Here is a 72,089-nt window from a genome sequence, read left to right on the forward strand (position 1 = left end):
TAAAATTACAACGCTTTGGACAAATTTCGCTAAATTTGGGTAAGATTTGTTTTTTGTTTTTATTTATTAGCTGATGTAAATGCCGCTATTCACAATGAGGCTCAAATTGAAATTTCAACTACTTTTGTACATGCTCTCCTACCCTTCAATCCAGGGGCTAAGATAGTTTCGCAGCACAAAATAGGCAGATTACTGGTGGTAGTGAACTCATAACCATGCCCATTAGTTAAAAGAGTATTTCAGACCGAGACGGAGATTAAGAATACTTCTTTATAATAATTGAAAACCAGTATCTTCTGATCAATAGCCAGACAGACGGAACATTAATGCTGCAATCAAACCATGCTTAGTGTTCTTAAGGATGAGCATTAATGTTTAATATTATTATTTTGTCCTACCTAAGGTAGACAGCTACTTGGCTCTGCCCCTGGCATTGCTGAAGTCCATTGGCGACGGTAACCACTCACCATCAGGTGGGCCGTATGCTCGTCTGCCTACAAGGGCAATAAAAAAACCTAATTACTAGTAGCCACGAGGGGCTATTCTAGTTTCACAAAATTAAGTGCTTAGTGATAATTTTGTTCAGTGAACAGTAGTACCAGGTAGACTGTGAGCTACGCTCGGTCATTGTTCTCGTCAAACCCATCGCCTGCGACGAAGGGCTCGACGAGTAAGTTAACCCAGAGACACAGTCCACTGAGTTTCTCGCCGGATCTTCTCAGTGGGCCCCGCTTCCGATCCGATGGTAGATTCTGCGAAGCACGGCTCTTGCTAGGGTTCGTATTAGCAACGTCGTCAAGTCTGAGCCCCGTGAGCTCACCTACTAATTAAGGTTACGCAGAAATAGCCTCTCAAGGCTCTCAGCTAGGTAGGAAAGAAAAAGAGCTGCGTATGCACTACAATAACAAAGCGGAACAATATACTACTTAACTTTTTTTGTTTATTTCAGAAACCCAACACCGTTTCCCTCTTCTACGCTTCCTGTGACATGGAAGCCCTTCAAAACGAGCGATCCGAAGATATTGGTCATAGACAAACAATTCTCGGAGGAGAGTCTTTGGAGCGACGAAGTCATGCTCTACTGGGACACCATCTACACTAAATATAGACGAAAGCTTTGACAAACTAGTCTTAGTCAATCTGTAACGACAATATACTTGCCTTTATCCATGTGTTTCTTTGGTCTTACGGCCCGGTTCAACCTTGAATCATGATTCGCAGCTGATTGGATTGGACCCGCAAAATTATAATTTGCGTAATTACTAGTGGTAGGACCTCTTGTGAGTCCGCACGGGTAGGTACCACCTACCTGCCTATTTCTGCCGTGAAGCAGTAATGCATTTCGGTTTGAAGGATGAGGCAGCCGTTGTAGCTATACTAAGACCTTATATCTCAAATTAGGTGGCGGCATTTACGTTGTAGATGTCTATGGGCTCCAGTAACCGGTTAACACCAGGTGGGTTGTGAGCTAATATGAATGAAAAAAAAAGTTATAGTTTAAAAAACTAAGAAAATAAGCTTTTATAGAAAATGGAACTAAAAAATAGAACAAAAACTTTAATTAAAAATAGTGTAAGAAGCAATGATTTTATTGTAAAAAAAGCGTGGGTGTTTTTCAGGATATTATTAAATTATCACTTCTACTCCTATCTGTTCATAAAATATTTATAACTACTAATACCATGCACCCCACGCTTTTTTTTTACAATAAAATCATTTTTTCTTACACTATTTTTAATTCAAATTTATTAATATTTATTTTCAATTTTGTAGTTGGATTTTCTATAAAAGCGTATTTAGTTAGTTTTTTAAACTATTATTAGTTTTTCATTTTTTAGTTGAATTTAAATTTTTACGATTATTTTTTTAAATATTGAGTTGTCATCGGTCCTTAATACTCGTAAGTATACCAAATTTCGTTTTAATCAGAGGTTTTGAAGGGGGTCAAAATATGTTCAAAGATTCCGTTACATATTAACATACATACGTCTGAAGCTAATAAAAGCGTATTAAAAAAACATAATATCACAAAAAAATTTGCAACGTTTTTTATTGCCTTGTAGGCAAACAACGGAATTGCCCATCTGATGAGAGCGGCTACGCTTGCTCATGGATGTAGACAATGCCAGGAGCGCAGCCAGGCTGCAGCCCAATCCTGAGGATTCTCCGCAAATCTCGTTTGAAGAAAGAGATAAATAAAACGGGACTATAGTACCGACCCGTGCGTCCCGCAGTTGCTATCTCTGCATATTTTATAAACACGAATTTGATTTCAATACTCTTACTCTCCAGCATAGACCATGAGGTTGTTAATTCATCTACGCAATAAATAAATAAAAAGTTTAGTAGTTTCTACTTGTGCAAACGCGAACGTCGCTCTTCAACAAACGTGACTGATGATTATTCCAGTAATTAATTACAAAGAAATCATGGGAGATACTAAATATAGAAATTAATTTTCTACTAATTTCGCTTCGGTTGAGGACCAAAAGCGATTAGAAAACTCTACTTGTAACGGGGTAATCGGCACGATGAACAGAACCTTGAGTTTTGTTGTACACGCAATGGAAGCTGCTTCCACACCGGACATCGGCGCTGTAACTATCTATGAATAATGGTAGCACGGCAATATGTACCCAAAGAAAAATCAAAACGGATGACGGGTTCGCGGCAGAATTTTACAAAACGCTTGTGTCATTCCATTGACAATGAGCCCTAACATCGAAAAAGCCCGCTGCTGGTGGTAGGACCTCTTGTGAGTCCGCACGGGTAGGTACCACCGCCCTGCCTATTTCTGCCGTGAAGCAGTAATGCGTTTCGGTTTGAAGGGTGGTGCAGCCGTTGTAACTATACTGAGATCTTAGAACTTATATCTCAAGATGCCACCCATCTCAGCACTAAAAAAAGAGAAAACCTCCAAGCATTTAGCCGTCATTTGTGTGTGTAAATTGGCAATTGTTAGCGTAGGCGTGCACTCTGTGCATACATTACTACTACTACCTATATGTTCCACAAACTGTAAAACACTTGACTGATCGTTCATCTCGTTCTAAAGTTCGCGTTAGAGAGAGATAAATAAACTGCGCCAACGTAGTCGTATAATATGCAGATGAGATCAATATTTAATATACACTAACGTTACACAATACGTAGACTACCCACGTTTTACGTAAACTCTGGTTGGACGTAACCTTGATGCCTGGTGACACCGGTAAGCACTGCGCAACGCATCCTATGACTAAGTCTCAAGCTGTGAGTAGGAGCGGACTCAGAAATACTATTTGTGGCCTTATTGGATACCAATTATATGGATTTAGTTTTTTTTTTCCCATCTATGCTGATAGCCTTGAGAGACTATTTCAGCTTCACCCTAACGTGTGTAGGTGAGCTTATGGGGCTCAAACCGGAGTGTTGCTAACACTGACCCTAGCAAGAGCAGTGCTTCGCAGAATCTACCACCGGACCGGAAACGCGACCCACTGATAAGATCCGACGAGAAACTCAGTGGGCTGTGTCTATGGGTTAATTCGCTCATCGAGCCCTTCGTCGCAAGCGACGAGTTCGACGAGGACGGTAACCGGAGGATTTAGTATCGATGCTATTATACCCTCCACGAGTTAAACTTAATCAGTTTTTCGTTTATGTTGACATACCTAATACCTACATTATGCTTCGTGACGTCCTATTCTTGAAATTCTGATTGCCCGATACTTCGACATTTTGGTTCTTCAATAATAGATTCACAATATGCCACCATTCGAGATAGGAACTAGAGGGACACTAAATAAATAAATCAGGGACATATGTTCATTTATCTCCAAATTAAGAATCCCTGTAATAAAGAAATAAGAGACTGATATATGTATGTACTATAAATATTAAAGACTCAACCAATAAGCAAACGAGTCTCTTCGTCACACGAATGTAGGAATCGAGTCCACGAGCCTTTTCTTATCGGTAATGGCGGACACCCTGAACGACTCCCCAGTACGCTGGAGTTATCGCGGTGAACACTAGGCTCACAGTTCACCCCAAGGAAGTCACAGTACGGTAGCCTGTCTGACCACCCGGCAGTGCAGCTGGTTTTCCGGAATATCCCGCTGGACCAGAACCAGCCTGCTAGATCAGAACGCAATACACCGCAAATATACACATATATATTCTACCTATGCTAATAGCCATGAGAGGCTATATCAACGTTACCCTATCATGTAGGTGAGCTCACGGGGCTCAAACCGGAGGTGTTGCTAGCACCGGCCCTAACAAGAGCAGTACATCACAGAATCTACCACCGGATTGAAAACGCGACCCACTGAGAAAATCGGGTGAGAAGTGGGCGTCCATGAACGCCAATATATATGGTAACCTAGCCACGACGGTCGTGTTAGCGACAAGTCCAGTCCGATATGAACGACGAATATACAACAATGCCCTTTTCAGACAGGGCAGGCTGTGAGCGTATGCTCCGCGGTGGAATCCACGACCCAGCAATCATGTTAATGCCACTACTTCGCCACCCAGTCTGACATTAAGAATATCAGGCTGCTTACTATAATATGGAAAAAGTTTTGGTCCCTGAAGGAAATCTTGAAAGGGGAATTCCCCCTTTACCTAAAGAAAATTGTGTTGGATACCTGTGTCCTACCTACTCTTACATACGGATGCCAAACGTGGACATTCAGCACCAAAACAAAAAATAAACTAATAACATGTCAAAAAGCAATGGAAAGAAGCGTACTAAAAATAAGAAAAATACAAAAAGTAAAAAGCGAAAAAATTAGACAAAAAACTAAAGTTATAGATGCCTTACAATATGCTTTAAAACAGAAATGGCAGTGGGCAGGACATATAGCAAGACGCACAGACAAAAGATGGACATTACAGACAACTATGTGGAAAGGACCAAGAGGAAAAAGAAGTAGAGGGCGCCCTAGAAAAAGATGGATAGACGATATAAAAGCGATAGCAGGAAGCGATTGGATAAGGAAAGCCATGGACAAAGTGATCTGGAAGAAGCTGGAGGAGGCCTTTACCCGAGAAGGGGTTCCGATCATTGATACAGGAGAAAGCAACGTTAGCGAATAAAAGAAAATTAAAGAAATTCTACCCTAGTATATTTAGATATTAAATCGCATGTAATATATTATCATTATGGATTGGAAATAAACAGGCTTTATTATTATTATTATTATTATTACTATAATATACCTCGTATACTAATATTATAAAGCTGAAGAGTTTGTTTGTTTGAACGCGCTAATCTCAGGAACTACTGGTCCGATTTGAAAAACTCTTTCAGTGTCAGATAGCCCATTTCTTGAGAAAGGTTAAAATTATTGAGGAAGGCTAAGGAAGGATATAACACCACGCTAAAACCAATATGAGCGGAGCACTAATAACCTCCTCTTTTGAAGTCGGCTAAAAAGCATGATTTTGGTACCTTAATAGCTTCTTCTTGTTCAAAAATATACTTACTTCTACGTAAATGAAGTCGCGGGTAAAATATAGCGTCATACCAAAGTAACTATTCCACGCGGACGAAGTCGCGGGCTAAAGCTAGTCTCGTATATCGGCGTCCGAATGGAGACGAGCGAGTTGTTTATAAAATGCGTGTGTTTCATACATGGTCACAGTTGAGCGCGGCCCGATTTCACTAATACAAATTACCCCCCACACTATAGAGGCTGTCGCGAAAAAATCTGAATGCGTTCCGCTCATGGTTAACTTTAGTATGACCTTACAATCGTTGTGAAAGGCGAGGCATCATACAGACTCGGCTATCAGTCGATAAGCGATGTCAGCTTGACCACGACGCGGGGGACGCGATACCGGCTACCGTTTACCGTCGCGTCTTTGACTGTCACGTGGTTATCACTGTTATCAGTGACCATGCGGGTTTGTTTTGTAAATAGATGTGTATGTGCGAGATGCGGACGAACGTAATGGGTCTAGTTATTGTTACGTCTTGCTTTGTTTACGTGTTTACTTCTAAACGAGTTTATACAAGTGCAAACCGATTTAATATTAGATATGTAGGCTACAGCTTCTTGTTATCGGCGAGGTCGCATGTTCGGATTTTATTTCAAAGAAATCTAGCGCTTAAGCCTACGCAAGTAATAAGGTACATTATTGCTTTGATAATGAATTATCGTTATGGTTTTTTTTTTCGATACAAATATTCTCGATTTTTATTTAAAATTTCTCGCTTAGTAAATTTTTTTTTTTCGAACAGTTCTTATCTACTAGTGTTGGCCCATCGAATAAAATTCGATCATAATTCAAAACATCTCACGATTTAGGTTCATTTTATGAAAAATATGTTCTCATTCTTGACACGTTTTATTTGTAAAGGGTAGAAAAGACTAAGCAATAGCTATTAAACAAACAAAAAAGAAAATCGGTGGACAAAAAGATCGGAAAAGGATTTTGTACTGTTGTATCTGCCTGTTTAGATTTACAAATTTATGGAATCCCTATTTGGAATAGTCCTATTGTATAAACACAAACACGATTTTTTGCGCGCATAGACCACTAGCTCCTAGTTGATTACATATCATTGCGACCTACTAACTCGAAATAGCATTGTTGTGTGTCAGTATGAGGCAACAGTTTATAGCATGTCCTGATTATGAATAATAATTGTTTAATTAGCTCTAAAATATTACGAGCTCCGTCGACGATACCAGCCATGGTGAGTAGAGGCAACATAGCCTACGATGGCAAAAAAGCTTGGAACTAAACAAGCAAACTCATTTGAAAGCGCTCACGGGCCATAATCAAAAACTCAAAGCATGCATTTACTAATGCCTTAAAAAATTTCGAGCTAAGTTTTAAATAGTATCACTGATTGTCTCCCATTTTGGTCAAGGATTGATAGTTAGATATGGAAGTAGGTAGCTTGTATATTTTAATTTTGATCCATATTCAAAATTTTGTTAGAAAATAATCGAAACAAGATTGCTAACGGCAGGCAGCGGCTTGGCTCTGGCATTGCTGACGTCCATGAGTGACGATAACCACTCACCGTCAGGTGGTCCGTATGCTCGTCTGCCTATAAGGGCAATAAAATATGAAGTTGAATTCAATTTTAATAAAAAAAAATTAATGTTGAATTATCATCGGTCCTTAATAAGTATACCAAATTTCGAGTTAATCCGACGTTTTGAAGGGGGTCAAAATCATGTTCAAAGATTCCGTTACATACTAACATACAAACGTCTGAAGCTAATAAAAGTGTATTAAAAAAAGATGATGATCGAAGCCTAAATATCAAACATTTGGTAGGGAACACGGACTCCGCTATGCCACGGAGGCCACTGAGATAATGTTGTCGTTTAAAAACATATCTGAACAAGTACGTTTCATATAATTCATATAAAATTCTCGAGACAATGTCAGGGTCTTGCATTTTTCTCAATCGCGACCTCCGGTCTGTTCTGCTGAATATATTGACAAATAGAGCCTTGGCCGAATTCAACTAGACCGAAAATTAACAAGCTCGAAGACTCGCGCACAGAATTGCCAATTAATAATTAGCGTGTAGCATTTTTCATGTCGCGGTGTACAAAAAAAAGGTACAACACTCTTTTAATCTTATTAGCATTATCTATATAATATATAGATATTATTTTATATATTATGTATATAAAAATGAATTGCTGATCGTTAGTCTCGCTAAAACTCGAGAACGGCTGGACCGATTTGGCTAATTTTGGTCTTGAATTATTTGTGGAAGTCCAGATAAGGTTTAAAAGGTAGATAAATATAAATATACGCTAGGAATGAAATAAAAATAAAAAATTTGTTTTTCCTTTGATGTGTTATTTTATACAAAAGTTTAGGTCTTTTATTTATCGGTTGAGTCACTGCGAAGTCTGCCCGGTCAACTGGTTTAAAATAAAAATATTAAACGCTGTGCTGAAACCTTGAATTAGATTGTTTGCTTTAAAAGATTTAGATCGTTAGTTAAATTTATAGAATAAGCTTTATTTAAACAAAAGATGTTTATTTGCATACACGAACAGAAACAGATATTCAGTGAATGTTAGTTTTATAGTAGTGCCTGGTGGTAGGACCTCTTGTGAGTCTGCGCGGTTAGGTACCACCACCCTGCCTATTTCTGCCGTGAAGCAGTAATGCGTTTCGGCTTGGAAGGTAGGGCAGCCGTTGTAACTATACTTGAGACCTTAGAACTTATATCTCAAGGTGGGTGGCGCATTTACGTTGTAGAAGTCTATAGGCTCCAGTAACCACTTAACACCAGGTGGGCTGTGAGCTTGTCCACCCATCTAAGCAATAAAAAAAAAGTTTAGTTGGATGCCCTGTAAAAGGAGACACGCATAAGCTCCCAAATTAAAAGAAAAACCTGTTTCTTAGATTTTTGAGTGCTTAAAGTTCAAAGTTCCAGCGTACATAATGATTAACTAGCGGCCGCTGCAACGTCCCCAAATAGCAGTAGACGCCAGCAAAATACAGGCTTTGATGCAATCAATTGGCAAAATTGGCAAAAGAAAGTCATCGCCTATATAAAGTTTTTAGAATTTGTTATTTTAAACAATATTAATAATATGAAAGTAACAAAGCACCCGTAGATACAGCCCCCTGATTTTTTCGCCGGATCTTCTCAGTGGTAGATTCTGCAAACCACTGCTCTTGCTAGGGCTAATGCTAGCAAATTCTTTCAGGTTAATCCTGTAACCTCATCTACTCATCCGGGCGTAGCTGAAATAGCCTCTTAGGCTACCAGCGAATTGGTAGGGGAAAAAATAAATAAGGCAGTATCGCTATACTGGTTGTAAGTAAATCGTTCACGATTTGCATCGGTCATCAATCATATTGTTTCATTATTGTTAACTTATTTTTACTGCATAAATACATAACATAAGAGATACTATTTAATCTTAATTTAAAAGAATATGTCCATATTTATCAATATTTCTAATTACATACGGCTTTAATTATATCAACAAGTATTTGTTTTGAGATTTCTTTGAATAATTGAAGTCCAAACGTCGAGACCTCTAGAAAATAAACACAGAGCATCCCTGTTATAACAAATTTAGAATATTCCAGAATTCCCCAAGTTATATAAGCATACCATTACATTAACTAACAAAAAAAGAATTAATACAAATTAAAACATACGCTATATACAAATTAATATTGTTGATCTAAAGCACAAGGTCCAAATCCATCGAATATATACATCGGCCATGTAAAAATGGTCTTTTTCATCCGTTATCCTTATCTTATATTCAATACATTGTTATTGCGACACAGACGCTCGGCCATTACAAACGTATACTGTAAATAAATTATTAAATGACTAAAAAACAAAGATAAACAATATTTGGTATTAAAATTTTAATACACTTGTATAAGCTTCGTTCTAGAGACGTTATTTGTATATTAGATCAAGCAAGATATCGTTGATTTTGTGGGTGTTTTAATGCTTAATGCCGGAAAGTGATCGATTGGTATGAAGTGGCTCGCATTACTATCTCTGATCGCGGTGAGCGTGGTGCGGCTACCGGCTCCGGTGGTGATCACCACCAGTGGACCAGTGAGGGGCAGGATCAGCGAAAATGGAAACTTTTACGAGTACTTCGGAATACCCTACGCTACTGTTGACGAGAGGAATCGATTTCAGGTGTTTTTTTTTTTTTTTTTATATTCAACTGCTGTGATCATGTGATGTATTTCACCCCCGTCTATAACAGGGATGCCGTTGATGTCTCAATAAGTTGAATCTCGTGGTGGAAACAGACGGTATCTACCCCTGTGAGTTTACAATTCACCCTATAACCAGTAATTACGCAAGATTTCCCAAGTTTTTTTAAAAATTCGATTATATGAACGAGCCTATGGGCAACCTGGTTTAAAATAATTACCAGAGCCTAATACCGCCACCCTTGTTGAAACATTACATCCACTGGTCGCACTAGTATATAGATACGTATAAATAAACGACCACTCTTCAAGCAGACAGCAAAGAATCGCGTCAGAATTAATCACGGCAGTATCGACACGTGCTTGTTCAGGATGTGTATTACCATCTTGATAATTGAACCGTGAACCGGGCACCATAGTAGTTTCCAGAAATAAGAAATTTAGGTTCACCGTCACGAGACGATCTGTTAGATTATTTACAAAACTCCGATCAGTAGGCTTAGTGCGAGTTTCAAAAATCGAATCGAATGACTCGCATCGAGTGTACGCTCTTCACGGTGAAACGTGCGGAGCTCTGAGTGCGAGTTACTCGATTTGCAGGACGTTTATTCATCTTTAGAAGCAATATTTTTTTCTTTTATATTGGTAGCATGCAAGTTTTTTTTTAAGGCGTTTAATTGAAATGCCAAGCTTTCTAACGATATTTATAATTAGTCGGGTAATGGGTAATGTACCTGTGCTTAGTGCGAGTTTTTTTAATTACTCAGTCGATGTTAATGTTATGTTTAATTTGTGTGAGTTTGTATCAGTGCCACCTAGTGGTAAGCTTATGAATCTCATTTTGTGGGAGAGAGAAGGTTTGTTTATGTTGCTGTCTCATGTATCGAATAGCTTTACCGAAGTGAGCCTCTCGATTATTGTATGTCATTGTGCGAGTGCGAGTTACAAATTAATGGATTTTGAGAGTATTTCTTCACTTTGAAGCAAGTTAAGTAGTCACTAAAAATTTTGCCGTGAAACCAATACAATATCAAGATTTTTTCTTTCGTTTTTAATAATAATGTTGTTTTTTAAGGTTTTATCTATTCTAATGGTTTATACACATATATTTTTTCGGTTAGAAAATTTTATAGACGTCTAGCTAGTTGTAAATACATATTAATTCTTTGCTTTTTCATTTAATTCTTATTAAATCATTGCTTTTTTTTAAAGAGTTGTTTGATGAGAGAGAGAGAGCGAGATAGAGTTGTTTTTTTTTTTATTGCTTAGATGGATGGACGAGCTCACAGCCCACCTGATGTTAAGTGGTTACTGGAGCCCATAGACATCTACAACGTAAATGCGCCACCCACCTCGACATATAAGTTCTAAGGTCTCAGTATAGTTACAACGGCTACCCCACCCTTCGAACCGAAAAGCATTATTGCTTCACGGCGGAAATAGGCGGGGTGGTGGTACCTACCCGTGTGGACTCCCAAGAGGTCCTACCACCAGTGAAAGAGTACTCTTTATTGTACACAAAATGAATAAATATTGTGAAACATTTTTTCTTGGTCTTATCGCTAAGAGTGATCTCTTCCAGACAACCATTAGATGGGCAAGAATAATTTCGAAATGAATTGCACACTGTGTATCTATCTATTATAGAAATATATACACACACGCACATACACACGCGCACACACACACACACGCGCGCAATATACATATTTACAGGTACATACGTACAGATTTATATTTATAAATTATATAGAAATTTGAACAATGTAATAATAATTTTGCTTCTTTACACATTTATAAATAAGGATGGATGCTCGTAATAATTTTAGTATATTTGGGCCACCTAATGAAGATCATCAACACTATTACCGTAAATACAATCATTTTATAAACGTTCAACGGGTAAAAGATTAAACCTATGTAAAACATAATTTCTTTAATTAAAAAAAGCTGAAATAATTACCTATTCCAAGATGAATTATGTTAAGTATGTCTAAATATGTACTTACAATTAAATAAATTCTATAATAAACTTCTAATTCTAATACTTTTATTAAAGTTACTAAAAAAATATGTTTATGCTGGGCAGTTTTCGTGTATTTTAAAGGTTACGCCATTACGGCAAAGTTTGTTTACGAAATTGCACCCTTAGAATGGAAGTGGTATAACTAAAAAAATTAAGATTAGTTTTATATTTCAAAACACTTATGTATTATTATTAAGAACCTACATTTTAAGTAGGTAATACGTGCAGCAAAAATGTTGGACTCCTTTTTACGAAAATTGCGCGGACGGAGAAGTACGAAATTTCCCACACTCATAGAGAATATAGAGAAGTAGTGCAGATTGCTAATTTTTTTTTTTAATTGTGCATAAACAATAAAAAAATAAACTAAATGAATAAAAAAACCTTACACACATTACCATGTATTTGACACACACATGCATTTATACTTTTTTTGTTTATTGATTTATCAATCTGTGGTCAAATTGAGAATAGATTAATATTTTTTGTCTTTAATATTATTTTTCTATAATGTAGCCTTGGCGACATAGAGCAATGATTATTATAGAAATGATGATAATAGAAAGGTGACAATAGAACTATAATAATGTTCAAACTTAAAATTTAAATAAATTATGGTCAAATTTCGACCACTGGACTACCATTAGTAGATAATAATAAAATCATTTATTGCCTTTCACACAGATTTAGATTATTACAGGCAGCCTACAAGGAAACAACAAAAAAACAAAACACTATTATATCATTTCGGCAAGCAGCTCAACATTTGCACTTGTATATTATTAATAGGAATTTTATTAAGAATATTGACAATTTATGAGGAATTTGACAAGTACGGATTAGTTATAGATATATGTAGTTACATATTGTAAATTAAATTAGTTTTATAAGTGCAATAAAAAATAATTTAAATGATAAAATGATAAAGCCATACCTTTTTCCAATGTGACGATTAGAGGGTATCCTATTATTCTTTTCTATATTATTCTATCAGCTTATAAAATTAAACAGTCTCTTTTAGTCTAGAAAAGGACAAAGTACTCTTTCTGTCTTTTTCAAATAAAATGGCATGCCTTAAAGTGTTTAAACCGAAAAACTAAAAAAATACAATTATTGTATTACAATATTGAAGTTTACCAGAAACTAAGAATTTTGGGTTGAGCCACTTTAATTCTAAAGGTACAAAATAGTATTGAACACGTGACATTACCCGAATAATTTTGAAAGTAGTTGTTTCCCATTAAAATGCTGTTAAAATGCGTTGTATTTCATTTAGACGGTCTAATGCCAAAACATCACGTGCTACCAATATACGAGAAATAATATTATTGCTGCTCTCGGTGAATAAACGCCCTGCGAAGCGAGTAGCATATCTCAACTCACACTCACAATTCTTCATTTTTCACCGTATAGAACGTAAACTCGATTTGATTTTGATTTATTCATTTACAATTGAACAACTAGGAAAAAAAGGTGAAAAGACATTTTGGAGGGACCGCGAGGAGCTAAATTGTGTGAATTGTTTTATTTTGTCTATTTAATGTTTCTTAGTTAATGCGTATTTAATATTTCTTCGTGTATAAGTGTAATTTTGAGACCGTCCTGGCCTAAAGGTTAAGGCGTCCGGTGTATTCGTATCTTGCAATGCACCGGTGTTCTAATCCCGCCGGCGGGTTTCAATTTTTCTAATGAAATACGTACTTATCAAATGTTTACGATTGACTTTCACTGTAAAGGAATAGCATCATGTAATAAAAATCAAACCCGCAAAATTAATTTTTGTCATTACTGGTGGTAGACGTCTTGTGAGTCCGCACGGGTAGGTATCACCACCCTGCCTATTTTTGCTGTGAAGCAGTAATGCGTTTCGGTTTGAAGGGTGGGACAACCGTTGTAACTATACTTAGACCTTAGAACTAATATCTCAAGGTGGGAGGCGGCATTTGCGTTGTAGATGTCTATGGGCTCCGGTAACCACTTAAGATTAGGTGGGCCGGGAGCTCGTCCACCCATCTGTGCAATAACAAAGTAACGTGGGTTTATTAACTGCTTAGTATCTGTGAAATGCGAAAATTTTAAAAAATTAAACAAAACCGCTGGACGTAGCTTCTCGAAGTCTTCGAAAAGGTCCACTGAAAAAAATCTCAGTATATAATCAGCATTTTGCAGAGATTATATTTTATCCCATATTATCTGATCTCATTTCATTTCATTCCATGCCAATTGATTAATGCTTAAAATTAATCAAATCCATTTCACTCCATATTATCATTTTTCATAAAAAAAGATTAGGCTCTATGGCATGATATTTTTGCCTCTCTAGTTGGAAAAATAAAACTACTAAAGAAATACTCGATCGAAACGTTAAAATCCACTAATTTGTAACACGCACTCGCAAAAATGTCATTCGTAGTACTCATTTCGGTAAAATTACTCGGTTACGAGATCACAACGTTAATATGAACTCGCACTCACAAAATAACACCGAGTACGTTTGCCGCTAGGGGCGCTGTTCCAATTGCATACAAATTTGAGCAAACTGGCTCGCTAGTGAGAATGTTACAAAACTCGCACTAAGCACACAGATGAGGTAGTTGTATATTAATAATATAATATCGTATCGAACATGACTGGTGAGCGGTCGCTAATTATTCAATATTATTAAATCTTTATTTCAATAAAGAAACCATACATTTTGTTCGCAAGTATTAATAACGGTAGGCAGCGGCTTGGCTCTGCCCCTGGCATTGCATAAGTCCATGGGCGACGGTAATCACTCACCATCAGGTGGGCCGTACGCTAGTCTGCATACAAGGGCAATAAAAAAAGATTATAATCTATGTTACTAACTTAAAAACCTAATACTTTATTTATTACAATTTGTTTCTTACTTTTTGAGTATTTCGTAAGTGCCCGCTGCAAAGGTTAATAATTAGCAGTCCCCCGATCTAATCTATATATTATTATATAAAAATGAATTGCTGTTCGTTAGTCTCACTAAAACACGAGAACGGCTTAACCGATTTGGCTAATTTTGGTCTTGAATCATTTGTGGAAGTCCAGGGAAGGTTTAAAAGGTAGATAAATATGAAAATTCTCGGAATTAAATAAAGTTTAGGTCTTTTATTTATCGATTGAGGCACTACGAAGTCTGCCGGGTCAGCTAGTTCTAGATATAGTTTTAATTCTAATCTGACTAATGAACTTTGTCGTTGACAAGGACGCTCCTTCTATATTTAAGTTGTAAGGGAACATTCTCGACTGAACATTGTTACTCCACAGAAACGGGCAATTGATATGCAATGAAACGATTGAAGCGTCATACGGAATCAAATTGAATATGCAATTAGGAAAAGGGCACATGTCGCGTATTTTGTCAAATTTTTTTTTTTTTTTTTTATTGCTTAGATGGATGGACGAGCTCACAGCCCATCTGGTGTTAAGTGGTTACTGGAGCCCATAGACATCTACAACGTAAATGCGCCACCCACCTCGAGATATCAGTTCTAAGGTCTCAGTATAGTTACAACGGCTACCCCACCCTTCGAACCGAAACGCATTACTGCTTCACGGCGGAAATAGGCGGGGTGGTGGTACATACCCGTGCGGACTCCCAAGAGGTCCTACCACCAGTGATTACGCAAATTATAATTTTGCGGGTTTGGTTTTTATTACACGATGTTATTCCTTCACCGTGGAAGTCAATCGTGAACATTTGTTGAGTACGTATTTCATTAGAAAAATTGGTACCCACCTGCGGGATTCGAACACCGGTGCATCACTTCATACGAATGCACCGGACGTCTTATCCTTTAGGCCACGACGACTTACGTTTTTTACGTTTTTTCATATACATGTGGTTTTGAGGCTTACCTACACACGTTTTATGATAATTCCAGTAATTTTAAATTGCTAATGAACACTAAAATATATCTCAAAAGTTAATATTTTAAATTTTACACTGCTTTAGAAAATTATCCGGTTTTTTTTTCATTTCCTGAACATTTTACATTTTCAGAGATGTGCCCTTTTCGAAATTGCATATTCAATTAAAACTTCACAATAACTGCTCACTGCTGTTTCCTATGCACCGACAAGGACTGTCGATCGTCGCGTCGTACCTAATTAAGCACCTGAGACACTTTTAGTTCACTGAAAAATAGTATTTATCTACTGGTAATAAAGTCGTTATATCAACACGAATATGTTATTCTGTCGCGAAGCAATTATTTATTCCGGTTCGAATGTCAGGTTAATCGTTATTCCAAAGCAACACCAGCTTATGACGTCATAAAGAGGTCATTTAGAACTATGCATAATACAAAGTGTCTGTGTGAATTGTAATGTTCTTTGAGCTCGCCTGCGCATTCAATAACATAATATCTTTCTTTTTCTTCACCCTCTCCCACTAGGTGGGGTCGGCAAAGCAAATTTTTTTTTATTGCCCTTGTAGGCAGACGATTATACGGCCCACCTGATGGTGAGTGGTTACCGTCGCCCGTGGACTTCAGCAATGCCAGGGGCAGAGCCAAGCCGCTGCCTACCGCTTACTACTCTCCACAAGCCTCTTTTGAAGAAGGACATGTCATAGCGCTCGGGACACACCCTGGAGGGGAGCTCATTCCATAGCCATTCCATAGGAAACGCACTGTCGATGAACGCAGCGGTTCCAGATAATATGGATGAACCCTGCTCCGATGGCGGGAGGTGATAAAAAAGAGATGAGGGGATCATCTCAAACAATTCATCTCAACACACACTCCTCTCATATCGTCATTCACACACTCCTCTCATATCGTCATTCACACACTCCATCTATGTCTTCTTCGGTCGACCTCTTCCCCCCCTATTCTGCGCATTCAATAACATCATGTAATAAAAATTCTACCCGCCTAATTTATAAAATTATCGAATACCGGTTGACGTGCTTTTAAGTCACCGACCTGCCTATTTCTGCCGAGACGCGGTCAAGGACGCGGACTCCGGTTTGAAGGATATAACAATATAACTACCACTCGAATCTTCTCTCGGGAACCACTTAACATCAAATGAGACTTGAACTTACTGGTGGTAAGACTTCTTGTAAGTCCGCGCGTGTAAGTAGGTACCACCGCCCTGCCTATTTTTGCCCTGAAGTAGTAATGCGTTTCGGTTTGAAGGGTGGGGCAGCCGTTGTAACTATACTGAGACTTTAGAACTCCTATCTCAAGGTGGATGTTGGCATTTACGTTGTAGATGTATATGGGCTCCGGTAACCACTTAACACCAGGTGGGCTGTGAGAACGTCCACCCATCAACGCAAAAAAAAAATTTTTGAGTAAGAAATAACCTTAAATAATTAGCTAATTAAAGCGATCATTACGGTTTAATTTCGCTTTTAATATTTACATTTATTAATGTCTGACGTTTGAAAACATTTATAATTACATCTACGAGTGTTCGAATCTTTCCGCTGCCCGCCAGAGATAAGGACACGTGACCTGCGACACCTCTAGCGACTGGCTCCTACATTAGTGTCAGGTCTTAATGATAAACTAGAGGTCCCGCAGTAGTCGAAATTCGATTATAATTAATTGGAATTGTAAGTTTGTACACTATTATGATTGTATTTTATACTTCTATACTCACAAATTTCGCCAAGACTACACTATAAAAAATATTAACAAAGATAAACAATATTTAATCTCAATTTGACAACAGACGTCAATAACAAAAGTTTGACAATAAATAGTATGTATGCGTGTGTGCGTCAAACACATGGTATGTAGTGTGTGTAATGTTTTCTTTATTGATTTAATGTATCTTTTATGCATTATTTTTAAAAAATATTAGCATTGTGCACTTCTTCTCTATATTCTCTATAAGTGTGGGAAATTTCATACTCCTCCGTCCGCGCAATGTTCGTAAAAAGGGATACAAAGTTTTTGCTTCACGTATTAATATATAGATAATCCGTTTAGTACACGCGACACCTCGAGCTAAGTGTTTATTTATTTATTTATTACATTTCATGTAAAATTTACATTGGCGGACTTAATGCCTAAGGCATTCCCTACCAGTCAACCAAAGGTAGCGCAGAGTGTATAGTGCAATGAAATTTATATTAAGTTACAAAAACATACACAAAAAAGTATATACATATATACACAATCACATATACATACATACACACATAATATAATAGTTTATACAGTATTAAAAGGAATATATTAATAATGTTTAATAATGTTTAATGTTACGACTGTTAATGCCCTATGATACGTCCGTAATATCGTACCAGGATATTTTATATATATTTCTATCTAACCCTCTAATCCTAACCCCATCAATATATTTGATTTATTCTTAAGGCACCACCTACAATCGGAGCTTGGCGGTCGATAATTCAAACGTGTCCTCTCCTCTCTGTCACCAGACGGAACAGCCGCTCTATAATTGTGATCCTCTTGCACTCCTCGATGTTCCTCAGCCGGGACGTCTCCGTATTTTTTTTATCCTACCTATGCTGATAGCCTTGAGAGGCTATTTCAGCTTCGCCCTAACATGTAGATGAGCTCACTAGGCTCAAACCGCATTGTTGCTAACACTGGCCCTAGCAAGAGCAGTGCTTCGCAGAGTCTACCACCGGATCGGAAACGCGACCTACTGAGAAGATCCGGCGAGAAACTCAGTGGGCTGTGTCTGTGGGTTAATTCGCTCGTCGAGCCCTTCGTCGCAAGCGACGGTTTCGACGAGGACGGTGACCGGTGCTTGTTGTACCTAAAAGCACCGTTAATGGGTCGTGAGGATCCCTAATGATGTGTTTTGGGCAGCGTCGACAACTCTGTCGTGTGTTGAACGTTGCTCAATATTAGTTGAAGCAGCTGATACCTATACCCATCATGCACGTGTACGATATGGACGCGAATAATCACTTAAACTCAGGTGGGCCAAGAGTTCTTAGAGCCAACGTCGACAACAAAAAAGGATATCCATTGACTCTTACAATAAAAACGAATTCCTTCTGACGTCAGAACTAAAGTGCCGTCAATGTTTGACATTAGTGGATGGCTCTGTAGCTAAACGCAAGCAGGCACAGGCCTGTCCGTGCATTGCTATTTGCGAGTGACCACTCATCGTTTGTTGATCCGTATGTTCGTCTAACTTAGGTAAAATGAATGAGGAAATTTTGGCAAAATAAAAAAAACTGTAGTCTATTAAATTTTAGATATTTTCATTTAAATACCAATACATGCTGCATTAAGGCAAGGGTCGTCAATGCGAAAGCTCCCAATTCTAAATTTGATACTGATTTATTCTTAATCAAAAAATAAAATGCCAAGGAGATATGACAGTTCTAAGGTCAAAACGGATACTTTTCAAGGTCCCAAGAACGAATTATATTTAATGGTTAATGATATTATAATATTGTCTGATATTATAAGTAATTACAAGTACATTATATACATTATATTTATAGTAATTACAGGTACATTATAGTTACAAGTACATTATTAAGTAATTACAAGATATTACAAGTACATATTTATTTGTTATTAATAGTGTACGTAAACGCATTCAAGAAAGTCTCTGTAGATGTTCGTTAAAAACAATATCAATCACTTTTGGTTTAATGACTTTACAAACAATCTTTTATAAGTCATCCAAATAGTCTTCGATCTATTGAAAAACAAAACGGTTACAATTTCCCAAAATTATTCCACTTGGGGCAAAACGAAAATATAAAAATAGGCCCCCATAGATCCCCATACTAAAATCCCCATATTAAAAAAACAATTATCCACCTAAGAAGTTAACAAATTAAAATTAAAATTCAAAATCATTTATTTCAACTTAGATGTCAGTATGACACACTTGTTGAATGTCAAAATATAAATAACAATGCTAACTCTACCACCGGTTCCAAAAAAAGCCAGTCCTGAGAAGAACCGGCAAAACAAACACAGCGGGCTTTTTTTTATTTTTTTCTCAATTATTTTGTTTTTTGTAAATAAATAAAAATATTTACAATAAAGGAAAAAACAAGTTAAAAAATAAAATTTAAAAAATAATGAAAAATGAAAAGGCCAGGAGCGAGCGCCTCATTCCCACGTAGTGCCATCTAGTAAATAATCCTTAACTTTATAATATGCCTTGTTGCACAAACATTCCTTGACAGTTTTCGTTGCGTGTCTTCGGTGGAAAATATTAGAATTAAACATTACTGTATTTTATTTAACGCATTTAAGTTAACATCAATAAAATCAGGTAGTAATAAAATATCGGCAGTCAATGTGATTGATACTTTTGCAACAACACTTTTTCAAGGTCGTAGAAACCAGTTTCCTCGCATTGTTCAATCACTTCATTGGACATATTAGTTAGCAAGCGAGTTCTTGAAGTTAATCTATCTCTCTCTACCGCAAGAATTAAAAGAAGATGAACGATTGAGCATCATTCCGGTAGTTTATGGGGTCTGGTCATACGTTATGAGCAGTGTCTTTTTTTTTTTTTTTTTATTGCACGTATCAATTGGTTGGGTTGGTGTCATGATGGGTACATTCACTGCACTTTAGTTCTGACGTCAGAAGGAATTCGTTTTGTAAGAATCCATGGACACACTTTTTTTTGTCAACGTTGGTTGTAAGAGCTCTTGGCCCACCTGACTTTAAGTGATTATTCCCGTCCATATCGTACACGTGCGTGATGGGTATAGGTATCAGCTGCTTCAACTAATATTGAGCAACGTTCAACACACGACGGAGTTGTCGACGTCGCCCAAAACATCATTACGGATTCTCCCGATCCATTAACGGTGCTTTTAGGTACCACAAGCACCGGTCACCGTCCTCGTCGAACCCGTCGCTTGCGGCGAAGGGCTCGACGAGCGAATTAACTATACTAAGTTTTATTAGATAGATATATTTTTATTTTATTTTTATTTTTTTATTGCTTAGATGTGTGGACGAGCTCACAGCCCACCTGGTGTAAAGTGGTTACTGGAGCCCATAAACATCTACAATGTAAATGCACCACCCATCTTGAGATACAAGTTCTAAGGTCTCAATATAGATATGTGGACAAGCTCAAGTCCCAACTGGTATTAAGTGGATATCGGAGCCCATAAACATCTCCGTCCGCGTGTACTTAGAATGCCCTCTTACAGCCCGTTCACACATAGTCTCCGCGTATACGATACCCGTTTTAACGGATACCACAAAAAATTATGCTTTGTTCACATAACAATGTGCACCGTATAATGGGTAGGGAAAAAAAAGAAAAACATCGTTACGTGAACGTCACTTATCTTGAGAAGTCCAGTAATTATTATGCAAATTATATTTTTTGCTGGCTTATTATTATTTTTAATACACAATGTTACTTTTTACAGTGGAAGTTGTTCGTAAACATCATTTAATACTTATTTCATTAGAATATTTGGTAGCAAAAGAATATTTTCGATTGTACGTTTGTCTGAACGTTGATGTTAGTCGATGTTGCAGAATTAGAAAGACCGGCATAGTCGTATCCGAATACACGGCGTGCTATAGGCTATGAAGACTAGAAAACTAATTAAGTTAAAATTAAATAACATATGTACATGTAGAATAAAAAATCGGAAACTGCTATGCGCTATCCACACCATATGCGGTTGAAAATGTTTCGAATAATGCGAAGCGATACCATGGCGGCGATACCATGAGTAGGTATTTTGGTGGCGTAGTAAAATTGGAAAACAGAGCATAAATCGGAAAATGAAAACTTGTAACTCACCAGATGTTCAATGAAGTAATCGTCCTCTCCAGCGATATGATTCCTCAAGGGTTATTCGGGCAGCGAATCCGAATGAAATAAACGAATTTAATTTATACGTAATAACTTTAGAAGCGTGCTACACGAATAGAGGCGAGGATTAGAATGGAGCGTGTAATTCTTCAAAATTTTAAATGAAATTTTCTTTAGAGATCCATTTTTAATGCAACGCCTTCAAGAAGGATTCATTGAGTTCCAAACAGGCGCCTTCAATAGCGTGTTGCGAAATTCACACCGGTGCTGATAAAAAAGTGACAGTCATCTGAACCCAAACTAAGATCCCCTAGACCACAGGAACTCCTCCTCCTTCTCCTCGCGTCTCTTTCCTTATTACTGAAAGTCCTGCCCCCTCTCTGCATGCATCACTCTCTTGTGTAAGATTTCCTTTCATCTACTGCGATCCTTATCTTTGCGGAGTGCATTGTGGAACTTGATATTCAAGAGGATCGAATTTGGACCAACATTTCGTGGGACTAAGTTCTCTGGGACGTTTTCCCTCTACCTTGCCTTTCTACAGGAACTAGATACTAATATACGTTTAGATATAAAGACGTACATACATATTAATATTTAGAAATATACATACATGTGCATACTAACAACTAGTTAAAAAGCAAACAAAACTGTTCGTTTACATTAGTTTTTTGGTCCACAACCCTAGGTAGACCCTAGAGCCACAGAAGTCCGGGACGCGAACTGCTGCTACCGAGTCAGTCAGTTACGTTTTCTATATAGTACATTAAACACATACTCGTAGTACTATTCATTATGTACGTTACCACTGACATATTATTATGCTGATTACAAATACCACTCCCAATCCATTTCAGTGCTACCCAGTACAGCCAAGCTATTGGGACTGCGAAAGCTGTACCTTATATATTTCTAAATTTGGCAAGTTTAACCTTGAACATAACAAACACGAAACAAATCCAGAACGACTAGGTTTAGTCGTACCCGAGGATTTAAATATGGCGTAATAATTGGAAAACAACAATCTTACTAACACTAAATGTATTAGGTCTTGCGAAACAAACATCAACGTACAAACAAACGTCCAATCGAAAATATTGTTTTGCGATACAAGACATACATCGTTAACATTATTACTTATAATTTTCAGGCACCACTGCCCGCACCGCAATGGAGCGATATCTTCGAAGCCACCAACGAAAACACGTGGTGTCCACAAAAATCCATTGGCCCTATAGTCTTCGGAGAACCAGACTGCCTCAAGCTCAACGTCTACTCCCCAGTCAAGGCTGCGAAGCTACCCGTCATGGTGTACATTCATGGAGGTTGTTTCTTTAGTGGTGCCGGATCTCCATACCTCTATGGAGGGGATTTCTTCGCCGAAAATCAAGTCGTCTTCGTGGGTATAAATTACAGATTAAGTGTCGAAGGCTTCCTCTGCTTAGGCATCGAAGAAGCACCAGGAAATGCAGGACTTAAAGACCAGATCGCAGCCTTGAAATGGATTCAAGAAAACATAGCTAATTTCGGCGGAGATCCAGATAATGTTACATTGTTTGGTGAAAGCGCTGGCGCTGTTTCCACGTCTTTCATGATACTTTCTCCGGCTGCTAGAGGCCTCTTCCACAAGGCCATACTGCAGAGCGGTTCCTCCCTTGCGCCTTGGGCACTCCAGCATGATCCAATAAGAACCGCGAGCGCTTTAGTCAAGAAATTCGGTTACGATACCAAAGATCCGTACGAAATATACAGTATTCTATCGAATAAGACTGTTAATGATTTAGTTCTCGCATTAAATAATGAAGAAAAATACTGCGTTGCTGATTTCAATATTTTCGTGCCATGCGTCGAAAGACCAATTGAAGGAATTGAATCTGTCATAACTGAATATCCCACGAACGTAATCCGTTCAGGGAACTACACTAAAGTTCCAATGATAATTGGTAATACGGACAAAGAGGGCATTTATTTTGTGGCTGCAGATTACGGCGTCAAATTGGCGAATCACACGAATTTTGACATCATGAGCAATCTGCAGAACGATCTAGAATTTCCAAATGATTGGGAAAGGAATTGTACGGCAGAGAGATTAAAGACGCATTATTTATCTTCATCGACAGAGGACAATATGATCATGAACGTGGTGGAACTATACTCCGATGTACACTTCAAATTTCCTTCGGTTATAGAATCCGAGATGTACTCCATGACAACGGACCAACCCATATACTATTACATTTTCAAGTACAGCGGACTGATAAACATGCCCAAGCTGATATCAGGATTTGGTTTGATCAAGGGCGCCTCTCATGCCGACGAGCTGTTTTACTTGTTCAAGCCTCACTCGTTTCCGTTGCCGCAGAAGTCACTCGAAAGTACTATGATAGCTCGCATGCTGGAAATGTGGACTAATTTTGCTCGTTACGGGTATGTACCCTAATATTTGATTACCATTGTTCTATATTTAAGTCTTGTCGGGAAATTCAGTGCTACTTTTAAATTTGCTAAAAATTTTGTTTACTGCTGTTTTATTGTCATGGAAGATAAAAATATAAGGCAACCTGATAGTGAATGTGTACACAACCACCCTTGGACACTTGTAATGCTAAGAAAACGGTCTCCTAATGTTGTACTTACAATTTTGCATAGATTGCGAGACACAGTCATGTTATTAAATACCCGTTCGTTTGCTATCTGATCAATTTTTTCCAATAATTTCTAAAATCTGGCATTGTTCGATAAACCAAGTTAGCCTTATTTATTTTATTGCATAACAAACTGGTGATAGGACCTCTTGTGAGTCCGCGCGTGTAGGTACCACCACCCCGCCTATTTCTGCCGTGGAGCAGTAATGCGTTTCGGTTTGAAGGGCGGGGCAGCCGTTGTAACTATACTTGAAACCTTAGAACTTATATCTTAAGGTGGGTGGCGCATTTACGTTATAGATATCTATGGGTTCCAATAACCACTTAACACCAGGAGGGCTATGAGCTCGTCCACCCATCCATGCAATAGAAATAAATAAAAAATCTCAAGGTGGCCTTGAGGATCGTCTGCCCATTAAGAGTAAAAAACGACACGCCTAACATGTAAGCATAGTTTTTTCTTACCGCGCCAATAAATGTGGACCACAGAGTGGACCATGGACTTTATTTGGCTGTGGATAGAGAAAAACGATCAGCGACTTAAGTTACTTCCTACTTAATATTAAAAAATAAAGCTACATATGATCTGAGAGCTATTAAAACCTTGATCCATTTTCTGACGTCACAACATTAAACGGATCTGTGTTGTCTATGTTATCGAGACTTAATTGTCAATGTCATCGCGCCAAGAATGTTTCGCGGGGCATTTTTGGGACGAGGATTTATGTGGGAAGGTTTTAATCTAAAACCGGGCCTTGTATTTGGATTTCAAATCGATCTAATACATTTAAACTCTTCTGTGTGTGTATGATTTTGTGCGAGAGCTCAAAGCGCTGTTCGCTTCTTATATGTATATAAGAAGCGAACAGGGAAGCCGGTCAATGATTTAGTACGCTGTTTTATGCCTCATATCAATACTTGTAGTGATAGCTAGCACAGAAATTATGGTGTGGGACCTGTTTGAATCGCGCTGACGACATTTTCAAAATAAGTTTGCATACGTTCAAGTTCCGAACTCCAATAATAAGCGGATCTTGTATGGAAAAGTTTCACCCGCTCGTTGGGATACCCCCCTTAGTTGATCCCTCCAAATACCATTATATTATTAATTATACTATAAGATATTGAGACCTTAGAACTTATATCTCAAGGTGGGTGGGGCGGTATTTACGTTGTAGATGTCTATAGGCTTCGGTAGCCACTTAACACCAGGTGTGCCGTGAGCTCGGTCATTCGTCTAAGCTACAAATAAATAAATAAATAAAAATTATACTCTATGAGCAAAACCGTGATTTTGATTTTTAATGAAACCCCTTAAAATAAATAGAAAGCCAATTTTTGGCGTTAGGGCGTATTGTAACCAGTCTCCGGCTTTTCCTCACGGCCCGTTTAGAGTTAAGTGATCGCTGGGGTCCGTGATATCACAACACAGTTTGAGGTATGATGAGGTCGAGCTGACAATTACATTCGCAATGCGGTTTTTACACTTTCCGTGTTTGACGGTGGAAACAGGCCGATTGTGGTACCTTCCCGTGTGGACTCATAGTAGCACCACGCGTTTCATATCTACAAATACTAATGAGGGGTAAAAAGTTATTTGGCTTAAGCGACATTTTTTCAACTTTACAGGATAGTCCCTTAAAGTTTAAAATTCGGAAAAAATCGTCCATCCATCTAAGCAATAAAAAATAAATAAAAAAAATTTTGATTTTATTTACTTGCTTGTATTTGTGAACAAGCTCAAGGGCCACCGATTAGATGCTGTGATGCCACCACACATATGAAAGTACTACTCCTGTGCCACCGGTCATATATTGATGTTATGAATCGTCCCTAAAGTCACGATCGCAGTAAAATAATTCAATTCAATTCAATTACAATTCTTCACGGCAGAAATAGGAGGGGTGGTGGTACCTACCCGTGCGGACTCCCGAGAGGTCCTACCACCAGTGATTACGCAAATTATAATTTTGCGGGTTTGGTTTTTATTAGGTACACGATGTTATTCCTTCACCGTGGAAGTCAATCGTGAACATTTGTTGAGTACGTATTTCATTAGCAAAATTGGTACCCGCCTGCGGGATTCAAACATCGATGCATCGCTACATACGAATGCACCGGATGTCTTATCCTTTAGGCCACGACGACTTATATTCAACATAAATGAAAGTACATACTTGTTTAACGTCAAAAACAACTACCGCCAATTCACAAAAACTAGCCTCCGTCCTGAGAAAAACTGGCAAGAAACTCAGCGGTCATGACTTTTTTTTTTTTAAATATTAGTTTTTTTTTAATATTCATAAAATGGGTTTTTCACAGTTAGCGGTAGCAACAGCGGAGCGCGGCCGAGTTTCACTATTCTTACTATCATTACGTATTACATAATTTATTTTACTATTGACTTCCTAGTGTTGGTAACTATACCGTAGATATGTACTTTGAACGCGACTTATTAATGGATACTTTCAAGGAAATGATACCAATTATCATCATAGTCCCATCAGTTTTTGTTTTTGGACCTAACAATACTTTTTTGCAGCGTACAGATTTTTTTTAATAAATATAAAAAATATATTAAAAGTATTAAATAAGCATTAAACAAAATTCTTAACATAACGAATATGTAAACAAGTGTAAACTTAAATAAAAAAAATTTCAGTACCTGTTCAAGCTGTCTTAGGAAAAAAAAACACGTGTGGCACTCGGAGACTGCCGCGGTAAAGCTATTGCATAGCATTTTTTATCAATTTATGCAATTATATATCGACAATAATAATTTAATATTAAAACAACAATAAATAAGACCACGCTATATTTATAAACATTAACAAAAGCAAAACATTAACTGTCCCTTCACACTCATAGCCTAGACCGCGCGAGGGAGAGATGGGCAGACTTTTCATGTGCATGCGGCAGTGCGACGTCACGCCGCACGCTTATTCACAAACACTACACAAGCGCAACGTGTGAATGTGTTGAACGCGAGCTACATAGTAGGCGTAGTGGGGTGTCAGGTTATTTTCGTTACGCAATTTATTGATTCAGTCGCCGCGCTCAAGTCCCGCGATAGATGCTTATAGCTTATATATATATTATATATAGCTTAAAAATGCTCCCTGAACTTAGGTACCAGCCCCTACCGTTTTTAAAATATATTAGAATATATTATTGAGTTAGACAATAGTATAACATCTTCGACAACGTAAGTGCAAATCTTTAAATTTCATCAATGATTCATGATGAAGTTTAAAGAAACTTCCACAATTTTGTATGTACCACCTCAACGCTTAATAAATTAAATTAGACTCAACCTCACGTAGCATTCAGCGGGCGTCTCAAATAAAATCGCTCAAAATAACGAAAAGTAAATCTGCAAGACGCAGGCTCTCTTAAGTGTTGAGATTTCAAGGTGATGCTGTGTCCACGTTCGCACACATTTTGCAACATTCCGTAACTATAGCTAACGAGACGTTCACGATGCATTCCAAGGGCACACAATTTATTAAGACCAGTCGTCACAATTCATTCCTTAATTCGGCAAATAACGTACACAATTACACGTTTAATACGTTTTTAAAAGGTACTAAAGATTTTTTTTATTGCTAAATGGGTGGACGAGCTCACAGCCCACCTGGTGTTAAGTGGTCACTGGAGCCCATAGACATTTACAACGTAAATGCGCCACCCACCTTGAGATGTAAGTTCTAAGGTCTCAATATAGTTACAACGGCTGCCCCACCCTTCAAGCCGCAACGCGTTAATGCTTCACGGCAGAAATGGGCAGGGTGGTGGTACCTACCCGTGCGGACTCACAAGAGGTCCTACCACCAGTAATTAAGCAAATTATAATTTTACGGATTTGATTTTTATTACACGATGCTATTCCTTCACCGTGGAAGTCAATCGTGAACCTTTGTTAAGTACGTATTTCATTAGAAAAATTGGTAACGGCCTGCGGGATTCGAACACCGTTGCATCGCAAGATACGAATGCACCGAACGTCATTTCATTTAGGCCACGACGACTTATAAAACTTTATTAATGCAGTCGGATTTTTATTTCATTTGACCATATATTTTTGTAAAACTCATAATTTTCTGCCATCAGGAACCCAACACCGAAACGAACTAAAATTCTGCCTTACATATGGAACCCCAGCCGGGAGTTGAACCCTACCGCTTTGGTTATCGATTCCCGCATCACCACCGCGCCGATGTGGAACGAACAATCCGTCAAACTATGGAATGAAACATACAGAAAATACAGGAAAAGAAATTATGGTTTCAAAGATTTTTGTTCCATTAGACAACAGTAAAAAATTAATGTCCGAAGTAAAACCCGAATTTAAACCAGTTTATCACATGTCATTAGTACTTAAAACTCAGAATTATTAGTAGAACTAAAAACGTATTGATGTTTTTGACGTACTAAATGACTGTCAATGTCATGACCGGAAGTTTGGAGCGTCATTTCATTAATGTCACTTTGTCATAACGACCGATGTCAAAATTCAGTCATGAATTACATTAACACAAAATCTTTAATTTTAAGTTTTGACTTTTTGCTAGCTGAACACAGATCTGTTTGATGATATACTTTGTTTTTTATGTTTCAAAATCTAATCATCCGATAGTCAAATTACGGATCTGTTTACCAAACGGCATGAATACGAGTCACATTTATTGTAAACATCGAGTAATAGCAATTGCAGTCTTTCACGCGCTAATAACGAATCTAATAAATGTTCGTATAAAACAACGAAATGAATGACGTAAAATATTATTTAATAATTTACTTACGTTACATTATTGATTAATTAATTTAATTAAACGAACGCTTTGTTCACCGGATGTATTTAAGTTGTCAGCTTTTTAATATCAAGTATCCGCTAACTGCGTGAATTTCCTCACAACGTTGAAAGAATTTATCGATAAATGCTACTCCCGATTGCGAAATAGATCCTTAATATTTCATAAACTCGCCTCTACAACTTCAAACTCACTCTGTGATGAGAAAACGCATATTAACCATGTCACTGAATAGACTGGGTAATACTAATACATATTTCCAATATCAACATGACAACTACTATTGGCTTCCACTGACCGTAAGCGTGGATTAGAACCAAACAGTCTGTTATTGTTAGTAAAAATATGTCGTTTTGAATCTAGTCTTTATTTTAGTTTTAAGAATTGAATGTCCGACTTGGATTTAAGTGTTCTCTTGAATACCATTCCAATAGCAAAAAAACTAACAAGCTTATCAAAATTATGAACAGTGTTATTGGCATGTTTTTATTCAAATGAAGAACAATTAAAGAGGGAATAATAATACTCATAGATACCATATTATTGTTGTTTAGATTATATTTGCATACAATACGATATGTCTACAATAAAGTGATATCTACAAGCCTCATTTGACACAAGACATGCCACAGCATCTAAGAACTACACAGCTATTCTATTTGTGGACAATAGTTATTATCTACTGTAAAAAACAGGATCCTGCGGTGTTAAATCTCAACGCATTATTGTAGTCTACTTTTCATTATTATGCATTTGGACATCTTCAACTGGACAAAACGACCGCAGATTGCTTTTAACTGTTTAGAAACAATTCTAGATGCACACTTGGTCCCTTGTAAAGACATTCAAAATGGTGCTATATATTTTTTTTATGTATTAAATGTATAAATTAATTAGTTATGGTATTTACAGTATCAAAATCAAACTATATTATGTTGGGTGTTGTAAAGACTTTATTATTGTTAGAAAGATTCATTAAATTAATGTTATCCGCTTTTTTTTGCCCTAATCTTGCCGCATGATCGTGACGAATTTGAACTAGGAATTGGCTCGTGGATACTTTTAGAAGAAAGGGCAGTAGGTTCATTGCTTTTGGGTTATATTATAATTTCCGATATTTCGTTCGAAATATTTGTTTACGTGCACACACAGTACATTGTATACGAGTTATTAATATACGCTTTGGATTTCCTGTAATAGAAACTTAATTATCAAAAAAGCTCTTCTAACGGTAGGCAGCGGCTTGGCTCTGCCCCTGGCATTGCTGACGTCCATGAGCGACGGTAACCACTCACCATCAGGTGGGCCGTATGCTCGTCTGCCTATACGGCAATAAAAATAATAATAACCAGCTAGTTATATTCTACTGAACACACATCAGAAGCTGTAGTTGTGTGTTTGAGCCCTGACAAAATGAGTTAATTTATAAATTCATTTCTTAAACTTGTGCAATATTTTTACTAAACGCTTTTACGACAACATACTTCGGTGTATCGCTATCTTCTTTATTGTTTGTTAAATTTTATGTTTCTCGTACCAAATATAAATTGATTACTTTCAAATTCATCAAATGAATGTTATGTGCAATAAGTGTATTTAATTAAAAGTTAAAAATACACTATAATTATTGATAGATTTTTATTCGGTTCACAAAACCAATGTTGTGTGCAATAAATATATTAAATAAAGAATTAAAATATCCCGGGATTACGCATGGTTTTTTATTTGTGTCCTAAAATTGTAATGGTTAATTTTTGGTCAAAAGTAAATCAATTTTGAAACGTCTATGATTTATGTTTTGCCGCAGTCCACAAACATCACGATGCCAATGCCGCCACCCACCCAGAGACTTGAGGTCGTAATTATGTAGTAATAATTACACAAGTTATATTTGATTGGGTTTGCTAGTTTGATTCTCATTGCAGAATGCTTCCTTTCATCGTGTAGTCATTTGTTAGGATGGTCTAGAACATATTTCATTAGAAAAATTGGTGATTTGAATGTCTTGTCTTTTAATCCACGACGACTTCTAATTATACTGTAGTGTGTGTAAGCCTCCCAAACTGGTGACCTGCGACGGAACAATTGCAGCCTTAACACTTCATCATCAGCGCATCAAGAACTTCGGCTACCACAATTCCCGCATTCTCACAGATAAAAGCAAGTCATTGACAGTCGTCACACAGCAAACCAGCATCGCAGCCTCAACAGGACCATCGCAGCCGACTCACCGCGCTTCCTGGTCCTACGGCACGCATCTTCACTTCCTCATCACGACACTACAGTTCATCGCAGCCCACGACGGGATCATCAACGCTTGGAGTCACACATCTCCGGCATGGCAGCTCTGCTAACATGGACTACTGGCGACACTCACGCAACATTCAAGCTAAGTCTCAAATCACCGCAGACTTCGAGCAGCACTGGCGACACTCACGCCGCATTCAAGCTCAGTTTCGACTCACCGCAAACTTCGAACAGCACTGGTTCTTTCAAGCTAATCCCAGCACGGACAACGATAATTAAATAACACGACCTCCGGTCTCGAAGGGGAGTGATGTGGCGGGTAGCCATCATACAACGCAAGATATTTGACAGAAACCTGAATCTCGCTTACGACATTTTCAAGATAAGCTTACATATATACAAGTTCCTAACAACAACATTTGGACCGTCGGTCTACCGAGCAAATATCACACGCTCGGTGGAAAATCTTCCCTTTGTCGTTTAAGCATCCCCAAAATACTAGAATGTCAAATGAAAATGCAATGATAAATATATCTCTATCCTACTCGCACACATACGTTTGTAACAACAACTATTTAGCAACGAATGAAAAATTAAATAATTGCAAAAAAAACCCAGAGTCGAACAAGTAAGAACATAAAAGTAAAGTATTATTATGAGAACAGATATTGTGGAGTGCTTCAGGTGACGTCCAAGTTTTCAGCTTACATAAACGCGGGCTGCTTATACATACGCCTGTGGACTACGGCAACAGCAAAAACTTTTATACAGAGCCGAAATCAGAACATCTATCTATTTTATTTCCGAGTTTTCTTTTCTGGTGGTAGGACCTCTTGTGAGTCCACACAGGTAGGTACCACCACCCTGCCTATTTCTGCCGTGAAGCAGTAATGCGTTTCGGTTTGAAGGGTGGGGCAGCCGCTGTAACTATACTTGAGACTTTAAAACTTATATCTCAAGGTGGGTGGCACATTTACCTACGTTGTAGATATCTATGGGCTCCAGTAACCACTTAATACCAGGTGGGCTGTGAGCACGTCCACCCATATAAACAATAAAAAATAAATTTAAAAAATTGCAGTTTTCTTAGAATATAAATTACATTTTAATTACACTATTTACTTAAGAAAGCTGTTGACCTAGAATACAAAAATGCGACGCTGCGTTTTTTTTCCTACCTATTCTAGTAGCCTCGAGGGACTATACTGGATTCTCCGGACGAGTAAGTGAGCAAACCTGACGACGTTGCTAACACGAACCCTAGCAAGAGCTTGCAGAATCTACCACCGGATCGGAAACGCGACCCACTGAGAAGATCCGCCGAGAAACTCAGTGGGTTGTATCTGTGGGTTAATTCGCTCGTCGAGCCATTCGTCGCAACCGACGGATTCGACGAGAACGATGACCGGTGGTTGAGATACCTAAAAGTAGCATTACTGGATCGCGCTGCAGCGCGTTGTAACAGTAACACAGTCTCTTGTCATCTGATGACGCACAGACAGATCAAGATACTTGGTTTATACAAAACAATCGATCCTTATATTCCGCTGTGAAGATCAATAATTGTATGCAACACATCGATTTCTTGAAACTAATTTCGCATCACCTGTCATTCTTTGATGGTATTATTATAGAAACCTCTCTCGGATCGGACTGTCCAATGTCCATCACTAATGTTCACAGGCCACATGATGTCAAGTAGCTATCGCAGCCGGTAGGAGACGTGGATGTGACCACTGATGTCGAGACATTACATCGAAGTATGAATAGTATTTTTACACTTTCTGTAAGCCAGAACCCATAACTGCTCCGCGACAGAAATAGATTGACCCAGTATTTCATTCTTCATACCAAGCTTTCCACATTAAAGCTGATACTAAGTCCGTTCTGCAACAGCGGAAAGCTTCAGACCGGTTCCCGCGACACTCGGGCCGATCAAGATGGTTTGAGGAAGTTAACATTACACTCATTCAAGTGCTCACAAGGATGTCTTTTAAGATATTTAAAGACGTTATTATGAATTCTCGTTTGTTTGAATCTAGTTCTATTCGGTCGTGAATTAAATCATAGATTTTAAACTTCTTGCTTAACTCAAAATAGCTTATTTATAACTTTTGCGGTAGGCAGCGGCTTGGCTCTGTCGCTGGCATTACTGAAGTCCATGGGCGACGGTAACCACTCAACATTAAGTGGGCCGTATAGTCGTCTATGACAATCCACCCCCATATAAAATCCGTCTGCGACCGTGCCGCATTTCTTCTCGGCAGACTCTACCCCATGATCTGTAACCGGAGTAAAATGTCCCTTCGGAACAAGGTGGCACTTTACAAAACTTGCATAATGCCCGTCATGACTTACACGAGTGTGGTATTCGATCACGCGCTCCCTCCAAACCCTACAAACCCGCTTTTGCAGGTTAGCCGTCGGAACTCCGTGGTTCGTAAGAAACGTTGGCCTACACGATGACCTGGGCCTCGAATCAATCCGGAGACACATGAAGTCAACGTCGGAACGGTACTTCGATAAGGCTATGCGTCATGATAATGGCCTTATCGTTGCCGCTGCTGACTACTCCCGGAATCCTGATCACGCAGGAGCCAGTCACCGTCGTCGCCCTAGACACATCCTTACGGAACCATCAGATCCAGTAACCCTTGCATTAGACACCTTTAGCTCTAATACTAGGAGTAGGGACCCCGGTAACCGTACATTCAACCTTACCTAAACATCAGCCCCCGGAGTTTCTCAGCGGGTCGCGATTCCGATCTGGTAGCAGATTCATTCGCGAAGCAGCTATTCTTGAGTTCTTAGGTCTCCTTTGGAGACGCTCGGGTAGCTCTTAGCAAATCCCACCCCTCCTCGCTGAGCCCTTGCTGGCCCGCCTGCTCTGGTAAAACTAGAAAGGCCTCAGGGCCACCAGTAATCTCTCAAACATAAGAAAGAAGGTCTTCCAAAAAGTAGGTGTGTATAGTCGGTCGAAGTCCGTCGGTCCAAATGTTGAAGTCTTTTGGAATTGTCGTTAGGGCGATACATGTTTTTGTTGTAGGACCCCTTGTAAATCCGAACGGGTAGGTACCAGCACCCTGCCAATTTCTGCCGTGAAGCAGTAATGCGTTTCGGCTTGAAGGGTGGGACAGCCGTTGTACTGAAAAAACTGAGACTTAGAGCTCATGTTTCAAGGTGGGTGGCGGTATTCACGCGTTGTCTAACGGCTCCAGTAACGGGCCCGCTACACATTAACGAAAGTTTTATTTATTTATTATTACCTTAATCCAAGTATTGGTGATTAGCACAATAATCTTGAAACGATAGTTAGGTAGAACATCATATGAACTACTGGCAAAGCTATTGGATCCCTGATATTGTCAAAGTACTTCGAGTTCTTCCATTATACAAACTGACCTATCAGATTATGGATATACCATTAAAAAATCTGGAACTTTAAGATACGAATTATAAATATGCCTTCAGCAACAATCTAGCTACGATTTATTCATTTATAAAACCTAATTAAGTCAGCGCCGTCGGGGTAATACACAGTGAAACATGAAACGGTAACGTAAATCTGCGCGGATTATAATGTTTGCGCAATCGGGCATTAGGCTGCGCAATTTTTAAGCGACCCGGGAGTGCTTAATAACGCGGTCGCGTATCTAAAACGTTCATATACTACCTTAAACACCAAAACCAAAGAAGAAACAGTTTCTATGAATTGTGTCGTTGTTACAAGAATAATATGCAATAAATGGTTGAATTAACTGTCATTCGTACTAAAATTTTCCCTAAAATCGGAAAACTTCCAGCTTTAAAAAAGTACACTTTATAAATCGGGACAAAATAATATAAAATACCATATATACCTAGTGTATTAACACGAAGTCGTAAATGATTTGCCCTTGGTATTTAAAGAAAAAGGTTCCTATAACACTGGTGGTAGGACCTCTTGTGAGTCCGCGCGGGTGTAGGCCTTAGCTATTTCTGCCGTGAAGCAGTACTGTGTTTCGGTCTGAAAGGTATGGCAACCGTTGTAACTATACTGAGATCTTAGAACATATATCTCAAGGTGGGTGGCGTATTTACGTTGTAGATGTCTATGGGCTCCAGTAACCACTTAACACCAGGTGGGCTGTGAGCTCGTCCACCCATCTAAGCAATAAAAAAATCTGACTGTCTTAACATAGACTGTATGATCCCAGGCGAGCCGTGGGACTTGTTAATCCGGGTAATAAAGAAAAATACCCAGGAAACGACGGCTAATTGTTATAAACTGCGCAAACATGCAAATTGTATGAAGGACTCGCGCGCCGTTTTAATTCTCACGCTGCCAGGGATGCAGCAAGATCTTTACTCTCATAGATTCGTTCTGAAGACAGACGGGCAGGCTCATTAAGGACTCTAACGTTAAACAGCTATGAGCGTCTCTTTGGCTCTCTAATGCACCAAAAGGTCCAGGTACAATCTCTATCGAAATATTAGCTCTCGTCTTGAATTCGTGTTTTCGGTACCCATACGGCCCAGAAGAATATCCTAGCTTGGAGCCATGCAATGGTGTCGTCGTTGATAAGCCTGTCTAAAACAGAAGAGAACTAGACAAGTCTGATAAGAGTTTTAATTAAGGTTCGAGTTAAAGATTAACAGAGCATGAACAATTTGATAATTTTCACAGGAAATTCCACGATACCATAATGAAACTATATCGGATACGTTGGAGTACGTGTGTTTCCTACTTCTCTTTCTGCAACTGTGTTCTCTTCTGCCCTCCGAAAGAATACCTAATTTACCATCCATCTACCGTTTTGAAGTCGTCGTGGCCTAAAGGATAAGAAGTCCGCTGCATTCGTGTTGAGCGATGCACCGGTGTTCGAATCTCAGGCGGATACCAAATTTTTCTAATGAAATACGTACTCAACAAATGTTGATGGTTGACTTCCACGGTGAAGGAATAACATCGGGTAATAAAAATAAAATCCGCAAAATTATAATTTGCGTAATTACTGGTGGTAGGACCTCTTGTGAGTCCGCGCGGGTAGGTACCACCACCACCCTGCCTATTTCTGCCGTGAGGCAGTAATGCGTTTCGGTTTGAAGGGCGGGTCAGCCGTTGTAACTATACTGAGACCTTAGAACTTATATCTCAAGGTGGGTGGCGCATTTACGTTTTAGATGTCCATGGGCTCCAGTAACCACTTAACACTAGGTGGGCTGTGAGCTCGTCCACCCATCTAAGCAATAAATATTTTTTTTAAAACCTGCGAGTATTAATATTCTTTGATGCCGGCTAACTCGATAGCCACTCGTAGCGACCCAGCTGCTCTATGTCGGTTTTCCGCTTTAAATTCTGAGAATGACGTTGAATTTTCGCTTTCAGAACGTTCCAGTTTACATCTCTTCGTTACGACGAATTGCAACTCATTATCTTCGAGTTAAAACTTTATAATGGATTCAAATGAAAATGCTGGCTCGTCGAGCAACATTGTTTATGTTCATAATTAATATAATAATATCACAGATGCTTAAATAATAGTGCTATTAAATACATAAAGAAATGTATTTTTGTGGATGCAGTTTTTTTGTTTAAGGTTTTTGGAATACAGCCTGAAAACCGGCGCGCGCATCTCGTGTGTTCTTCGGTTTGGTTATACATAATGTTTAAATAAACAAAAAAAATATGTTCCGATAGTATTTAAACATTTAACAAATTAAATAGAGGACGGTTAGCGTGGTGTGGACATGTGATGCGTAGAGAGAAGATGCATGTGACTAGGAGATGTAGGGAAATGGTAGTGCAAGATAGAGGGGGAAGAGGTCGACCGTAGAAAGACATGGATCGAGTGTGTGAATGACGATATGAGAGAGAGAGAGAAAGGAGTGAGTGTTGAGCTGACGACTGATAGAAGAGAATGGAATAGAAAAATTCGCTGTGCCGACCCCACCTAGTGGGATAAGGCGAAGAAAAAGAGAAGTATTGAAACATTTATGAACGTAAACTTTTTAGAGATTTTGTGTTAAACTTCTCTTCTTTTTTTATTGCTTAGATGGGTGGACGAGCTCACGGCCCACCTGGTGTTAAGTGGTTACTGGAGCCCATAGACATCTACAACGTAAATGCGTCACCCACCTTGATATATAAGTTCTAAGGTCTCAGTACAGTTACAACGGCTGCCCTTCGAACCGAAAATCATTACTGCTTCACGGCAGAAATAGGCATGACGGTGGTACCTACCCGTGCGGACTCACAAAAGGTCCTACCACTAGTAATTACGCAAATTATAATTTTGTGGGTTTGATTTTTATTACACGAAGTTATTCCTACACCGTGGAAGTCAATCGTGAACATTTGTTGAGTACGTATTTCATTAGAAAAATTGGTACCCTGGGATTCGAACACTGGTGCATCGCTTCAACACGAATGCACCGGACGTCTTGTCTTTTAGGCGACTTCAAGAATTTAAAAGGATTTAAAACAGTACCGCAACTATTTATACATTTCTAGACAACCAAAAATGTGTTTCTTAATTAAAATCACTCTTATGGTTTTCGTAAAACTGATCAACTTTCACAAATACTGTTGATACAGCATGTCTTGAACATAGTAATGTACCACCGCCCTGTCTATTTTTGCCGCGAAATAGTCAGACGTACCGATTTGGACAAATGGGCCGTTATTACAATCATTAGCAAAATATTGCCCACTGAGTTTCGCGCCGGATCTTCTCAGCGGGTCGCGTTTCCGATTCGGTGGGAGATTCAGCGAAGCACGGCTCTTGGTTTGAGTCCAGTCCTTGGACCAGTGTTGCTAACGTCTCCTGGTTTGAGCCCCGAGAGCTCACCTACACGTTAGGACTACGCTGACATAGCCTCTCAAGGCTTAGGCAGGAAAAAAATTCAAAATAGATTAACTTTAACTTGATCGATAGCATCTTCGATATGTTTTACTTATTGGAAATCGTTCTATGACACAAAATATTGTATAACAAGAAACCAGTGAGCACGCAACCCGTCCTTGCACAACACGAGTTGAGACATTGTACAGTCACCAGTCTACCCGTAGCCTCCAAACAGTTATAACATTTACTTTTTACTAAAAAAAATATGGACTTACCAACGAGCTGTTATTAAAAAAACTTGTGATACACGCGTATCACATATATCAAAGTATTATTTACACACTGTGATTTTTTATTTATGTATTCCACAAAGAGCGAAAACCTAAACGTGATTTGCATATAAAATTTCGTGAAAATATATGCTAAATATATGTTTTTGTTTTATATGCGAAATTATAAAGTTAATTTGTGAACATGATATTGCTATTCGTACTTTTGCATTTAAATAATGTTTATTGTACATTTAATATTTTTACATCGATCGTGAGTGTGGAACAGGGACAGCTGCGAGGATTGAGAAGTCTTTCAGGGCAGAATCGGTACTACGGGATACCGTATGCGACCAGCCGGAGATTTGAAGTGAGGAAATTGAATTAAAATATTTAGCATAACTTATTCTGTGCGTTTACAATTGTTTCGTTCTACGAAAACCTCAGAGAATGTGAAATTGACATTGTTAGTTGTGTGGTAGCTGGGTGGATATCGGCTTAGTAACTTATAATCAATCACCGTGGATAATTGGCCAGAATAATCGAGCGAGATTTTTATGTTAACAAAAAACTTAGCTATCAACATCTATAGAACTTGTGGTCATCTGTTTAAAAAACTAATTATAATTTTGCGGGTTTAATTTTTATTACACTATGTGATTCCTTCACCATGGAAGTCAATCGTGAACATTTGTTAAGTACGTATTTCATTAGAAAAATTGGTACCCGTCTGCGGGATTGCAACACCGGCGCATCGCTAGATACGAATGCACCGGACGTCTTATCCTTTAGGCCACGACGACTTTGATATATGAAGTGCTATTAAGTACGTATATAATATACGTTAACATATAATCTATATATTAATACGGAAAGCAAAAACTTTGTATCCCTTTTTACGAAAATGCGCGGACGGAGAAGTACGAAATTTTCCACACTTATAGAGAATATAAAGAAGAAGTGCACAATGCTAATATTTTTTTAAAATAATGCATAAAAGATCCATTAAATCAATAAAGAAAACATTACACACACTACATACCATGTATTTGACGCACACACGCATGCATACTATTTAATGTCAAACTTTTGTTCTTGACGTCTGTTGTCAAATTGAGAATAAATTAAATATTGTTTGTCCCTGTTAATATTTTTTATAGTGTAGCCTTGGCAAAATTTGTGATTATAGAAGTATAAAATACAATCATAATAGTGTACAAACTTACAATTCTAATTCATTAGAGTCGAATTTCGACTACTGCGGGACCTCTAGTATACGTTAATATACGAAGCTAATGCTTGAAATTAAACTGACAGTTGTGTTTGCAATACATCTTTCTTCATTGCGCAAAAACGTCGATGTATCGCCCAATGTAAATTAACAGAAACGCAACACCACAATATATAAAACGTTAACATAACATACAATAAACATGCTCCTGGCTGTATGGGTATGGTAGTCTAAGCGGAATCTGAATTCCTCAGTTTTGAATTATTTGTTAGTTGCCTTCTTATCGTTTTTGGCGGGAACGCGAGGAGTGAAATTATGTGATTTGTTTTATTTTGTCTATTTAGTGTTTCTTCAGCCTTAAATGTGTAATAACGGTGGTTTGTTATCTGTTTAGTATCTGTGAAAGTGCAAAAATGTGGCAAAATGAAACAAAGCCGCTGAACGTAACTTCTCGGTATCCTCCAAAAAGTCCACTGAAAAAGTCTCAGTAAATGACCACCATTTTACTGAGATTATATTTCATCCCATATCATCTCAGCTCTTTTCATTTCATGCCATGTTTCATATCAATCAACTTCATTTCATTTCGTAATATCATTTTTCATACAAAAAAATATAAAATATAAAAGATTAAGCTGTATGCTATGATACCTTTCCAGTTGGAAAAATAAAACTACTACTGCTAGCTTCTTATCACATGACGGCTGACATGTATCAGAAGAAATCCCGCCATTATCGGTCTAGCATTTTGATGCTAACAAACTAGAGTATGTTTTATTGTATATCAACATAAAATAAACCCCAATGCAAAACATTAAATACAAAGATACATTAGGTGGTCTTATCACTAAGAGCGACTCCCTCCAGACAATCATCGGGTGGACAAGAATCGTTTCGTACGGAAAATAATTGATCACGGTGTACTTATCGCTTGAAATAGAATATTTAAATTTCAATAAAATGATGATATTCCTAAGCAATTTGTACTTATGCTACAATAAACAATTTATAAGATAAACTTATTATATGCAAATTCTGGACATCCGAATCTTAGACCTATCAAAGGAAATAAAATAGCTCTGTACAAGATCTTCCGTTCGTCGTTTCCAGTACTAATCATTTGATGCTCATCAATTGGAAAAGGAACTTGTTATGACTTTATTGCTTAATTCTAATTTTATTTTCTAGCTACCAAAGAAACCCTCCAAGTGGCGAGGAGTGTTCGACGCGGTACACCGCTTTGGATCATGTTCGCAAGCCGTTTCCTCGCTGAGATTCGGAACAGAGGACTGCTTAGAACTCGACGTGTACTCTCCTCAAGGAGCTAAGCCGGGTCACAAGCTACCAGTCATGATGTTCATACATGGGGGGGCATATTATTACGGAAGCAAATGGCATTATGACGCTGAATTTCTAGTCGAGAAGAATGTTATAGTTGTTGTTATAAATTACAGAGTCGGAGTGCTAGGATTTCTATGTTTAAATAATACTGCTAACTTGGGCTTAAAAGACCAATTGGCAGCTTTGAGATGGATAAAGAATAACATAGTAGCTTTCGGCGGAGATCCGGACAACGTGACAATATCTGGTCAGAGTGCCGGAGCCAGCGCCGCAGCAATGCACATGTTATCGAAATCTAGTGAAGGACTGTTTCATAAAGCTATTTTACTAAGTGGAACGCCTTTGGCACCTTGGGCTTTTAATCATGAATCCAAGAAACCAGCTTTTGAAGACGCTGAGAAATTCAGAAAAGTTACTAATGAACAGGAAGTTTATGAGGTGTTTAAAACTGCGAATATTGTAGATCTTTTGAATAACTGCGGAGATACATCGATAAATCCCCGATACTTTAAGTACTCTCCTTGTATTGACAGCAACTTCTCTAATCCATTCTTCCGTGATACTCCACACAACACAATTGTGTCGGGTGATTTCAATAAAGTACCAATTATATCAGGTTTCATGGATGTTGAAGGAATGCTATTTTATGGACTTAACAATGACAGGACTTTTGCAGATTTTGAAGAAAATTTTAATCAGAAATTACCTTCGATTTTTTCGCAATCTTCTCCAGAAGTTAAGAAGTTTATAGAAGGCAAACTTCGATCTTATTATTTTATGAATAAAACGATTACCAAAGATGCTGTTCAAGGTGTTGTAAACTTTTATTCTGATTGGATGGCGTATTCAACAGCGGATGCTTTTTCGAAGCTGATGGTAAAATATTCTGATCAGCCCGTGTATTCGTATATATTTTCTTATTTGGGCAACAGGAATTTTGCTAAAGCCTTTTTTGGGTACAAAAGCGGACTAAAAGGAGCGTCACATTCGGATGACATTTTTTACATCTTCAAACCTGGAGGAGTTCCGATGGTTCTATCGAAGCCGGATCGGGTGTTCATCGATCGGATAACAACTTTGTTAACAAATTTTATGAAGTACGGGTGAGTGTAATCGCTAATTTAAATTTCAAAGAATATCAAATCGGGCCACCTTGCTGACCAGAGTTAATCCGAGTCTAAGAACGGGTTTGACCTTGCAGGTTTTTGGTTGCTCTTTATGGAATTTGTGCTTATAGGCTAAAATATGATGGCAACGGTAGTTATGTGACTTTCCCGTTAGTGGATATTGGAACAGGTACCGATTTTAAGTAAATAATGTAAGGCGTTATAAAGTTTTCTTAAAATGTACTAATTGAATTTCACGTTGGAGGAATAGCATTATGTGCTTAAATAAAACTGAATAGAGATAGTAAGCCTATAGTTAAAGTCGTAAAGCTTAGTCGATATGCACTTTGAATTTCATGATGAAGGAATAATGGCGTGTAATAAAACGAAACTTGCAATTTAAGCAAACTCCTGTCGTAAAACATGACATCCGAGTCTCAATGCTTCTACCAAATAATCCTATTCATCACCCGCACGATTCGTAATTAGACAATCGTCTTCATGATGTTCTCAACGTGTCTCCGTCTATTATTTGATTAAAGTAAAATGTAAACAATTACGTACCTCAAACTCCATAGACAGAAGTCGCATATAAACGGAAAGTACAGTATTACCATAGGCGACGCTTAAAAATCATTTTAGGAAATCTTTTTAAATATATTTCTTCTGTGCGTGTGTTTGTCACTGAGCTCCTAAACGGCTGGACCGATTTGAATTATTTTTTTGTATGCGTTTGGGTGGCGACCTGGATGATTTAGATTCACAAATCAGCCCGGCAGATGGTGCTGCAGTCGGTATTTAGGTTATTTACCTATACTACAACTAAACGGCTGCATTGACTTGAATGAATTTTTGCAGGACAACGTCTATCGGGTCCGCTAGTTTATAATATATTTTTTACTAGCGACCGCCCTCGCTTCGCTTCGGAAACATTAAATTTTATTATTGATAGCTGAGTCCCGCGATGTTACCCGCGGTTATTTACGTACCGCGGGTGACGCTGCGAGGCGAAGCTAGCTAAAAAGTAGCCTTAGTTACTCTTTATATCATCAGCTACCTATCAGTGAAAGTCCCGTCAAAATCGGTCCAGCCGTTCCAGAGATTAGCCGGAACAAACAGACACACAGACAGACAAAAATTGTAAAAAATGTTATTTTAGTGTATGTACCGTATATATATTCATATGCATGTAGTAAAAAGTGACAATTTCAATATTACAAACAGACAAACTAATTTTATTTATATGTATAGATGCTCACTAGGTGATAGTATGAAAACTGCACATAGTATTTAATTACATCTATATATTGCAGAAATCCAACACCAATACGAACAAAGCTGGTACCAGTCAGATGGCCTCCTGTAACTAGTAACTCCTCGCCTGCGATGACTCTAGACCACGAGTTGAGAGTCACCGACCTTACCTCAAATTACAAAGGAGAGTTCTTCCTAGATCTCCTCTGTCGATATGGCTTGGATGGATACGTGCCCTGCGATTAAGAGATAGTGCTATATTTAGTATTAATAAATTGGTGCTTGTTCACTTTATTTTTGTGCCATGTGTAATTATAATTAAGAAATAAATGTGTATTTTTATTTTATTATAAGTTCAATGTTTTATTTACATTCATATTGGAGTAGATAGCCAGGTGACCTTACATTTCTAGGGGACAGATAATCATGCGCTACAAGTGTTAATAAATGCATGGTTTAACTTTATTATGTGCTCGATGCTACTTCATTATTATAACGGCCGTCTGGTGTAGTGGTAAGTGACATGGTCACTACACAAGGGGGTCGCGGGTTCGAATCCCGCCAAGGGAAGATATTTGTATGATAAATATAAAAATGTCTTTTCCAGGGTTATGAATGTATATTAAATATATGTACGTGTATAATAAAAATATTACATTTATTTCCGTTATCTGGTACCTGTAACACAAGTTCTTTACGAACTTACCACGGGACCAGTTAACGTGGCGTGATTGTTAGTAAATATTTATTTATTATTTATTTATTTATTTATTATTGTTGCAGTACTTGTGTACCTGTCCCAGGACAGAAGCATGGCAATATAAAGAACACCAGGCCTCAACATGCGCTCGATTTAATCCTACCCAGCGATGCGATTAGGCCATGGTTTGAATCTCACGAATAATGTAATAGAATGAAGAGATTGTAAGAAGTATATGTGTATACAATGGGTCGTCTACCTTAGAAACAGAAAACTTGCAAACCCATTCCACGGGCTATTTCATAAAAATAGTTACAACACAAACACAATTGGTTCTGGTGTCGAGTGCGGAAACGCTATCAATACATTCAACAAAACAAAATACATCGGCTTGCTCACAATATTGCAAGAAAATCTTCCTACAAAAGAGAATGGAAATTGTAAATCTAAACATTCATACTTTTTGAACGATTCACAGAATTCTCATAGAGGTTTCCAATACGTTAAGATGTTAAATGTTTTTTTGTTGTGTTGAGATGTATTCAGTACCTGAAATCCCTTGTCTATTTCTGCCGCCCTAGTCCTTCTCCCAATTTAATTAATAATTTGATTTTGCCTGTCGAGGTGGAAAGCCGACATTCCTTTTTCATATCCACTGGCTCCTGTCCTGTGAATCATAAACGCTTGCTCCAACAAAAAGACGAAATTATTTAAAAATATTAAACAACTATGTAGCTGTCCGCCCGAAATATGGCCGGCATAGACCACACTATAAATCACTTGGTCGGAGACACCTGCTCAGCAGTGGAAGGTTGTAACTTGCACTTCCCAGTTTTCAAATTTCAACCGAATTTACAAAAGGTAACAAACTATAATGAACTTTAGATAACTTTTTGCAACTTCTGGTTTCAATGAAACAAAGCTTATATTCTGTTCCAACTTAATCTGTCTACCTTCTTTTCCTTTTTCCTTCCTATGCTGATAGCCTTGAGAGGCTATTTCAGCTTCACCCTAACGTGTGTAGGTGAGCTCACGGGGCTCAAACGGGAGTGTTGCTAACACTGGCCCTAGCAAGAGCCGTGCTTCGCAGAATCTACCACCGGATCGAAAACGCGACCCACTGAGAAGATCTGGCGAGAAACTCAGTGGGCTGTGTCTATGGATTAATTCGCTCGTCGAGCCCTTCGTCGCAAGCGACGGGTTCGACGTGGACGGTGACCGGTGCTTGTGGTACCTAAAAGCACTGTTAATGGATCCGGAGAATCCGTAATGACGTGCTTTGGGCGACGTCGACTGTTTACCATTCGATCTACAGGATCGGGTATGTAAACCTGTCTACCAGTGAATATTACTTACATGAGTTCAGTAGTTCTAAAAACGTGCAAGAAAAGCAGACGGACAAAACAATATTCTAAAAATTCCTGGTTTCTGTTTGATTACTTTTCTTTACTTACCCCCTTTCTATTGTTATACCTTTCTTTATATATAAAATTAATTAGCTCAAGACAAATAGTAAAAAGTCCTGAAACAATTGGAAGGACGAAATAGGTACGAATAAATATATATTTCTCAGCACATTTACAGTATATTCAACGCCGCTGTGCAGTGTCGAGATGACGCGTTCATAGGAAATGAAATAAACTATAAATCAACACAGCCGGGGATACTGCGAACATTCTCTCTCTTGGATTTATAAATATGCAGATCAAATATTAAAAGGAGAGCCACAAGATGATCCGGTGGAGGTCACAGAATAACTTTTATACGTAGATAAGTTCTGTGATACATTCCTGATGTTAAATTATATAAAATGTTAGTGTTGATGCTAAAAAAATCCTACAATAGGAAGAAAATCAACAACTAAATTAAATCGATCATCGGTCACCTTTTTTAAACACTAATTCTTTACATTTCAATCTGTAATCAAAATGTTTTAACAAACAATAATGGTCGATCCACTTGATGAAATACACAAAAACTACGGGTGACGTTTTAGCACAAGATTTTAATCACCTGATTTTTTAACCAAATGTGGTCATATCAGAGACAAAATCCTATGAAAACCTGAATTTCCTTAACAACATTTAGTATTATATACAAGTTCCGAACATTCTCTCGCCGGGAGATTCCTAGGTCGTTTTCTTAATATAGATAAGGTAACATCTATATATATAAAAATGAAACCCGTTTTCCGTTGTCACGACATAACATGAAAACGGCTTGACCGATTTGGCTTATTTTTTTTTTGTAGTTTTCTAATACTCTGTACAAGGTTCTTACGGAAACAAATATTAAGAAAATCTCTCAGAAAGATTGAAAAATATACATTTAATTTTGCATATTTAAAAAAACGCGCGTAACGAATGTCAACGTCATTCAATTTAAAACAAAAAATCTGTGGTAGTCTGTGACACCCATAGACCTATATAGTAGGGACACGACATATTGTTCTATACGTACAATTGCTTATATAAATAGCACCCATTTTGAAGGCACATACATAAACATATATCTATCTCGTTCTTACTCAGCACTTTAACTCGCAGGAAAACAATATAACGGTATTTCAGTGCGTACATAAAATGAAACATGAATATACGTAAATATCTCCGTCTCCGTCTAATGAGGCCGAAAATCCGCCATGTTTAGCGCGCCAAATGTCATTGTCACGTCAGTTCGGCCGTCTGTTTTGGGTTGTACATTATTTATTGACTTTGATATCGATTTAATATGATTGATTATATAAAATTTCATAATTTATGCTTAAAACATACAAAAATAATAATTAAAACGTATTTTATAGGATCTCAAGAAAGTCGATGCCCTAAAACTATTATCTATATGTATTTAAATTCATTATGGAGCCCTCATCCGAAAAATCCATTTTTCGGTCGGAATCTATTGATCATGACACTAATCATAAATACCACTTTAAAATATGTCATCAAAACATATTTAGACATTCTGTTTAGATATTTCGGGAAAAAGGCTACCGACAAAATCTCTTCGGAACTATTTAAATAAAATAGTTTTATTCCGCAGTGAGTAAAACACTATTGTAAATTTGTTAAATATTTAATAATTAAGTGATTTTAGAGAGGAAGTCACAAGGAATGACGTTTGTAATTAATGAATAAATGTTCTGTAGGTGTTTTTTTTTTCACGTGGTCCCTTGATAAGTTTAAAATTTGAATCACTCTCAAGCGAAAGTGATTCAAATGGTGCGGCGCATCTTCCTTGGGGTGCGCTGCGGTAGTATGTTACGGACTTTAGAGTCAGCAAAACAATTAAAATAGATTGTAATAGTCTAAGAAAAACACGTACTCAAAATACGATAACATTTAGCATGCTAGAAATGGGCTGATGGCTTTGAACTACGCCATATCTTTGTGTTTTGCGACAAACGACAACTTTATAAAATCAGTGTAGCAACTTTTAAAAATCATCATATCGTTTACTTGGCAAATTCGAAGTACGAACTTGTCTTAGATTTCACCCATCTAAATCATATCATATTTGCACATAACAATATACCTACTTACTTCCCATTAAAGTATAAATTCTACAAATAAATAATACTCAACAATATTTAAAATAAAATGAGCCAAGAACGTTTATCGATAAAACCTGATAACATTGAAATCTTTTGTACAGCACTAAAGCCGCCATGTTTTGTGGCCAGATGACGTCACAGTGGCACGAAATTTTGGTTGCCGTTTCATTTCCATAGGTTTCCTACTTCATTGGTGACACCACATCGTTAACCGCGCTAACAAATGTCAACGTCATTCAATTTAAAACAAAAGAATCTGTGGTAATCTGTGACAACACATCCATAACCGCGTTAATAATAATTTTATTATGTTTTTAATAAAGTTCGTTTTGTTTTAAAGACTAAGAAGTTTTTTGTTTGCTAATAAGTGTTTGTTAATCACGGTAAGTTCACTTCACTTCATATCGATTTTTGGTAACTTTTGGTGACTACACAATATTACAATTTTACATGTTTATATAGAAAATATATATGAGATCTTTTTAATTTCAGTTGGATTTTCGTTTTTAACAATGCCACCAACCAGACGTACAAACTTAGGCCGCAGAACTCGAAATACGGCAAGTCAAAGAAATATAAGAGCAAATCAAACTGATGAGCAACGCGAAGCGCGAAATGAACTTCAACGGAATCGAAATCAACATAGAAATGTTGTTTTTAATCCCCATAGAGCTGCATTCAGTTATAATGTGGCAATTGATTACAGTTCAGAGCAAATTGTTGCTATTGGACTAATGAATATTGTGTGTCCTTTCACATGGCCAATTATATTATTATGTCGCTGTTCCCGTGTCGGAAAACCATCAACATTATTTATTTACGCGCCAGAACATAAAACTAAAAATATAGTTTATCAAAAAGCATTAGAATAGAGAGAAGCAGGTGAAGGGTATAGAGGCTATTAGTTGCCTTCTAGAGCGCGCGTGGTGTTGAGCTCATTTTTTACTTCAAAATGTAAAGTTGTTCAATAGCGATTTGTAAAAATATGAGTGAAATTGAACCCTATGGAATAAACACTATTATGAAAATATATATGTTGTTTTTTTATTTAATAAAAATTAGTAAAGTCCTCAGGTATGGCGAGACCAGAGAAATAAGGATTCATTTTTATATGGAGGATATTATAGATTCCAGTTCAAATTGAATAGGTACTCATACATAAGATAGGTCAGCTATACAAAATAAAGTAGTGCATCAAAGTTATGTTAAGGCGGTACGAAGTTCGCCGGGTCAACTATCTGAAATAATTTGACATGATAGACGTTTACGTAAACTTTACAGGAAAAATAAAACGATGTCTCTAGGTAGCAGCACTCTTGACAATTATATGTACTTGATTGACGAAATTTTGTTCAGAACTCTCCAACTCTCCCTTGGTCGGTTTTGTGACTATTGACGATGATTTGACATTCGACTTCTAGGCGAAACAAAGTTCGCCGGGTCCGCTAGTTTTCAATATTTTTATAAAACAAGTAGTATAAAGATAACGAAAATTTCAATATTAGAATTCAGTTTTGAGCACATGCCTGGCTTTCATGATACGCGATTCAGTTTTCGTTATCTATACATATAAATAAAATTTGAGTGTATGTTTGTAATATTAAAATAACCGCTTTTTACTACTTGCATATGAATATAATATATACGTTACATACACCAAAATGACATTTTTTACAATTTTTGTCTGTCTGTCTGTTTGTTCTGGCTAATCTCTGGAGCGGCTGGACCGATTTTGACGGGACTTTCACTGATAAGTAACTGATGATATAAGGAGCAACTTAGATTACTTTTTTAGAGTAGCTTCGCCCCGCGTCGTCACCCGCGGTACGAAAATAACCGCGGGTAACATCGCGGGACTCAACTATCAATAATAAAATTTAATGTTACCGAAGCGAAGCGAGGGCGGGTCGCTAGTCTGAATACAATCAGACCAATCTAGGTATAATTTTATTCTTTGAACGAAAACCCTAAACCGTGCACTGGCGTCTTCTCAGAATAAATATTCAATGTTTTCATTCAATTTCTCGTCCTCGCTGCCCCCTTGTCTCTGTTGGAACACTGATAACGTAGGAATAATGACCTAAAACCGACCTGATTGGTCAGTTATCCGGAAACTGGAATTTTAACTGCCAAGGTGAACGCAAAGCTATGAGGCAATTAGTGAAACTGGTATGGTTTTTAATTAATCTGTAAATTTTTAGGTTATGGATAAAATAATAGACTGATTCAATTCAATTTTTTGAAGTGATAACTTCTTATGGGATGGCAAGCCACTTCGTTACATAACGCGTTACGGCGCCAGTCTATCTGGCTTCCGTTTCTCTCACACATGCGGCAGCGGCTGAGAACATATGTAACTCCTAACTATTTATATATATTTATTTAAATCTCATCATCATCATCAGCCTGTATCTCTCCACTGCTGGTTGTAGGTCTCTCCCATAGTCCGCCACAATGAACGATCCTCCGCCTTCCGCATCTAATCTCTCCCAGCATATCGCCGCAAGACATCGGTCCACCGGGCAGGAGGACGCCCAACGTTGCGCTAATCGGTACGTGGTCTCCAGTCCTGAACACGTCTGCTCCATCGGCCATCGGTTCTGCGACACGTATGTCCGGCCCATTGCCACTTCAGCTTGCTAATCTTTAGGGCTATGACGGTTACTTTGATTCTTTGGCGGATTTCATCATTTCTAACTCGATCAATCAAAGAAACTCCGAGCATACACCTTTCCATAGCACGCTGAGCGAACTTAAACTTACGGACCAGACCTACGGTCAATTATTTAAATCTAGATAGTAATAATTTATATACACAAAATTCTAATGTACTTAATCAAGAATTGTTACAAAAATATATTTTATAATCACTAAAAGATTTAACCTTTACTTACACTATCTTCATAATATACATAAAATTCAAGTAATAAACTAAGCTTTTCTCAAGTTACACAATTTCAATATCAACTTAGATTAGTTTAAGATATCACTTCTGTCGGGCGTCCGCAGACGACGCACACGTATTTTTATTATACTACGAGGATAATGAAATGGCTCATCTGATGTTAAGTTGTTATTGTCGGCCATGAGCTCTGGCGATCCCAGATCAACACTCAATTCATTGATAGACTGATGTCTATCGGTAGATTAAGTCATAATGGCATTACATACATCGACTGTTCAGCCACGCGAACCAGAACCTACGATTGATTCGTGACAAAATTAGGTAGAAGATTGGTACCCACTCGTGAAGACTTTTCTTTCTTTTTCTTTTTTTTATTACCCTTGTAGGCAGACGAGCATACGGCCCACCTGATGGTGAGTGGTTACCGTCGCCCATGGACTTCAGCAATGCCAGGGGCAGAGCCAAGCCGCTGCCTACCGTTTAATACTCTCCACAAGCCTCGTTTGAAGAAGGACATGTCATAGCGCTCGGGAAACATCGTGGAGGGGAGCTCATTCCATAGCCGGATGGTACGTGGCAAAAAATACCTCTGGAAACGCACTGTGGATGACCGCAGTGGCTCCAGGTAGTATGAATGAACTCTACTCCGGTGGCGGGCGGTGCGATGGTAAAAACGAGATGCCGGTATCATCTCGAACAATTCCTCAGAGCACTCCCCATGGAACATACGGTACAAAATACAGAGGGAACCGAAGTCCCTCCGCAGACCCAGAGGCTCCAAACGATCCGTGAGAATGGGATTATTAGACTTACAACATTCCTTACATACACTACAGCTAGCTCCTATCCTGGGACTAGAGCGGTTAAGAATAATAGTAAGGCATCATGAGCTCCCCTCCACGGTGTTTCCCGAGCGCTATGACATATGCTTCTTCAAACGAGGATTGTGGAGAGTACTTAACGGTAGGCAACAGCTTGGCTCAGCCCCTGGCATTGCTGAAGTCCGTGGGCGACGGTAACCACTCACCATCAGGTGGGCCGTACGCTCGTCTGCCTAGCTCAGCACAGCCTACAAGGGTACATCAGCGTAGTTGAAAAGATTGCAAAACGGATGGCATGATACTTCATAAACTCGAGAAGCCGCAGACAGGTGGTACATGTCTCTTATCCGACCACAACGGCACAACGCCAAGCCGCCGTCAACCGAAACACGTCTTATCAGAATCCCTTGGATTCACTCTAGGTCTCTCAAACACCGGTCACCGTCTGCGTCAAGCTCATCGATTACGACGAAGAGAGCGACGAGCGAACTAACCCACAGACACAGCCCACCGAGTTTCTCGCAGGACCTTCTCAGTGGGTCGCGTTTCCAATCCGGTGGTAGATTCCGCGAAGCACGTCCTGCTAGGGCTAGTGTTAGCAAATTCTCTCAGGTTGAGGCCGTGAGCTCACCTACCCATCCGGGCGTAGGTGGTATAGCTTCTTAGACTACCAACGAATAGGTAGAGGAAAAAAAACTACGTGTCTTCAGTGTGCTCAGTGCGAGTTTTATAACGTTCTCGATAGCGTAAAAGTTAGCTCAATTTTGTATGAAGTGGGATCGTTTGCCTACGTTTGCCGCTAGGGGCACTGTTCTAACTGCATACAATCGTTAACTTTTTACAATTAGGTTAACTTTTACGCTATCGAGAACGTCAGAAAACTTGCACTAAGCAGACTGATCACTGTGCGTATGCAAATTATATCGCTAATAATAAATAGAGCTAGTGAATCTTAGTAAGCCTTTCATCAGCATCCATATTTACAGTACTATAAGCACCCAGTCTGTGAATATCGCCAGCCACGTAGAAGCATCCATTTTAACAGCTGCCGTACAGCGTCTGATGGAACTCACACGTGCGACAACACGCGGCACTATTAATAAACGATAAAATTCATAAAAGTTACAGTTTTGATTTTTATGACACGATGCATGTGAAGTACATTGTTGTTGGTAGGACCTCTTGTAAGTCCGCACGGGTAGATACAACCACCCTATTTCTGCCGTGAAGCAGTACGTAATGCGTTCCGATGTTGGGAACTGAGATTTAAAGCTCATATCTCAACAATGGCAGCATTTATCTCTGGTAACCATATAACATCACAATAACGGGTTCGCGAGCACGTGTCAGGCCCGTCCGTATTTACTAAAATTGTACCTGGCACACGTGCACACACATTTTTTTAATTGCTTAAACGGATGGACGAGCTCACAGCTCACCTGGTGTTGACCCACCCACCTTAAGATATGTTCTAAAGATCTCAGTATAGTTACAACGGTTGCCCCACCCTTCAGACCGAAACGCATTACTGCTTCACGGCAGAAATAGGCAGGGTGGTGGTACCTACCCACGCGGACTCACAAGAGGTCCTACCACCACATACATACACATGCGGCCATCTTACAGCGCACTACAAAAGCGCTAGTGTCTTTAGCTTTTAGCCACTACCGGACCGCGAAGTTGAGGAATGAAAATGAAACTGCGACAACCGTTTAAACACAATATATTATTTAAAAAAAAGAAAACAATACAATACGAAGAATATTGTAGACTCATCTTTACACAGTACACACGGGTCGACGGCGATCAATCAAAAGAACTTTTACTTCGTACTCATTGGTTCAATAAGTTCTCACAATGCACAGACGGGCTGAAGGAGGCCACTCCTGCAGCAGCCCACGGGCCGCATCCCATACCCACGGAATCGCAATTTATAATATATAGCTTTAATAGTTTAATACATATAATTACATGGATACACTAGATCGGTGTTTCCCAACGTGGAGCGCGCGCCTCACTAGGGGGCGATTTGATAGTCAAGGGGGGCAATCGCACTAAATTAATATAAAAAAATCCGTATTAAAATTATTTTAATCTTGAATTTCAGTTTTTTATTATTATTTTTGAAGTATAACTTAGTGTGTGTTTTGATAACAATTTCATAGTGACTTCTTCCTAAAACCTATCATCAATGTTTTTTTATGTGAACAAATCAAATTTTTTAATGTTAAAAATTATGTATGGGGGGGCATAAAAATTTTAGAAATGTTACAGTGGGGCATGGCACAAAAAGGTTGGGAAACACTGCACTAGATAGTAGAATATAAAGCTAGAAGAAAAATTTGAAAACAACCCGACCTCAGTATTCTGAACTTGTCAATTGAAACTGTCGATAGAGGTCGCAGAAACTGTAAGGCACAAAACTTTGGGCGTGTGACCACGTGTGTACGCACACAACACAGTATCATATATTATACCGTAAGGATTAATTAGTAATTACTCATTACAGAGCTACCTCTTGCGTTCAGATACAGTCGAGCGGGATGAAAATGAGGGCAAACACATTTTTAATTGATTTTAAAACGAATGACAGTCCAGCGGCGTCCTGCAGTGTCTGTACATTATAGTGAAACGCCAAATCCACCAAAAATTCATCTAATACTGCTTTTATCGCTAAATATGTACAAAAATATTATTTAAAAAAGGCAATTATTGCGATTAACATTCGCACGACACGAAAATGAACGAACGGAGTTAGCCAAGTGCGTACTAGACGCGGCCAGGGTTGCCAGGGTTGCCAGCCTCGAGCGGACCGCACCGAGCGTCGCTGTGTTGCCAGCTTCAGCCGAGTCTCGCACCGTCGTGAGGTGAGTTAGCAAAGTTCAAATTAAAATGACTTCAAATTTACATTTGGAACAAAAATAACATTTAAAAAACTTACGAGCGTAAAAAGCAGCGACGGTTTTTAATTATTAATTCATGATTCTTAGCATTATTATACTACGAGACTGTTAACACTATTAGAGTGAGGGGGCGCCCGGGGCTCCACGGACCGCGGGGCCTGCGCCACCGGGCAGCGGGAGCTCCTTACTGAACCTACACCGTCGTCTTAAACACAACGTGCACTCTATGATGCGCGAAGTGTTAAAACGACATTTGCTACAAATGTTTAGTTTGCATCTCTGCCGATGTCCACGGGCGACGGCAGGCCCGAGCCCCCGCGGCCCCCTCGCCACCGTTACTAAACAATATCAAACGTCCTTATCGTTTACTCAGAAGCACTTTTTACAACACATTTTTATCACTTTTTTTTTTTAATTATATATCTCAAACGCCAGATTAATTCGACCGTGAGATTATCGATACATTATCATACCGCATCGAGAGACGTGTAAAATACGATAATTAAAAATACATGAACACACATAATATATTTATTTGTATAAACTGGCGCTCGAGACGTTTCTCAGTCGACTTGTCGGTGCCACGCGATAGTGACACTAACTCCCATCGGAATAGGAGAGCCACGACACGCACGGCTCCAACGATACAGTGCTGCAGGCCTGCGTGTGCGTTCAAGCGGGTCGCGTACACGGCAATCTTATCTTTATTTGTATGTACAATACGAGTTATGTTCGTTTGAATTCGTCTATAACTTTGTAGTTTTCAAAGTGACATGTGTCACGTACTTAAATCCTCATGGCTGTACAAAACGCTTTGTTAATATTAAATGGTCAGACAAGGAAGACGCGCCCGTCCCCACCCGTCTCCGGGCTGTCCCCCTGCCGTCCCCCGGCCGCCCCCCGGTTGTCCTCCCTAACGATGTTCACCGATAGCTTAACACTTATTAGAACGTCTATTCTCATATACATAACGGTTATGTATTTAATCAGTACTGGATGACCAACTTAATTCATCGTTGGTTTTGTCAGGTCGAGGTTAAACACTTGTTTATTAAGGTTATTGTCAGTGAGTCGGGTGGGGGCTCAGTGGGGGGCTCGGTGGGGGGCTCGGCGGGGGACTCGGCGGGGGCTCAGCGCGCGAGCAGGGCGGACAGGTCGGCGAAGGCGCAGGCCCCGAGGGCGGCGCGCGACATGCGGCGCAGCAGGGAGCGCGCGTGCGACACGCAGGCCTCCACGGGGGACGACCACTGCATGCCCTGGGACTCTGCAACGAATATATATCCAAAGCTTAACCCTAGTCTAAACACTATAGTGCCGAGTCTTTTTCAAGCTATAATACTTGATTTAAGCTACACACATGGGTAAAATATTAAAAGTCACTTTTCAAGTTAAGTAGAGCCAACACTCGCGGGCCCTCTGACCGGCTCATGTCCGAACATAACATATAGTTTTTTTGTTTGTTTGTTGCTTAGATGGATGAACGAGCTCAGAGCCCACCTAATGTTAAGTGGTTACTGGAGCCCATAGACATCTACAACGTAAATGCGCCACCCACCTTGAGATATAAGTTCTAAGATCTCAGTATAGTTACAACGGCTGCCCCACCCTTCAAACCGAAACGCATTACTGCTTCAGGGCAGAAATAGGCAGGGTGGTGGTACCCACCCGCGCGGATTCACAGGTCATACCATCAGTAAACACAGCCGACACAGGATCGGCGCGGCGCAGGCGGCTACAGTGGCCGAGAGTCATCCCATTAAATAAGCATTTTTCTTAAAAAATACAGATTTTTATGTTACGTGTTTGTTTCTGATCAATTAAATTAATACGTGTGCCACTTCAATTCTCATTATCTATACTAATATTATAAAGAGGGAATATTTGTTTGTTTGTTTGTATTGAATAGGCTCTGAAAGTACTGAACCAATATGAAAAATTCTTTTACTGTTTGGAAGCTACACTATTCCCGAGTGACATAGGCTATAATCTTTTTTGAAAAAAATTAGGGATCCTTACTCAAATAATGTAACCCAAGGTGTAAAAAAATTACCCAACCTATTCTTTACATCGCGTGCCCTGCGAAAACTATTGATGATAGAATAAAATAATGTACTACGACTTTGTAGAACACATTATTATTTACAAAAAGTGTCGGGACAGCATATGTCTAATCTATATATTAATACGTGAAGCAAAAACTTTGTATCCCTTTTTACGAAAATTGCGCGGACGGAGGAGTATGAAATTTTCCACACTTATAGAGAATATAGAGAAAAAGTGCACAATGCTAATTTTTTTTTTTAAATAATGCATAAAAGATACATTAAATCAATAAAGAAAACATTACACACCCTACATACCATATATTAGACGCACACACGCATGCATACTATTTATTGTCAAGCTTTTGTTATTGACGTCTGTTGTCAAATTGAGATTAAATATTGTTTGTCTTTGTTAATATTTTTTATAGTGTAAGTCTTGGCGAAATTTGTGATTATAGAAGTATAAAATACAATCATAATAGTGTACAAACTTACAATTCCAATTAATTATAGTCGAATTTCGACTACTGCGGGTCCTCTAGTTATTATAGTTATGCCACAATAAGTGTTATTTTATTTTAAAAAATAATACGTCAAATAACGTTGAAATTTTTGTTAAAGACACGAGCGGAGCCGGAGCGGGTCGCTAGTTTCTAATAAGACCATTTTTAAGATGTAGAACTCACCGAGTATGGCGGAGTTGAGCGCGTCGCAGACAGCCTCCCGGCGCACCGGCTCCAGCTGCCAGCCCACGGGACTGTCCCACGGGTTGCTGTAGGCCAGCAGGCTGAAGGCGTCCTGCGACACACACGCACGTCACTCAACGCGATCGTCAACTAGCAGACCGACAGTACACAACCGGGCGCCGCCATACGTCACCTCCAGCATGGACTTGTGGTACAGGTCCTGGCTCAGCTTCTGGCTCATGGCGTACAGCTCGCGCCCGAAGGCCAGCATCCTCTCCACGGAGGCGCGCTGGCTGCTCGCGTCCGCCTCTGCACACAACACGCCACGCCGCAGTTCACACGTCGGGCCCACAATGCAACCCACACACATAGTCTTCTCACATTAAAACTATATAATCTCAAAACTTACTAATTTTACGGGAGAGCGTTTTAAAGGTTTATTAACATGTGAGTATTTTTAATATTAATCATCTTTGCAACATTTATTTTTTGCCAGTTACATTATAAAATAAGATAAAATTATGTATTAATTTTGTTAATAGTAGTCAAAATACGGGTAAAGTAAAAAAAAAAAACTAAAACTAAACTACGCTTTTTTGACAGTAGTTATGAGAAAAATACTGGTGATACCAAATGATTCCGCATATTAACTCAAATTCGAATATTTTTGGAAATTGTACACTTTTAATGCGAAAAGACGACACGACGGTTCATTGTTCAGATACAACACTTTTCACACATTGAGACAAGATACGAATACTGTAGAAATATGATTTCTTACAAATCAGACTTTATTGAAATATATTGTTTTTTTTTATTGCTTAGATTGGTGGACGAGCTCACAGCCCACCTAATGTTAAGTGGTTACCGGAGCCCATAGACATCTACAACGTAAATGCCGCCACCCACCTTGAGACATAGGTTCTAAGGTTACAACGACTGCCCCACCCTTCAAACCGAAACGCATTACTGCTTCGCGGCAGAAATAGGCCGAGTGGCGGTACCTACCCGTGCGGCCTCACAAGAGGTGCTACCACCAGTTAATGGGACAATTCGCACAGGCGACTGTCTGAGACGAGAAAAATAGTAACATATATGACGTCACAACGCCAATTGAAAAATCATCCATAATAATTCCATAATCTTCAAGCACTTTAGCCATACACTTAAAATAATTGCTCTTACATACATTAGTACAAAACATTTTGATTAGGAGTAAAGAAAAAAAATATACAAAAACAAACAATTAGTGTCAGCTGACGACTCGGGTTCGAGTCGTCGTGTGGTTGTATGGGGTGTCATAAATATATAGATCATAATATAATGAATCCACCACGTGGGAGACCATAATAAGAAGCACAGCATGCTATGCACACTACGATATAAAATAAACACCATTACCTTTATACATTCCTTAAGAAATATATACTCATGCAGTGTCTGGTTAAAAACATTAACGTTTCTCAAGAAATAATTTTTAAATAGGTTTTTTTTTTAACCTTTTTACCTCTCGCTTTGAATTATTTACAATTGTTTATTAGGTATAACAGTAGAAGTAGGAAATATTGACTTTAAAATTAGTGCAAATCGTTAAATGAATTAAGATCAAATAATTGTTCTTTAGATTTAATTCATTCACGTCCCGACAACCAATAGAACGTATCGACAACAACAAACACGTAAGGAAATAAATTTTAGAATTTCTGAAAAACGTTCCAAAACATCATCACGTTATAAAATAAAATAAAACACTACACTAAAATAAAATAAAAAAGCTGTATGATACAAAGCCGTACATACCTTTGTTTTGAAGCGAATAATTATTGTAACATTCGGATGGTATCAAGATAAAGGGATGATTTCATTTAAGTTGACAATCGAAAGTTGAAGGTAGGAAGGGGGGTGGATGTGGAGAACAGCGAGGATGTAAACATTCCGATTGAAAAACCTGCGCCAATAATTGAACCCTTCTTCCTATTACAGTATACGCGAATCGGAGACTAATACTGTAATTATTAACAAATATGAATTATCTTTTTTTCTCCCTATGCTAAAAGCATTGAGAAGCTAACTCAGCTTCGCCTTGACATGAGCTCACAGGCTCAAACCGGAAGTGTTGCTAACACTGGCCCTAGCAAGAGCAATGCTTTGCAGATGCTACTAACGGATCGGAAACGCGACCCATTAAGATCTGGCGAGAAGCTCAGTTGGCTGTGTCTATGGGTTAATTTACTCGTCGAGAATGATCAGTAATGAGTGTTCGACTATTAGTTCTTTCAGTGTTCGCGTCGAAGTTCTGTGTCTACCTGAATCAAACGGCGCCTTGTCAAACGGCGATATACAGCAAGTAGTCAGTTGAGTTTAGGATTGTGCATAGATTAGCAGTTTGCTAACCTTGAGCGTATCTGCGTGCATATAACACGCACGTAATTTTTGTTAGAGTGTGATCGTATATCGAATAGACCACGCGTAGACCATGCATTTAAAACTGCCAAGTAATCCGAAAAAGATATTTTCTTTCAATACCGAACAAAGCTTAATGACTCACATTTAGATAATTGTTTAAGGACCGGCAACTCTAAATATATCCCCAATTATAAGAAATTAGCTGAAAATATGGACACCCAAGTTTCACACTGAATTATCATCATATTATTATGTATGACACCAACAAAATAAAGTTATAAAAAATTGGTTTTTTGATGCCTATTTATACCTGTTGATTATCTGTAAAATATACGCCCTCGGCGATTTTCAAATTTAGTATTGCGCCCTTAAGGACAAACAGGTTGCCGACCCCTGCTCTAAACTAACAAGTCTTAAGTTTATAAATATCACAGGGTTTTTCAATCAATATACGTTTTAAGGTCGCGTGGAGCACGGAATGTAACAAAGGCAATTTTTTTTTTTTTTTCGTACAAGCACGAGTGATGCTTGGATAGAAGAGGAACCGGTCGGGACAGGTACAGAAGGGAGCGCGGACAACAGCTTTGTCTATACTGATCTGACGCTAATTGTGATTCGAATCAATCAATTAAAAAGCATGTCGAGTCTTGATTCGAGTCAATCAACTTTAATAATTAACATCAATAGGATATTTGACTGTTGGTTCTTTCTGGTTCGCGGTCGTTCTGATAAGACAATATTCCGAATCGTTAACAATTAGTAATGGTTTGTTTTTTATTGCACGAGCATACTGCCCACCTGATGGTAAGTGGTTACCGTCGCTCATGGACATAAGCAATGCCAGGGGCAGAGCCGAGCCGCTGCCTACCGCTGGTTCCCGTAAGACAGTCAAACAGCCTATACGTGGTTAAATAATTTAGATGTGATGAATTGAGCTAAGAGTAAGATCAGTGTGAGGGTAGAGACGGACGTTTGTCGTACGAACCGAACCGGTCCGGCAGCAGGGCGGCGACGCTGGCCGTCACCCCCGGCATCCCCTTCACGAGCGGCAGCGCCTCATCTACAACCAGCCCACTCTCTCTCTCTCTCTCTCTTTCCCTCGCACCTACGCAAGCACGCGGACGTGGGAGAGAGACAGGGTACACGCCTACACCCCACCCGAGGCTCCCTCGTACCGCGTGTGCGCGTGTGTGTGCGGTCACACAAGCACGTTGTCGAATGTCGTACCGTCAGCAAAAACATACATTTATTTTCCTCTTGTATCGGACCTTTCTAAGGTTGGTTTTTGAAGATGCGTGGCACTTTACTAGCGTTTTAAAATTCAATTGTTTTCAATTGAATTATACATTTATTCTAGAACGATTAACGTTTAGTCGTCCTTGTCATAGTTATCCTGGCGTACATTTCATCTCAGGACAAACATTCTATTCTATATCTCTATCTATCCTATCATCTATACTATGTCAAATATGAACTACTAACGTGACTCCGAAATAAAATGGAGCCAACATCGATGAATAGTATTTAAATTCTGTTTATGCATTTGAAGGTTATTTTTCTAGTTTCATAACAACATTCGGCAACGTTCGTATTAATGAGAGATTCTGTTTAGTTTGACCTAATATTACGAAAATTCAAATAAAAAATTTCCGCCATTCCGCCATGAGACCCAGGTACAGCGTATATCATGTTCTCAATATACAGGGTGTTACAAAACTAACCGTAAAAGCCGAAAGGAGGTTAAATGAGGCCTTATAGCGAATCCATTCACAATATTTAAGAACCGTAGTAACGCTGTATAACATATCCCAAAAAAATAAAAATAAAATTATTATTTTCACTGATGTGCAAACCCTATTTCAGTAAAATTAAAGAGTAAACTACACAGAATGTACCTACATTTGAAAAATAAACTCGAAACAGTTTTAGGATATCGATTAGAAGATTTGAAATTAACAACATACTTTTTTTTTCCAACTTGACATGTTTTGAAACCAATACTTGAGTTCAATGACGTCCTTGTATTGAGTTAACAAACATTTATGAATAAAAAATAGAAAAACTATTAAAGTAGACAATTCTTAAGTAAAATAGGTACGTAGGCGTTCCTGCTAAATAATCTTGTTCACATGACAGCTTACTAGGGTTGACAAAATTTCTGGCTTTGATAATTAATTATATTTTTACGAGGTAATTTTGTAACACGTTGTATACTCAATCTGTAAAATCCACCATGAATTATCTATAAAGTGCCACCTATATAGCGGGTATGCGAAACAATTAATATGCAATTTTCACTTCTGTTTTCTTACCGATTTTAGCTTTGACGAACTTTAAAGATAGAATTCATTAATCGGAAAATTTTCAAAATATAAATAACGCAACAGAAGAGAAAATATTATATAAAGTGAATCTAAATTTTGAGTTATCAATGATTAGGGTCGAATTTGGATTGTCAGGCGAACAACTACGTCGAGTAATGGCAGTTAGTTAGTTAGTTTTCGTTTAGAAGCATGTCATGACGACTGCAAGCTCACGTATTTAACGGTAGAGGATCATAGTTGATAGCAGCATTAATAACGTCCATATGTTTTCGTTGTTATATACCGAGAGCCCGCACGGGAAGACAGTCCTATTGGTGGTGGGGCGTTTTGTGAGTCCGCGCGGGTAGGTACCACCACCCTGCCTATTTCTGCCGTGAACCAGTAATGCGTTTCGATTTGAAGGGCGGGGCAACCCCTATACTGTAAAAATTGAGACTTAGAACTCATATTTCAGGCTGGCGGCACTTACATTGTTAATGTCTACGGGCTCTGGTAACTATTTTAACATCAGGGGGTCGTAAGCTCATCTACCCGACAATTAATTCAGAAAGACAGGCATTTTAAAGTTGCACACTGATCGTGATCGTGCTTTTCCCCCATCCCGCGGTTCCCCCGGCGGGCGTGCCTCCGCGCCCTGGTTACGTGACACGTGTTGATAATAAAGCAATTTTTCTTTCCTACTTATGCTGAGAGCGTGTAGGTGAGCTCACGGGGCTCAAATCGGAGGTGTTGCTAACACCGGCCCTAGCAAGAACAGTGCTTCGCAGAATCTACCACCGGATCGCAACGCGACCCACTGAGAAGATCCGGCGAGAAACTCAGTGGGCTGTGTCTGTGGGTTAATTTACTCGCCGAGCCCTTCGTCGCAAGCGACGGGTTCGACGAGGTCGGTGACCGATGCTTGAGGTACCTAAAAGCACCGTTAGTAGATCGGGAGGATCCGTAATGACGTGTTTAGGATGACGTCGACTGTTTACCATTCGGTCCATAGGATCGGGAATGGAAAAAACAAGCAAAATCGTTAAATAAACATGCTATTATTTATCTGCCTTGTGTTGCATCTGAGATGCGTTGCTCAGTGGATGCGATGACTACCGCTCACTCGGACACGATGCGGCCGAATGTCAAATTGTGAATGGTTCTAATATCGTATATAGTTATTTGACAATAAACTATTCTTAAACAATCCCATCTAGCCATTACAATCTAGCGACCCAAATAGAATAATGCATAGAAAAAGCGATTTTATTATCACCAAGAGAATTGCAATCGTGACCGCAGTAAATAGGGTACTTGACTGATTTCCAACTCATTAAATTAACATTTATGTAGAACATGATCAATTGATGAATTTGATTCGTGCGTTGCATATTTCAGAGGAGGAGGGCGGACCTTGTAGCGATCACGAGACACTTCCAGGATAGTATAGTAATAGGATAGCAGTTAATCGCCATTTTGGTTCCAGGGAGGGGGAAGAACTGAGGACAGGACCAGTGGGGGTGTTGGGGGAGGGGGAAGAACTGAGGAGGGGGGAGGGGTCACGTCTTAATCTTGTCGAGATGAAAATCTAAAACATATTCCTCTCATATATAAAACAATTACCAAATACATGTCTCGCAATGATAATTTTTAAAGGTTACTTCAAACGAACCGCATCACAATCAAATACCCTGATTTACACAATAAACATTACCATTTCAACATTTGGTCTGTTCCTTCTACCGTAACTACTCTCAGGCAAATGATCGAACACGGCACATTACAAAAGCTTAAAGCATGCATTACGGGGTGATGATGAAACTAGGATGTGTGGTCGCAACGTTCGTGCACTAAGGGGTGAGACGCCCCTGCGCCTCCCCTTACTCCCCACCGCGCATCCCCCACATAATACAAGGTCTAGTATTCCCTTTACACGGGAGGGACCGAGAGCCCAGCCACCCGGAGGTGTTGCCCTCGGGCGCGGATGGATCGGATGAGTGGGGTGCAAATTATATTAATCATAAACTAAATTATAATATACATAGATTTACTATATTGTTTGTACTTTAAAAATACTTATATTATTCATTGTTGTTGTTGTAACATTCATATACTACGTGTCAATAATAATTTATACGAATTATATATTATGTGTATATGTATATTTATATTTGGTTTAAGCGCCATTTCATTTTACGTGACATTTTTATTTATTTATTAAAAATGTGTTTTATTTGGTAGTACCATCAACAGTCCGATGTTTTTTAATTGAACTCCAATTAAGTTTATTCCATTCAAATTGCTTAAGAAGTTTTTTTATTATGATATTTTTTACAAATTTTATACTTTAAATGGCTCTTCTGTAAAGTTGCAAAAAGTTTGCTTAAACCAAATACTCTTTCACCCCGCGATATATAGTTTGAAGTTCAATTTCTATCAGTACGCGGCGTCGCAGCGGATGACCCAGCAGTGCAAGAAGGAACCAGCTAATTGTTAACTAAACAGATCCCACACAGAGCGGCAGTAACGGTCTCATGCGCTCCATCCAGTAACTAAGTGGTCACGGGAGCCCGTTGACATCACCACTAGAATAAAGCCTTGCATACATGAGGTCAAAGTCTCCATTGTATGGTAAAATGGCTATTTTGGGTACATAACTTCGCGAGACAAACAGGGGGTAACAGTGATGCGACAGAAATAGGCTGTATGATGGTACCATCCCGTATGGGCTCACCAAACGCTCTATCACCAGTAAGACAGCCATCGTTTACAGCTACCACCATACTTTTGGTTAACAAGTCGGATCCTTCTTGCACACACACACACACATTTGAAATAATTTGATAATATTCAAATATAGTTTTTTCTAATCTCTGTCATTGAGGAAAAACCATGAACCAATTAGATATATAAATTGTGCTCTTTTGTAATTCTGATCGTTGGTAGGCACACATATTGGCCCTCGGGCACCTCGTGTGACGATATTACAAAATCAAAAACCTATTTTGTTGTTTTATCAAATAATTTCAAGATATATCGTGTAGCGTGGTGTGGGGTGTAGAGTGTAGTGGTCACCTTCGTGGTCTCCGTTGGCTGCGGGCGCCATGTCCACGTCGCGCCCGCCGCCCTCCTCCGCCGCGTCCGCCGCCACGCCTGCAGCGGGGAACCGTACATTACTCTGTGCTGTAGGGGACCGGTGGGGGGCCGATGGGCGCCGCAGGGGACCGGCGGGGGGCCGCAGGGGACCGGCGGGGGGACTTTTTGGCAGGAACGCGAGGATTGAAGTTGTGTGCTTTGTTTTACTCTGTCTATTTCGTGTTTCTTCAAGTTTAAATGTCTAATAACGGTGGTTTATTAACTGTTTAATATCTGTGAAAGTTCATAAATGTGGGAAAATGAAAGAAAACCCGCTGAACCTAACTTCTTGGGTTCCTCTAAAAAGTCCACTGAAAAAATCTCAGTAAATGACCACCGTTTTACTGAGATTACATTTCATCCCATATCATCTCATCTCGTTTCATTTAATTTCATTCTAGTTGATTAATGTCTCAAATTAATCATCTTCACTTCATTTTCATTATCATTTTTCATAAAATTAAGAATATAAAATATTAAAGTATGACCTAAAGGTCTTAGTTACCAGGTCAGGTCATGATCTAAAGGTCTTAGTTACCAGGTCATAAAATATCTTTAAAAAAAAGTCCGACGGGGGCGGCACGTACCGTTGCTGCGCTTGTGCGGGCGGCCGGTGTGCGAGATGACGGAGGTGGCCACTCCGTTGGCGCCGTCCTCGCTCGCCTGTCAACACGCACACGTTAGTTCAAGGGACAGTTCCACTAGGGCGAGTGTTGTGTGGAAAGTCCGTTTCTACACAGGAAGCAGTTGGGGTTGATGGGTCTGTTCTAATCCCATAAATACCCTCTCGGTTCGGCCTTGACCTGATAAGGCTAGTCGTGATCCCTTCGAGCCTGACGGCTTGGTATAGGAGCCCCTCGCAAGTAAGCAGCAATACATGAGTGTTAGCTTTCCAGATGTTCCCCGTCGACTTCACCCCCCCCCCCGTGGGAGGAAGCCGCAGCGGTATCGAGGTGAGGGTGAGTGTTGTGTGCGCACCTCGCAGTCAGTGCCGTTGACCATCTCGACGAACTGCCTGCACTTGAGCAGGAAGAGCAGGTCGGGGTCCCGCTCCAGCAGGCCGGGCCACAGGCGCCGCGTGGTCTCCACGGCCTCGCCCACGCGCCCCGCCAGCACCAGCTTGGACACCCCTGCAACGTTACGCGCTGACGCTGTAGCCGCTGGCCGTCTCAAACGATGAGGTTCAAGCCCCAGGTGGAACACGAAAATATATCAATTTATTTTTTTATTGCCCTTGTAGGCAGACAGGGTTACGCCCACCTGATGGTTACCGTCGTCCATGGACGTCAGTAATGCCAGGAGCAGAGCCAAACCGCTGCCTACCTATTAAACTTTTTTTTGTTCATAATGACTTAAACCTATTATTTCTTAAATTATTTACCGCAAAACAATAATGCGTTCCGGTTTAAGGGTGGAGACCGCTTTTGTACAATGCAATTAAAACAATGAGCCCATCGAAAGACATCGTCTCAAAGAAACCCGCAAAATTATAATTTGCGTAATTACTGGTGGTAGCACCTCTTGTAAGTCCGCGCGGGTAGGTACCACCACCCTGCCTATTTCTGCCGTGAAGCAGTAATGCGTTTCGGTTTGAAGGGTGGAGCAGCCATTGTAACTATACTGATACTTTAGAACTTGTATCTCAAGGTGGGTGGCGCATTTACGTTGTAGATGTCTATGGGCTCCAGTAACTACTTAACATCAGGTGAGCTGTGAGCTCGTTCACCAATCTAAACAATAAAAAAAAATGCCCGCAATTACGTGTTGATATCGATCCGGAATAAACAGTAAATGTTGAAGCTCACTCTGTCTGTTTTTAATAGACGCTATATCCTCGTCTATGGGCTGTCCGGTGGCGCGGGAGAAGGCCTGCGCCGTGCTGCAGTACCCGTGGTGCACCAGATACGTCGACACCATCCTGAAACAACAACTTCACTATTTAACAAAACACAGAAACACCCTCGTCTTGTGTATAGTACAAGATACAACCTCAGTAAAGGAACCACAATGGTAGCGCCACGTTCCAGTCAATTAATCAAACAACAGAAGTAACATTCACAGCAGATATTAAAAAATATGACTTATCGGTTTATTAGATTTTTCCATATGGAATATATTTTAAAAATCGTCTCGCAAGATGTCCGACACTCGATAGATATCAACGATAATAAAATCGAGCTATTCTTATTCTGTGAATAGTTTCAATCAGGGGTCTCCAAACTTATTTTGTCTACTGCCCACTTTGAGAATAAATTATTTATTAGCGCCCCTATTTTTTCACCTACTTAAAAACCACTATAGCGAAAGATCAGTCGATGTCTAATAGTCCCCCTAGATGAAATTACAAATCGCTTCCCAAACCTCTACACAACGCCCCCTTTTTTCTGGGTCTCTTATCGCCCCCCTTTAGGCCTGCAGCGCCCACAAGGGGGCGTTATCGCCCACTTTGGGAAAGGCTGGTTTAAATTGACACAATTGTGAAATAATATCATAAAATACAAGGTCGAAACTATAAGGGAAGGGTCACCGAGTCCAAAAAGCGATTCAAATCGTTGAGAATGACTTGAAGTTTGAACGGGGCGACTGAAAGGTATCCAAACACATTCTGTCTTTATGTATAGACAGTTCTTAGAGCCAGTGCTTGTGGTGGTGAGGTACGGTATCCTGACCTATGCAACACCTGCTGCCACTGTCCCTGCTCGTCGGGCAGCGGGAACTCGTCGATGGCAACCCTGGTCCTGGCGCGCAACTCCTTCAGCATGTCCTCGATATCGAAAACGAACGGCTGCTGACCGAAGTTCGTGTCCACCACCTCGCCGGGCGTCTGAAGCCCGACTGTCGGATATAAATTTGGCTGCGAAAATAACAAAAAAATCGTTTAATGTTTTTTTTATTGGCAACACTAGCGACCCGCATATAAACCTTCCTCCTCAATCACTCTATCTATTAAAAAAAACCGCATCAAAATCCGTTGCGTAGTTTTAAAAATTTAAGAATACATAGGGACAGATATAGGGACAGAGAAAGCGACTTTGTTTTATACTATGTAGTGATTACGAAAGCTGGATTCTGAACAAGGAACATTTTGGCGGAAACGCGAGGAGTGAAGTTGTGTGATTTGTTTTATTTTGTCTAATTAGTGTTTCTTCAGTATTAAATGTGTAATAACGGTGGTTTATTAACTGTTCAGTATCTGTGAAAGTGCACAAATGTGGGAAAATCAAACAAGGCGCTGAACGTAACTTCTCGAGATCCTCCAAAAAGTCCACTGAAAAAATCTCAGTAAATGTGACCACCATTTTACATTTTAAATAAGACTTGGCCTAAAGGTCTTAGTTACCAGGTCACAAAATCCCTAAAAAAAAAAGATTCTGAACCAGAGACATCTTGCCTGTTTCTACCGCAAACTTAAATCTTCAGAATTGTCGAGGGCTATAGGGTAAGATACTCAATCCATTCGTATCGAACGACTGTGTCGGTGTTCGAATCCCGCAGATAAGTACCAATTTTTTTAATAAAACATGTACTTGACATATATGTCTTCCACGATGAAGGAATGTGGTCGTGTAATAAGAATCAAACACGCAAAAATTACTGTTTCTGCCGCGTTCCTGTTTGAAGGATGGGGTAGGCGTTGTGCTATAGAACTAAGACTTAGACATTCCTCAAGGTGGGTGATGGCAGTTACGTCGATGATGCAACTCCTAAGCCCAGGTAGCACATCTGTCCTTTTACGCCAATGATAAAGCCACAACTCACCGGTAGTCCTCTGAAAGCAATTCCTAAATGATGTCCATTCTTGGTGTAGAAGCATGTGTTGTCGACCAGGTTGACTCCACATCCGATGACGTCTCCGGTCGTGAACGTGGGTCCGTAGGGCTGCCCGGTACCGGAAGAACAAAACGAATGGCCGTCGTCTCCGTGGTAGCCGTAGGAATGCTTGTCCCACCCTGGAGGAAAGCGGCCAACTCCTTTAATGAGATATGTATTGGATCTCGCTTATGACTAATATTAGGTTAGCGAAGATTTTTTTTTATTCCTACCTAGCTGAGAGGCTATTTCAGCGTAACCTTAACTAGTAGGTGAGGTCACGGAGCTCAAACCTGACGACGTTGCTAACACGAACGAACCCTAGCAAGAGCCGTGCTTCGCAGAATCTACCACCGGATCCGAAACGCGACCCACTGAGAAGAAGATCCGGCGAGAAACTCAGTGGGTTGTGTCTGTGGGTTAATTTACTTCATCGCAAGCGACGGGCTCGACGAGAACGATGACTGGTAGCGAAGGTTATCGATAGCCAGATTTCCGGGTTTGTAGTTTTTTTTTTATTGCTTAGATGGGTAGACGAGCTCACATCCCACCTGGTGTTAAATGGTTACTGGAGCCCATAGACATCTACAACGTAAATGCGCCACCCACTTTGAGATATAAGTTCTAAGGTCCCAGTATAGTTACAACGGCTACCCCACCCTTCAAACCGAAACGCTATACTGCTTCACGGCAGAAATAGGCGTATTTTCGCAACATCTGCAAATGTATCAAAATCCATATCCACCTTGTCACTTGTGAATGCCATTGTTAACGCTTCTTCAGCTATGATTGCGAAAACGTAAAATCGTTTTTTTAGAAACAGTAAGGTTGACTTTAGCGGATTTCAAATAAATATAAAAGAACTGGATCACAAGCATTTTACCCGGAGAACATGGTAATTAAATTAGGACTAAAGGTATATTCTATCAGCCATTGTACAATAAGGTCAAGAAATTACAAAAACAAATTAAGTACGGGTTCATTAGTGGAGTAATCTCGGTATATTTTTTTTCAAACTTCGATGGACTGGGTGATTATCTGCATTGGCCTTTCATTGTTTCCTCATTATCACAAATTAATCATATATTAGCCTAATTTTATTGAGTACGGCTATATATTTACTTGGATATTGATAATGGATGATACTAACTAGGCTTAGATCTAATAAAGTTTTTTTTTTATTACTTAGATGGGTGGACGAGCTCACAGCCCACCTGGTGTTAAGTGGTGACTGGAACCCATAGACATCTACAACGTAAATGCGCCACCCACCTTGAGATATAAGTTCTAAGGTCTCAAGTATAGTTACAGTTACGACGGCTGTCCCACCCTTCAAACCGAAACGCATTACTGCTTCACGGCAGAAATATGTAGGGTGGTGGTACCTACCCGTGCGGACTCCCAAGATGTCCTACCACCAGTAAAAAAAGTAATCTGTTTTAATTATTTATCTGTTATTCAGTTTTTTTTTTAATAATTCTTCAGTATTTTTGTCTACTCACCGGGCAATCTGTTCATATTGACTCCATGTGCGGACAGTCCGATCCCCATGTACCCGTCCCGTCCTTTAGATACGATTCTAACCTCGAAGTAGTAGAGCCCACACGCGGCGGGTATCGGATGTGTTGCCCTGACGCTGGCCGCGTCTCTGTGAGTCTTACCATGACCTGAAGAATTAAGATAATATTCAATTATTTTTTGAAGGTTTTGAATAAATTTATCGTACATATTAAATTACTTTTATTAAAAAAAACATGAACACTTTCTAAGCAAACATTATTTCATTTTTAAGTATATTATAAGTAAGTATATAAGTAAGTTATAAGTAAGTAAGTTGCAAAGTACGACTGCGCGCCGCCCTTAGTTGTGTAAGTGACCAATCTGTATTTTTTTTCCTACCTAAACTTCGCCTTGACGTATAGGTGAGCTCACGGGGCTCAAACTGAGAGTGTTGCTAACACTGACCCTAGCAAGAGCCGTGCTTCGTAAAATCTACTACCGGATCGGAAACGCGACCCACTGAGAAGATTCGGCGAGAAACTATGTGGGCTGTGTCTATAGGTTAATTTACTCGTCGAGCCCTTCGTCGTAAGCAACGGGGAAATCTGTATACTCGTCATTGTAGGCTATATATAGCTAATGTAGCTACTAACTGCTCCATCCGTCGGGTACACACACTAACGATAATGTGTATTTACGACTACAACTACAAACTAAGGCCACGCACGCTCGTACTTTGCAACAACTATTATAATAATATACTATAATATTAATTACTATTACAATTAACTATAATAATATACTAATATTCCGTATAGGTACGTCGGTTCTAAAATATTTTGAAAATGCCGTTAAGCCGCAAGCTTTGTTGATAGAATATTGAAAACTGACTCTAATTTCTTGGTCAAACTGACACGCATTACATCAATGTGTCACGCACGTTTTGCTTTTTCAACTAGTCATCTATGTATTATAAAAAAATTAACATTCCATAAACGAATAACACTACGAGATCGCAATGCTAATGAACTCGCGGAAACAATAAAATGAATCGGCAACATTAAAAAAACAAAAGCTATATTAAACGTTATTCCGGTTACACAAAAGGTCGATAATCGCGTTTCAAACAAACCGTTTACGAGGCTGAGCTAAACTAAACTGCGTTGTATCTAATTGAAGTGAATATTAATGAGGTATTCGTGTTGTTGTGTTATTTTCTTGGATTTCACCAGCCTCTTAGACTTTTCGACATTACAATCAAGCAACAGCCTACCTTTTTTTATTCTACCTAAGCTGATAGCCTTGAGAGGCTATTTCAGCGGAACCTTAACTAGTAGGTAACCTCACGGGGCTCAAACCTGACGACGTTGCTAACATGAACCCTAGCAAGGGCCGTGCTTCGAAGAATCTGCCACCGGATCGGAAACGCAACCCACTGAGAAGATCCGGCGAGAAACTCAGTGGGCCGTGTCTATGGGTTAATTTACTCGTCGAGCCCTTCGTCGCAAGCGACGGGTTCGACGAGAACGGTGACCGGTGCTTGAGGTACCTAAAAGCACCGTTAGTGGATCGGGAGGATCCGAAATGAAATAGCCTACCGGTAAAGAGTTATCCAATCTCCTAAGTGGGGGAAAAAGTCTTTTCGCATTATAGTATGTATGAACTTGTAATAAAATCTGTTTGGTTATACTATTTGTATCTGGCTGGATTTGGTATCATTAAAAGTTTCGGCCTCTTCAGAATTCTTTAGGCAGTGTCGGGTTAACATAACGAGAGAACTGCCAAAACCAATTGTCGCGGTATTTTGATCAGAAGCTCCAAAATTTCTATAACAATGGGATCATGTCTCTACCTAGAATATGTCAAAAAGTTATCAAACAAAATGGTACCTACATACTTTAGTTAAATATAAATAAACTAAATAAAAAAATGTTGTGAATTTTCATAAAATACGAGAAGAAACTTTTTCCCCAACCTATTATATCAGCGCTATTAAACACCAAAGAGTTCATTCCAGAGTAGCATCGTGTGGTAACACTCATGTCTGGAGAGGCAGTATAGATAAGCGCACTGAATCCGAGAATTAGGAATGACTTGCATTCGTGGAAGGTTGCATCAGCGAGACAAACAG

General features: G+C 39.1%; 4 protein-coding genes and 1 long non-coding RNA gene across 19 annotated transcripts in view; 4 read left to right on the forward strand and 1 right to left on the reverse strand.

Moving 5' to 3' along the window:
- LOC114243739 (bile salt-activated lipase) overlaps positions 1–1,166 on the forward strand; it is a 5,683-nt gene extending 4,517 nt beyond the window's left edge. For all 4 annotated transcript variants that reach the window (XM_089735390.1, XM_089735388.1, XM_089735391.1 and 1 more), the window contains 2 exons: positions 1–39; positions 950–1,166. The exon at positions 1–39 is cut by the window's left edge and continues 1,229 nt beyond it. In XM_089735390.1, the coding sequence (XP_089591516.1) occupies positions 1–39; positions 950–1,121 (211 nt within the window). In that variant the 3' untranslated portion in view covers positions 1,122–1,166. The remainder of the gene's footprint in view (positions 40–949) is intronic.
- A 4,597-nt stretch (positions 1,167–5,763) lies between these two features.
- Positions 5,764–30,626, forward strand: LOC114243816 (esterase FE4). Of its 3 annotated transcripts, none has more exons than XM_028175437.2 (4): positions 5,764–5,895; positions 9,413–9,649; positions 22,611–23,887; positions 28,216–30,626. In XM_028175437.2, the coding sequence occupies exons 2-4, from the start codon at positions 9,479–9,481 to the stop codon at positions 28,421–28,423; spliced, it is 1,656 nt and encodes a 551-aa protein (XP_028031238.2). In that variant the 5' UTR covers positions 5,764–5,895; positions 9,413–9,478; the 3' UTR covers positions 28,424–30,626. The 3 variants fall into 3 exon arrangements, with proteins under 3 accessions (XP_028031238.2, XP_089591512.1, XP_028031236.2); XM_089735386.1 differs by lacking the exon at positions 5,764–5,895 and adding an exon at positions 5,960–6,121; XM_028175435.2 differs by lacking the exon at positions 5,764–5,895 and having other exon boundaries at positions 8,948–9,649.
- Positions 30,627–37,974: 7,348 nt separating this feature from the next.
- Positions 37,975–43,544, forward strand: cce-3 (carboxyl/cholinesterase 3). The gene is made up of 3 exons (XM_028175399.2): positions 37,975–38,629; positions 40,679–41,934; positions 43,251–43,544. The coding sequence occupies exons 1-3, from the start codon at positions 38,465–38,467 to the stop codon at positions 43,435–43,437; spliced, it is 1,608 nt and encodes a 535-aa protein (XP_028031200.2). The 5' UTR covers positions 37,975–38,464; the 3' UTR covers positions 43,438–43,544.
- A 4,172-nt stretch (positions 43,545–47,716) lies between these two features.
- On the forward strand, positions 47,717–48,474 carry LOC149500901 (uncharacterized). The gene is made up of 2 exons (XR_016324699.1): positions 47,717–47,827; positions 47,937–48,474. It is a non-coding gene; the product is annotated as an uncharacterized LOC149500901 (long non-coding RNA).
- A 4,403-nt stretch (positions 48,475–52,877) lies between these two features.
- RanBPM (Ran-binding protein M) overlaps positions 52,878–72,089 on the reverse strand; it is a 49,344-nt gene continuing 30,132 nt past the window's right edge. For 3 of the 10 annotated variants that reach the window (XM_028175393.2, XM_089735466.1, XM_028175390.2), the window contains 11 exons: positions 69,961–70,125; positions 68,408–68,598; positions 67,318–67,502; positions 66,454–66,566; positions 65,627–65,778; positions 65,236–65,311; positions 64,589–64,666; positions 60,196–60,270; positions 56,998–57,113; positions 56,805–56,916; positions 52,878–55,337 (listed from right to left, as the gene is read on the reverse strand). In XM_028175393.2, coding sequence (XP_028031194.1) covers positions 55,204–55,337; positions 56,805–56,916; positions 56,998–57,113; positions 60,196–60,270; positions 64,589–64,666; positions 65,236–65,311; positions 65,627–65,778; positions 66,454–66,566; positions 67,318–67,502; positions 68,408–68,598; positions 69,961–70,125 — 1,397 coding nt within the window. In that variant the 3' untranslated portion in view covers positions 52,878–55,203. Of the gene's footprint in view, positions 55,338–56,804; positions 56,917–56,997; positions 57,114–60,195; positions 60,271–64,588; positions 64,667–65,235; positions 65,312–65,626; positions 65,779–66,453; positions 66,567–67,317; positions 67,503–68,407; positions 68,620–69,960; positions 70,126–72,089 lie in introns of all 10 variants that reach the window. The other 7 variants (XM_028175391.2, XM_089735465.1, XM_028175389.2 and 4 more) reach the window with 3 other exon arrangements.

Source organism: Bombyx mandarina, chromosome 19 (genome assembly GCF_030267445.1).
Source record: "Bombyx mandarina strain Sakado chromosome 19, ASM3026744v2".
NCBI lineage: Eukaryota > Metazoa > Arthropoda > Insecta > Lepidoptera > Bombycidae > Bombyx > Bombyx mandarina.

Coding starts and splice junctions, on each gene's coding strand:
- LOC114243816 (XM_028175437.2), top strand. CDS start 9,479: ATGAAGTGGCTCGCATTACTATCTCTGATCGCGGTGAGCGTGGTGCGG. Junction 9,650..22,610: donor ACGAGAGGAATCGATTTCAG/GTGTTTTTTTTT, acceptor TATAATTTTCAG/GCACCACTGCCCGCACCGCA. Junction 23,888..28,215: donor ACTAATTTTGCTCGTTACGG/GTATGTACCCTA, acceptor TTCTGCCATCAG/GAACCCAACACCGAAACGAA.
- cce-3 (XM_028175399.2), top strand. CDS start 38,465: ATGATATTGCTATTCGTACTTTTGCATTTAAATAATGTTTATTGTACA. Junction 38,630..40,678: donor CGACCAGCCGGAGATTTGAA/GTGAGGAAATTG, acceptor TTTATTTTCTAG/CTACCAAAGAAACCCTCCAA. Junction 41,935..43,250: donor ACAAATTTTATGAAGTACGG/GTGAGTGTAATC, acceptor TATATATTGCAG/AAATCCAACACCAATACGAA.